General features: G+C 44.5%; 1 protein-coding gene across 1 annotated transcript; it reads right to left on the reverse strand.

Moving 5' to 3' along the window:
• Window positions 1-17,617: 17,617 nt before the first annotated feature.
• LOC142021187 (organic cation/carnitine transporter 2-like) lies at window positions 17,618-60,456 on the reverse strand. Its single transcript, XM_075009728.1, has 10 exons — window positions 59,788-60,456; window positions 46,059-46,162; window positions 42,237-42,391; window positions 40,591-40,762; window positions 34,300-34,426; window positions 29,678-29,778; window positions 26,981-27,195; window positions 24,925-25,107; window positions 24,135-24,270; window positions 17,618-22,861 (listed from the first exon to the last, which is right to left on the reverse strand). Exons 1-10 carry the CDS (start codon window positions 60,178-60,180, stop codon window positions 22,774-22,776), a joined length of 1,674 nt encoding a protein of 557 aa, XP_074865829.1. The 5' UTR covers window positions 60,181-60,456; the 3' UTR covers window positions 17,618-22,773.
• Window positions 60,457-68,688: the final 8,232 nt, after the last annotated feature.

Consider the following 68,688-nt stretch of genomic DNA (forward strand, 5'->3'; position numbering starts at 1 on the left):
TACTATATAACCAGGCAGCAGCCAAATGAGTATCTTTCTCTTTTTCCTTGAGAAAACCTTTGGTGAGCAGATTTACCTCAGAGGTGGTACCTGTGAGTCTGCAGCTTCATAAATAACAAGCAATCCTGTGGCACCTTAAGAGACTTCAAGAAGTGGGTCTTAATCCACAAAAGCACATGACCTAATAAATGAAGGCAATCCCTCTTGCCATTTTTGGAATTACCCCAGTTACCCAGGGCCGCTGACTCACAAACTTCAGGGACACTGCCTAACCCAGCAGGGATTCTTGTTGAGACCATCCGAATGTATCAGAAAAGCACATGGCATTAATTTCAAAAGTTCTCTGTGGAGTCAAATGGGCCCCTTACTCAGGTTCTATTGAGGGGGACAGCTGCCACTGCAGAGGGATTCTCCATAATTGCAGCTTCTGTGCTCGAGTGCAGGAGCCACTTTGTGTATTTCTTATGGCTCACATATGGTATGTCTACACTACAGAGTTATTCCAGAATAGGTTAGTCTGGAGTTGTTATTCCAAAATAAGATGTTCCAGAATAACACATCTACACTACAGGGAAGTCCCAAAGAAAGCCAACTTATTCTGAAATAGCAGGTCCACACACAATAGAGCCTATTCCAAATTAGAGCCCCTGGAAGCAATACTATGTCTACACAGCAGTTTTCTTTTGAAATACACTATTGGGGAATAGCTTATTCCAAAATACCCCCTATTCCCTGTCTACACAGCCCCTATTTTGAAAACCCTGTTTAGATATAGGTGCTATTCCTCATGGCATGATGTTCACGAATGCTGAAATAAGCTGACCGCGATACTGAAATAATTTCAAAAGCGTGGTTGCCTTGCGTAGACATTCACAGAGCTATTTCAAAATAACCGTGCTGTGCAGACATACCCCTAATGCCCTGGAGGGTCACAGCCTGGCCCCCACCACAGGAACACTACAGAAGGTGGGAGACTCTGAATACCACAACAGGGTGTACAAGGGGGCAAGGCCGCTCTACACACAGATGCACTCCAGGAGACAGTCCGCCTCCCGCTACTCCCTCAGGGATGTTGTGGCTCTTAACCAACACTTCCCGCTAGGCTGCCAAAGGTAGCCTTTGCACACACAGCACGATAACTTTGTAGTGGCTCACGGATGATCGGCCGGAAGCAGGAAGGAAGGTTGTTCTTCTCCCAATGGTTTGCATTTTGAGCTTAACATGAACTCGCTTCACTGATCAATACAGAATTAGTGATCTATTGAGCCAAGCTCATGTCATCCCTGAAGAAAACCCACAGGCCTCAGTTTGGCCTATTGCTTCTCTCATTCCTGAGGCCAGCTAACAGTGCACTGACAGACAGTGACAAGCATGGGTACAGGGTTTGCAATGCAGCTGTAACCACTTTAGTCCTAGTTTTTTGTGTATAGAGGAATTAACTGTCTTCTCTCCTCCCTCCCGCCACCCCCAACCTCTACAGTCCTGTTATTGTGGTTGTAGCTTTCCAGCTAACTGCTGTTTGCCAGGTCAAGACATGGCTGGGAGGCTGCCAAGAAAAACTGTGTTGGGGTGGAGGGGGAGTGTTGCTGCAGTAGGAAAGCAGTGGCTGTGAGTCAGTGGGTGGCACCAATTCAGCACTGTCTCAGGAGGCTGTTGTGTTTCACTAGCCTGTTGCACGGTTGCTTCCCCCTGCGTGGGGAGTGTCTCTCGGTGCTCTGCTGGTGAAGCAGGCCTCCAGCGGCAGTGACTCCTCCTCTGTCGCATTCCAGCTGGCATGATCTCACCCCCCCGCCCCAGTCGGAGTTCTGCTCTGCATGTGGTGCCACGAGCCTCCCTTCCTCTGATCCGCATGCGTACCCAGTTCTGGCTCCTGCGGCACTCACGCCTCGGTTCCACAGACAGTAAAGGAGCGAGTGACAGTCCGTGAAGGATGGTCTTGGGATGGCGGCACTAGGCTAGAATTCAGGTGGACCGATTCCATTCCTGCCACTGACTCAGGGCAACACCTCTCTCTGTCTCAGTTCTCCAATCTGAAATCACTCTTCCTTGGTGTGTCTTCTTTAGTTACTCTGGGCTGATATAGCTCAGTGTTGGTCAAGCTCTCTAGGGGCTTCTGGAATTACCCCGAGGGAATTCTGCACCACTGCACATAATTCATGTATTGCATATTTTTTTTCCAGAGAAAATAGCTTCTGCTGGTAAGTTGCTGCAGTTCTGCCTTTTGCCCACGAGCACATGCTGAGATGCTAGAACACAGTAGCCATTCCTACCCAGCCCCAGCTATGATAGAGCCCAAAGTGCCTTCTTCACAATACCTGTTGGGCCAGGTCGGGAGACAGGGGATATGGGAAGTCAGACAAGTGGAGATGCTGGGGGGGGTCAGACAGGGGCTTGTAAGAGTTGGTGGAGAAGGGCAGACTGTGGCAGGAGAAGAATGGGCGTGGAGGTGCAAAGCCACATGAGAGTGGCTGTCAGAGGGGGTGGAGGGACATGTGGACAGGGGGCGCAAGGACACATGGGGACATGGGCAGATGTGCCTGAATGAATGGGCGAGGCTATGGCTCAGCCAGGGTCTGCATGGGGTAGTTCTTTGATGATCCATTTCTGGCTCCCCTCCCCCACAAAAAAACATTTTATACTTTTCCCACCCATGGCCAGCAACCGCCCAAGTTCACAGCCTGGTCCTTTCCCAGCAATTATGTCCCTTTCCCTCAGCTACAGTTCTGGGCTATAGTTTAAATGAATTATTCCGTGTCTTTTTGTGTGTGTGTGTGTGTGTGTGTGTGTGTGTGAAAAAAGAGAAGCCAGTACTCAGCTGGCTCCTGCCCCCTCTTCGCCAGCCATCCCATGGCTAGGGTGGACGAGCTGCCAGTACTCAGTACTGGAAAATACTGGCACAAAAAAGCACGGGAATTATTACTCAGATTTCCTTATCAAGATTCCTGGTAAGGAATCTATTTGTCAACAAACATTTCCCAAATATTTTTTGCCTGTATTGTTATAGACACTCTGGCTGATGGGTATTTGGAAATAAATCACCAAATTAATTGAAATTGGTGCTAATAAAATAAAATAAAATAAATGCAGAATTTTAATATTTTTCTACGTCATGTTTAAAGTTTTGGTGCAGAATTCTCCCCAGGAGTGAAACTACGGCAATGTACCTAACAAATGGAAATACTGTACAATGAGTGAGGGCCACTTAGTAAAGCATTAGGAGGAACAACTAAAGCACAGGGGCAGGGAGAGGAAGGGTAGATTGTTGGAGTCACATGGTGAAAGGCGGGAAGTGGGGCACAGAGCAACACAAAGAAGGGGGAAGAGGGACAGAACACACACGGTGCTGGGAGAGGAATGGGAAAGGGAAGGAAAAAAGGTAGCCTTGAACGATTCCCTCAAGAAAAAGAGCAGAGCTGTAGAAGAGGAGACGAGGGAACAGCAGAAGCTGAAGGGATATCGTGGCACTGAAAGATTATTAGAAAGGGTATTAGAAAAAGGTCATATATTACAAACATCACCTGTACAACATGAGACATGATACAAGTGACAGAAACAGACTGTTATAAACGTACAAATGCTGGGTGGGAAACACCTTACGGTGTAGGAGCACCTTAATAAAAAACATCATTCCCTCCTGAAAGGATGGTCGCAGCCAACCACAGGCAGACACTGCTCTGCATAATTTTATTAAGTATGGAAATGAAGACTTTGGAGAAACCTCTCTGCCTGCTGGGGTTTCCCCCAATGGGGGTGTAGTTCTCAGGCCACCCTGGTAAGCATGACATAGCTCTGTCTTGTGAACGGAAGTTTCCCCTTCTCTTTAGAAAACACCAGATTGCACCATATCACAAGGCTTTCCAGAAGCATGTGCTTGGAGAGCCTCCAGTTCCTTGCTATCAGATTAAACTGGGACCATAGAGCTCATTGTTGCAGCCACTGTTATATAGTTCAACCAAATCTTGCACAAAGTGGGGCAAGTGTGGAGTCTATAAAAGCTGATGAGCCACTGGTTATGCATATGCCATTCATCCTTGTATTTCAAATTATATGTACTTCTATTTCAAATATTGGCTTCTGGGAGACATCAACGGGAGGCTTGGCCAGCCCATTGCGAAAGGACAACTAGTCAAGTCAGTATTGGTATCTGACTGACCATGGACCTTGGGAGGTGCCAAACCACTGAGGAGCTTTGGTGTGACAATTCACACCAGCATGGGGCCAACAGTGCGCATCTGCAAACAACCAAGTCAGGCACGGGCAGGTAACTTGCTCAGGCGACAAACTCCATCCTGGGATAGACTTTTACACAGGAGCACAATGGGAGTCCCTCCACATGGGCCAGCCTATAAAAAGGGCCCTGGAAATTCCTCCAGCTTGTTTTCAATCCAGCTTCGCACCTCTGGGGGATCTTTTCCATGAACTGGAGCTTGTACAAAGGACTGATAAACCTCCCTAGCAGCAGATGTATTCTAGAGACTTGATTTAAGACAGCAGATTATTCCACATCTGCTAAAAGCCTGCACCAAGAACCCTGAAAGTGGTGCATGTATCCGATTCCTTAACAATTCTGTCTCTCTCTTTCTTTTCAATAAATTTTAGATTCTAAAGGATTGCCCCTCAGCATGCCTTGGGGATAAGAGCTGAGGTACAAATTGACCTGGGAATGCAGCTGGGCCTTTGGGATCAGAAGAACCTTTTCATTTGGTGAGAGTGGGTTTCATAACCTCTCACCTGCATGAGAATTGGTATTGGTGAGATCACAGGACTACTGGGGTTTCTTAGGGAATTCCTCGTGTGGCTCCTTGCTAGCCAGGGTGGCAAACAAAAGGGCTCTTGATGACTGGGTTGGGCTGCCTTATAATGGAGGTCCCCAGTCATGGCCTGTAAGTAGTCCTGTCTCTAAGCCATTCATCCTGAAATGACTCTCTCAGAAGTGCCCACTGCCACAGCCTCCTGTATGACACCCCATCTGAAATGTTTGTCACCACAAGCACCAGGAGACACTGCTCTCTATAGTTCTAGTAAGTCTGGAATTGATGGAGACTGAAGAAATCTCCCTGAATCAGTTGGTGGTGGTGTGTGTGTGTGGAGTGGGGGTTCCCCAGGAGTTTCCCAGTCTCTGTGTAGTTCTCAGTCCAGGCTGGTGAGCATGACATAGCTCTATCTTGTGAGCAGAAGTTTCCCCTTCCCTTTAGCATACACCCCATTGCACCCTGTCACCAGGCTCTCCAGAAGCACATGCTGGAGGAAGAGAGCCCTTAGTTCCCTTATAACAACTTTCCCCAGGTTATTTAGCTGAAAGAGAGATTGCTCAGCCTGTTCAAACCTGCGGGCCAAAGCAACTAAGCGTATCCAGAGACTTTCAAAAGAGTCCTAAGAAAACATCGTGCATGTCACAGCACAGTTCAGTGCTAAATGGAAGTCACAAAAAGTACTGTAGGGAACAACCCTGAGCTGGCCAGGGAGATCGAATAACTAGAGTTCTGGGCAGATGCCAAAACATGGCTCCACATTTGACCTGCATCTGCCAAGCTCAACTACTCATCTGATCTGTATAATCTGGATTTTATTTGCCTCCACATGACAAATCATCTGGAGGGGACAAGAGGGAGCGCATGGGGTGAGGAAGGGGCAGGTTCCTGCAGGGAAGAGGCAGGCAGCATGAAAGCAAGAAGTGGGGGGTAAGGGGCTGCAGGGACAAGGGGGTGGGGGTCCTCAGGTCAGTGCTTGCCAGGTGGAGGGAGAGGTGCTGACAAGGGCTGGCACTTTGCCCCTCTGGCAAGCAGCTTTAGGATGCAGCTTCTTGCGTCCTTTCCCTGCCTGCAATACGGGGACCTGCCCTCACACCCTCCTTCCCGCTCTCCCCCAGCCCTACACTGGTATCCATTCCACTATCCGCGGATATCCATGGGTATTATGAAGGGCTCTATGAATAATCTATTGACACAGTCCTTGAAGCCCTCAAAGCCCATATATTTTCTCAGTGCAAGGACTGGGCTAGCTGGTTTTGCAAATCTGTGAGTACTGTACGGGTTAGAAATGTACCTCTTATGGAGGAATGGGGAGATATGCCTCCTCGTGGTGGTGGTGGTGGTGGTGATGATGATGATGGGGGATATAAGCCTAAGTAACACATTTATGCAAAATTTAAGGAAGTATTTATACAAATACGTGGGCGGGGAAGGAAACATCAGTTTCATGCAGCTGCTTCTCTAGAAACTGCTGAATAGCAGCAGCAAAGTGGAGCCCTGGCGTAACAGCCCAGCACTGGCCTGTCACCCATGCACTGTCCAGGGGACTCGGCTGCCCTGCGTCCACAGTTCACCCATTGCTGCCTGTCAGCAGTGTTGCTGTGGACCGTACGTTCGAGGCAAGCTGGTATGGAGCAGATGCACAGCCCTGCTTGCTGCAAGCCCAACGTTCCTTCAGACCAGCCTGAGGGGCTGCACAAACTCATTCATTTCTCTTCACAAAACTCCTGTCCAGGGGAGGGAATCCTCATTTCTAACACTGACCTGACAACTCGACGGCTGCTTCACCCCCTCCTGTCCCAGCCCAAGGAGCCAGGTGGTTAACAAGGAGCAGGCCTTCAAATGGGCAATGGAAACGAGCTACACGAATGGCTCGATACGAACAAAAATACTCTTACACTTGGCGCCCTAAAGAAATTCTACCCCATACCCTTCTCCATCCCCCTCCTTTCCCTCTGCCCCTTGGCCCGTCCTTCCCTCCCCTCCCCACTTAGCCTTCCCCCTCCCGTCGCCCCTCCTTTCCCTCTGCCCCTTGGCCTGCCCTTCTCTCCCTCCCTCCTCCCCATTTCCCTCTACTCTATCCCCTGCCCTAGCTGCCTCCTCTCTCCTTTCTCTCTTCCTCTCGTCTGTCCTCCCCTCTCTCTCTCCTTTCCCTCTGCCCCTTAGACCTCCCCTACCAGCCCCACCCTTCCCCTTTTGGTTCCCCCTCTCACCCAGCCACTTCCTCTGCCCAGTCAGCTCCCCTCCCTACCCCTCCTTTCCCCCTGCTCCCTCCCACTCCTCTCATTTCCCTCTGAACCTTTTGGCCCCCCTCCTACCCCATCGCTTTCCTCTGCCCTCTTCGAGTTTCCTCCCTTTGCCCCCATTCCAACACTCCCGCCCTTTCCCCCTCCCCCTTCGCCTCCCCTCTTGCCCTGTCCTCTGCCTCAGCACCCTCTTCTCCCTTCTCTCACTCCCCTTGTAGGCTCAGGGGAGGATACAGACTCTCTGAGCCCGAGTCTCTGGTACATCAGCCCTCCCCAGGGCTGACTCCAGCTGGAATTATGTCAAAGGAACACCCACCTGCCCATGTAGCTCCTTTCCTCGTCAGCATCGTCCTCAGGGAGTCTCCGTGCCCCAAGGGTGGGGAGTCAGGCCACAGCAGGCAGGGGTAGATGCTTAGTCCGATCCAGGCAGCCCCACAGGCCGAATGCAATTTCCAGGTGGGTTTAGGATCCCATTTCTTGGCTTACAGCCATTTGGAGGCCAAGTGTTGTCGCTCATGTTTCTAAGGCACAGGCCATCAGCTCTGTGAATCCCAACTGGGCTGCTTTCCTCTGCCGTCAAAACAAAGACTGGTCACTTTCACTTTTCCTTTAGGCACCATCCTCCAAAAATATAGGTGGGGGAGGGAAGAGAGCCCTGGCTGGGGAAAGTGAAAGCGCAGGGCCACAGAGGTGGAGCAACATCTTAGGGTCTAATCCTGCCTGGGACTCAGAATGGTCCCAGGGATTATTACACTTCAGAATGTTCTGAGACTGGGAAAAGACAGCACGGGGCCAGGGAGGAGAGAAAAGAGCCCAAAGGCATGACAGGGGGACAGGATAGGAAGCCCTCAAATTCTGCAGGGGTGGAAGATGGCATAACTAGAGATTCAGGCTTGGTGGTGGGAGAAAACCCTGTCCGTGAGGTCAGAGAAATGCTCATTTAATGGGCTTCATGAAGCCTTTGACCTTGTTGATCACTGGGGCTAGTTTTGATGCAATTTTAATACCTCATGATTGTTTCTCTCATTTCTGGCCTGAGGAACTCAGCCTGACTCTCTTTTCCCTTTCTATTTAGAACGTGCACAGAAAGAGATTTTTACCAGCATCTCCACACACAATGACATCACCCCATAAACTTCTTTGTGTCCCCTTGTTACAGATCATAAATAATATCTGTCTGCAGCACAGTTCTCTTCATTTACATATGACGCAGACACATTCTTGAAAGCAACTGCCCACTTTTTTCCCCTAAGGAGAGGCAGGTTAGATTCTGATCTAATTCTCTCCAGCTGATTGGTCACACCTGGAAATTAGGGATCAACAAGTTGCACAAAGGAATTTGGTCCACAGGAAGTGAGATGAGTTAGAAAGGAAGGATAAAGCACAGAACATGAAAGTAAGCAGTTAGGCGAAGACAAGCAGGGGGAGAGAAGTAAGTCTTGAAGAAGACAAGGCCAAAATATAATACAGAGCTGGGTCTGTGATAGATGCTCACTGGGAAAGGGGTGCTATAAACACAGAGATGCACTGTCTGGGCCCTAACAGGTCCCTGTGAGTGAAAGGCATGGCACTGCCAAAAATGCAGACCCCACACTTCTCTGCAGCCTTTTTAAGCCCTGAAGGTGCTCATGTGCTGTCACAACTAACTCCTTCCAGAATCATCTTCACGACTATGGAGCAGCACTGAAATCTTGAGAAAGGGCTAAACAGCAAATGCCATGGACTGCATTGCAACAGGACATCAACAGAAGCGCACTCTGCGCTGGGATTCACAACTGCATGAAACTGTCCACAAATGTCTGCTGTCTGTGGAACTCTTTGGCCAAAAATATAATTTTCAGCATTCACATTTCTGATGGGAACAAATCAACTTTTTTGAAATCAGCTCTAGAGAAGAATTGTTGACATAAAAAATCTTAGCACCAGGTGCCTCCCTCCCTTTATCTGAATGTAAATATGACAAAGGAACTTGACCTTTTATGGGGCTATCTGATTTAGGGTGTGCTCAGGGTGAAAGCACTGTTAATCTTCCATGGAGAGCAGGTGGTCCCTCCCCTCAAAGGGAGGGTAAATGAGATCTGGAGGAGAAGAGGAGGACAGTGGAGGGACAGAAGCAGGCACTGGAGAGCCCCAGAAACGGAGAATAAATGGAGAGAAACTGAGAGAAAACAGCCCAAGCAATGGATGGCAACTGGAACTCCTGAAAAACTGAGTGTAAGTGGAGATACGTACTCATGCAAGAGGGGTCTCTTGGTGGGTTGGTCAAGTCGGTCCAAGTTTGATGGGCTGGTCCTGATCATCAGTCCTGGTCATCTCCCATCCTCAGTTCCTGGGGTCACAGGTGTCTGGAACCCAAGCTCCTTCAGAACTAATGAGTCTGGTCTGATGTTCTCCATAAAGAAACTGCTGGACTCACATCTATCCCTTCAGGAAGACACAAAAGATGCTTGAGGCTCCAAAACTGACATTGGCATTAGACAACAGCCAGTGAGCGATCTGGGAAACCCTGAACTAAATAATAGATCGTAACAATAACAACCCCCCACCATCTATAATAGCCTGTGCGTACAAAGATAGAGGTGCACATAACTATAGAGTTAGAACAGGGGTGTCCAACAGAAATTTCAGGATTGCCACACCCCACCCCGGGAGCCAGCCTCTTCCCCCGCCACCTGGCCAGGCACCCTCCCCACAAAAGCCAGGCATCCCCCAACTGCCAATGACTCACCAGAGCTGCAGCCGCCACGCTGGAGCCACTGAGCTGTCCCACGGCTGGAGACACGCCAGGCCCCACAGCTGGAGACACACAAGTCATGTGGGCCCCACGGCTGAAGACGTGCTGGGCCTTGTGGCTGGAGACACAGTGGGTGCTATGGCTGGTGCCATGGCTGGAGCGGCACTGGTCACTCTGGGCCACGACTGGAGCCATGCTGTCATGCCCTTGTCCCACCAACGGGTGGGAAATGTACGCGGAGCGGGCAGAGGGTGCTCCATTTTGCCACACCTTGGTGTCCCTTTCGCCACATGTAGGGGATGGGAAGCAAATTGGGCACCGCTGATTTAGAACATTATAGTTGAGTACACTTAGTAGTAAGTTACATTGTCTGCGTCTATATGTATATATATTTCACACTGTTATAATTCATTTACTATATACATTCTTCTGCTAACTGTTGTTATAGGTTGGCACGATCCAGTTTGGTTTGTTCCATTTTAAATAAAATCCCCATTATTTGACAACCTATTATATTAACTTGGCTCCCTTTAAATAACCTTTTACCAAAGGGTAATACTTCTCACAGCTCTCACCTGCCAGCTAAATCATATCATCTTCATGATTAAATCTGTTTTAGGAAGGATGATCCACAGAATTTCAAATAACACAACAGTCTTCCTCTGAGAGGTCTGTTTGCACCTATGTAAAGTGACAGCTTAACTTGGGGAAAGCGCATGCCAGAAAATGAACCCCACACAGAGATGAAACCTGGTTAGCAGCAACCCCAATTGGTAACACTGAGAGGGAAGTGAGCTCCATGAAGCTGCAACCTGCTGGTCTCTCTGCACGGTCTGGTTCCACTGCACAAGTTACTTTGCCACATTTCCTAAAATCAAGTTTTCTTCAGTTGGCAAATTGAGTAAGATATCTCCTCCAGTTCCCATCCAAAAATAACTCCCTCTCAGACACTGACTCTCAAGAGTCTCTGTACAGTAAACCCTTGAAATACGTGGCTTCAAGTTGTACATAACTCATTCTAACATGAGTTAAGTGCAACTTGAAGCTGCTCTGTGCCCCCTTCTCCCTGCCTTCCCCCAGCAGCGCAGCTGTCAGCCTGACAGCCGTGTGGCTGGAGAAAAGCGGGGTGGTGGTAGGGAAAGCTTGTAGCTTGCTTAGCTGCCCGCAGCTGTGAGCAGCTAGCCATGCTAAAAGCCCCTTTCCCGCGCCCTCCCCCAGCCACGCAGCTGTCAGGCTGACAGCCCTGCCCCTGGAGGAAGGCAGGGAGAAGCAGCCAGGAAACTGACCAGGCCACGACTCGTCAGTTTCCCAGTCCCACAAGCAGGGGGGGAGCTGGGAACTAAGCAGCAGCCTGGTTCCTTCTCCCTGCTGACTTGCATAAACATTTGAGTTACGCTAGGATTGCAAAAATACAACCCCTATGTAACTCGAGGGTTTACTGTATATGGCTGAAATCTGCACAATGTCATACACTGCAGATCGTTAACTGCATATGATGCACAAGGCTGAATATATCTGGGACCTTGCCCTTGCTACTATAAGGACTTTAGTCCTACCCAGGCCATATACATGCCAAGTTTCCCATGTTACTTTCAGCTTTACAGTGAAAGAGTCTCAAACCCCACACTAAAGAGAGAACTAATTTAAAAATAAGCATATGTCTACATTGGGCTTGTCCTTGTTGGGTGCTCTTGGAAGTGCTCTTAGAATAGTGTTTCTTAAACTTTTTGAGACCATGGAACACCCAAAACAACAATATTTGTTATGTGGAACATCCTATGAAAATTTTCTTTAAAAAATTATTGTCAGACTAAACAAAAACAACCAAACAACCAAACAGCAACATGTACAGCAAAAGCAAAATGAAGTAATTTAATTGGGTACTATAGCAATAAAGAAGTAACATTGTATCTTGCTTTAATAACACAAAACATACATACACTGCATGTCGTTGCTAGTTGCTACTCTGCCATGGCGCACCTCCAAGTTGTTCATGGAACACCAATGTTCATGGCACACCAGTGTTCGGCACAATGTAGCCAATGCCATTACCAGGAGAGCCCATTTAATGGCTCGGTGCTTTTATGCCATTTTACTTAGTCTGTGGGACTAATCAGTCAGTCTCCTTGGGCAGTCCCTGCTCATCAGTCATACTATCTACCTAGAGGGCTTTGGGCTCACCATCAGCCTAAAGAAGACGAACGTACTCGGTCAGGATGTTGCTGAATCCCCATCAATCAGCATTGACAACTATACATTAGAGGTTGTCCACGAGTTCGTTTACCTCGGGTCCACCATCACTGACACCCTGTCGTTGGACACTGAGCTAAATAGGAGGATCGGAAAAGTGGCCACAACTCTGTCCAGACTCAGCAAGAGAGTGTGGAATAACAACAAGCTGTACACTCACACCAAAATGCAAGTGTACAGAGCCCGCATCCTCAGCACTCTCCTTTACGGCGGCGAGACTTGGACCCTGTATGCCCGCCAGGAAAAGAGGCTGAACGTCTTCCACTTGCGCTGCCTCAGGCACATCCTTGGAATATCATGGAAGGACAGAGTGACCAACACCGCCGCTCTCGAGCAAGCTGGAATCCCAACTATGCACACCCTCCTCAGGCAGCGTCGGCTCCGCTGACTTGGCCACGTCCACAGGATGAATGATGGAAGGATTCCAAAAGACATCCTGTATGGTGAGCTAGCCTCTGGCAAAAGACCTCCCGGACGCCCCCAGTTGCGCTACAAAGATGTCTGCAAGAGAGACCTCAGAGAGGTAGACATCGAGCTGGACAACTGGGAAGAACTAGCAGACGACCGCAGCAGATGGAGGCCGGGGTTACACAAGGGCCTTCAGAAGGGCGAGATGAAGATCAGGCAGCTAGCAGAGGAGAAGTGAGCGCACAGAAAGCACAATAAGGACTTGCCAGACACCCGCTACATCTGCAAGAGATGCAGCAAGGACTGTCACTCTCGTGTGGGTCTTTATAGTCACAATAGACGCTGTAAATGAAGTCCTCAATTGAAAATTTAAAGGGCGCGATCCATAGTCTATGCAGACTGAAGGATGCCTACTACTATCTACCTAGTTCCCAAGTAAAGGTACTTGATGAATAGAGACAGTGACTCTGTTAGCAAACAGATTGTGTCTCACTTTTAGATATGCAGGCAAAGAGATGTAAGTGACAAGGCTAAGTACTTACCATTAGCACAAGGGGTCACAGGGTTAAGACATTGATTGGTAGGCTGAAAGCGGTTTCTCTGGAGACATGGACAGCCATCTCTAAGCTCCAGCCTAGTTTTCAGCTGTTCCGTCTCACATGGGCTGTCACACCTTCACCTGGATTTTCAGAACGCCCCTTGCTGATCTTATAGTGAGGAATTACCCACAATTCAAAGCAACAACACTACTTCCAGCAAGTAAGCTGATGTAGTGAGACCAACCATATCTCTTCCCTAAAAGATAGCTCTCTTTTTTTCCCAGGGCCACAGAGCAAGGCTGCAAATCACAACTTTGGTGGTTCAGGCAACTCTTACAACAGGATGTCTCCTGGGCCAAAACTCTCACTTTTTGCCTATAGCAGCTGTTTGTAACTACGTTAAAAAGTGAGTCTGGAACAAAGTTTGCCATTAAGCTGTACATAGTCACCCATTGCAGATATGTATCCAGTACAAATGAAGAGAGCAGAAGCAGGGTCAGGGTATAAACACTGAAACCTTAAAATAAAATCTGGGAGGAAAAATGTTTGAAAATTAAATCCAGAGCTCTTTAAAGGCTATAAATCATTGCTAGGCTAAGTAAGGAGCAAAGATGGTCTTTGTTAAAGTAGAAGAAAAGGGGTAATATGTTTAGAAGCACTTAAGTGACTTAGGAGCCTGAGGCCTATTTTCAAAAATGTCTTAAGTATTTGGCATTTCACAGAGGCTTCTGAAAATCTTAGTGAAATTTTCATGGGGCTCCAAGAGCCTAAGTCACTTTAGAAAATGGAACAAGTCATGGCCCATTGAGTGAAGTGCCTAAATACATTTAACAATCTGGGCCTAATGATTACTTTTGATAAACTGTGAATGTCTGAAAGCCCAGCAATGAACAAACACATCTAAACAGCAAATTATACACAATCTCAAAACATTGGATAACTTCCCCTTTACTATGTGCAGGGAATTGTGGGGTATGATGCTCTGTGTTTTACGGTGTTGCTAATAAAGTCTTGATTTTGAAAAGTAAAAGGAAGCTTGAGGCATTCCTACTGTGACGGGCAACATGCATTTTAAAAAACAAAACAACTTAAACATGAAATAAAGTTGGCGTAATTAAAGGGAGTTCTGGAGTGAAAAATCAGGAAGATAGTGGTACGAACACACACATGTAAAGTGTGAGGAAACAGAATATATAAAATGTTTGTGAACACCCTGCAGCAAACATATATCACATTACAAATTATTGTGTGCCCTATTCTAAAAATAGGGGCTACAAAAAGTCTGGTTTGATGTAATTTATTAAGGACTGTCTCATAGTCACATGCATTGCGGCTCTTGAATTATTGTGATTTTACTGAATTTGAAAAAATTGGCTATTCTTGCTGTTTTGGTGGCTGACCCCCTGAGCTAGAGCTACAAAAACAAAACAGCAAAACAAAAAACAAAAAAAGGGAAAGTCATTTCCCCTTTCAGGGTTCTGCATTTCTCTGTGAAACACCAGTAGTGGAGTGAGAACTGAAGCTCCCTTTGCTCCGGGGTTTGATGCTGGGAAGAAGGGGCTTTCGAAATCTGGGTGGGGGGTGCGCAGAGGCCCTGGTGGGCAGGCCCGGAGCCAGAACACCAGTGGTCCGCCCCTCAGAGGGCGGGGCCTAGAGCCAGAAGGGCCAAGGGCAGGGCTCGGGACCCATTAAAGCGTGGGCCTCCGGGCAGGGAGGGAGCGCCTCCGCGAGCTCCCCGGCGCCAGAGGCAGAGAGCCTGCTACCAGCCGGCCGGTCCGGAGAAGCAAGCCCCCAGCGGCCTAGATCCACCAGGCCAGCCACGGATCCAGATGCCCCAAGGGACCTACCTGGACTTCCCAGACCTGCCAGGACCCTCACGCCGGTGGAGACCCCCCCGCCTTGGAGGAAATCCCAAATGCTGCCAGACCGGCGAGGGTGAGCGACCACGAGGGCCCAGGAGCGGAGTGCCCCAGAGCCCCGACGGACCCCTGCAGCCCCCAGGCCCAGGAGCGCCGCGGGCCCACTGTGCTACCACTGCTGGACTACCCCAATGACATGGACATGACCGACTGGCCGGAGCCCCCAAAGGTGGATGATCTGGAGGGGGTCGACCCTGCGGGACCCACTGACCAGATGGACTGGGACCTTCCCCCGGTGGAGGTGGAGGTAGAGGTAGAAAGTGGCCCGGGGAATGACGCTCCCGAACCCATGGTGGTGTGTTGTGGCCTGGATCCCCACCGCCGTGGTCGTGTGTGAGACACCCCCAGGGCCCCGGGCTGGGTTGCAGTGGAGTGGGAGGGCCTGCAACCCCCTACCCCCTCCTTGATGGGGCAAGCCCTTGCTGGGCCTGTGCTCTAAACCCTTGTGCGGCTGCCCCGCCCCAAACTGAGGGCTGGGCTTGTACTAAACTGTGAACTGCTGCCCAGCCCTGCCCTGGACTGAGGGCTGAGCCGGGCTTGTATAAACTGTGAACTGCTGCCCCACCCTGGACTGAGGGCTGGGCCTGTGGTGTAACCCCCTTTTTGTTGTTGTGCCGCCCCGAGTCAAGGGCTGGGCATCTCAGGACGCCTACGGTGGGGGAGGGGGTGCTTTCCAAAGGCCCTTATCTACATGAGTAGCATGCGTTTTGAAAGTGTATGGCTGCCATTATGCTAGAGGTGCTGCATATTCATGACAGTGCCTCCTTAGCATCTGCCAAAGTGGCTCATTAGCATACCCCTTTTGAAAGACAGGGGCAAGGGTACGCACCACCAAAAAGAGACATATATCCTCACAGCAGGCGGAGAGATGGCTGGCTAGTAGAACCAACAAAATGCTTGTCCGGTTGACATTGAATTCATGTTTTTGCCTGCATTGACATATTACTTTTTCAAAAGAAAGTTCCTTTATGTATGAGTCACCTACATGGAGTAAATTCTTATGGGATTTTGTTTCAAGATAACAGAGATCTCATCATAACACACGAAGAGCCTTGATCTGATCTCAGACTGAACTCTGAGTAGAATTTGGATACAAACCACTGGAGATTCTGGCTCTAGTTCACTGAGATCCTGGCCCCTGGCTAGGACTTCTAGTCACCAATGGTAATACAAATAATGATACATCAAACCGCTGTGTCTACACGACAAAAATAACTTTGAAGCTGCTTATTTTAAAGTTGAGCATCTACACACATCCTACTTTGAAGTTAAACAAGTTGGGCTCCCTAGTACGAAGTTAACTTTGAAGTAAGCAAAATGCGTGGTGACTCTCTGCTGGCTACTTTGAAGTAGTGCCTATCTTTGAAGTTAGTTCTTAGTGTAGACGCACCCAAACAGGAGTTTACTGAACTTCACTATCCCAAAGAGGCAAGTACAGTAACTGTTTTAAAAGGACCTGTTGATGTTTGGAACCCTAGGAGTGGAAATGAGAAATATAGGCGATTGGGAAGAGTATGTGCAGGGGGCAAAGACAAGTAAAAGAGTGACAAAAAATATATTTACCAATTCTGAAGAATCACCGATGTCCTGCTATAGAGTTACACGGTGTGGTTCTCCGAAGGCGATGAGCACTTACACTTACCGTTTTCATTGACTTAAATGAGATTGCTGCCTGCTCAGCACATCTGGAAGTCAGGTCAACAGATATGTTCAACTACATGAGCCTTGAGTACAATTCTTAATCAATGATTTCTTGGGTGCAATGCACAGAACGTCTGAATGGATGAGCTAGACCTCAACCATTGCTGTTACGGTGAGCTGAGGAAATGCTGCCACCTGTTGGTGGAGAATATACAATGCCTAACAGGGTGCTCTAGTTTAAGGAACTTCCTTCCTGTTTTAGGGTGTGTCTGTAGTGCAAGCTCAGGGTACAACATGCAGCTTCCGAACATAAAGTGAGCACGCTGTGGAGTGCAGCCCTGCTGACGCCGGGGGCTAGCTGCCTGAACAATGTTAATATCTGAGACACAAGGCTTGCATTCGGGGCAGCAAGACCCTCCTGTTGCTTGCACCACCACACCTACTCTATTTCTAGCACACTAGGTTAATCAAAGCTAGTATGGGTAGGTCTCCTCGACAAGGAAATTACATCCCAGGCTCCAAGTGTAAAGAGACCCCTGGATAACTAGTCTCCATGGAAGAAGGAATGGTATGGAATTGACTAGCAAAGTTCAGTTTCTTGCTACTGTAACGCCAACGAAGCCTGGTCATTGGCAAGTGGGTAGGGTCTAACCTGGGACTTCCAGAGCTTAATGTATGAGCCTTGACTGCATGACCTAAAATACTCTTAGGGGACATCTACACAGCAGCATTATTCTGAAATAAGCTATTCCAGAGTAGCTATCTGTAGCAGACAATCTAGCGATTGATGAGTCTAGGTGCCACTAAAAGGGACAGAGCACTACACTAACCAGGCATGGGTGAGAATTCCTTTGCATCCCAATCACTGCTTTGCAACTGCACGCATTTGGCTGTGGTCACTGTCAATGCTCCCCTTAGTGAAGGCTGAAGTGTGACCTTTGCTTAGAGTGAACTGACTTGAAATCTGTGAGAAATGTCATTGTACAACCTGAGATGGTGAACAATAAGGCCCAGATGGTTTGAAAAAGGTAGAAGTGGCAACCAAAAAAGGCACCAGACAGCCCATATTTTGTCTGGCTAATGAATAAAGAAAAAAATCCACAAAGGAATACCAGAACAACACTTCATATTTGGAGTTATCTTAGGAATGATTTTATTCAGAATTTTACAAATAATCATATCACAGTTCTTACAGGAAAATGCTTCAAGACTCAGCCAATTTTAAATCAACCTCATTATACTTAAAGAACATTTACATTCAGAGAAGGAACCACTCTTAGATTTTGAAAATAGCTGGCTCTCTCTGTACAAGGCACTAGGCATAAGTGCTATATTAAAGTGCCTCCAAATGCATTTGCAAACAAGGCACTAGGTCATCTAAGTTGATTTCATGTTGTGATCAAATCACTTCCAGCTATCCAAGTTTAAGGCCTGATTCTATAACTAGAACTGCATACAACATCATTCACAGGAGGAGTTTCATTGGGTTCAATAGTACTACTCCAGTGAGCCACGCTACTCATGTGGTTAAATGCTTGCAGGCTTAGGGAGCTATTTGTAATAATGGATGATCCACTTGGGCCAAGAACACATATGGCACAGGCTGTGTTGTCAAGCCAGACGTCTACTGCAAATATGGCAAGCAGTTTCCAAGACACATACACGATGGCCGTGGTATTATCAGGGATCCATGAACAAATTAAAATGTATTGAAATAAGTAGTCTCACCATGTGCTTAGGAAAATAAAGTTCAGGTGGCCTGTATTCGAAAGGCAGCCCTGACAAAGGAATACTTTTACATAGCACTGAGGAAGGAGTTGGAGAACAAAACCACAGGATTGAAGACCAGAAAACCTAGATTCTGCAACAGACTTTCTATGGAGCCCTGGCCATTTCCTCTCTTTCCCAATCTTCAATTTAGGAGCATGAAAGGGGTATGAGCACTGATGGAGCGAATGTCACAAGTGCTCTGAGATAAGTTGGCAGAAGGTGCTAAAGAGCTACAGAATTACAATCAACACTCTAGTAGAATGTTAAATTCATGGCCAGACTCAGAAATAAAACTAAAAATTCTAACTTGTGCTTAAGAATGACAGAGCATCATCATGAGTATTTACATAACTCTTCACAAACATTCATCAACTCCAGCCCCTTCGAGAGGTGGTATTACCTCTATTTTGTGAACTGGGAAATTGAGGCACCAAAGCTAAAATTATTTGTCCCAAGTGATAAAGAGAGAATTTCAGACCTAAGATTAGAACCCATGTGTTCCTGGCCCTGTGCTCATGACCTTAAGGCAATGTCTCCCACAGTGATGACAGTATAAATGATGGGGATTCTTCATCAGCTGGGCACCTCACATACCATACAGGTGGGCAGCGATTCCCAGCAGATGAAGAATGCATGAGCCATCCTGAATTTTCCAGCTTCTGGGGATCCAAGCTGGCCTGAATTCTTTTGTGCACAGCACTTTGGTTTAAATATAACAGTGAATTTACTATCTTAGCACAGCCTCTCATTCAAGGGTAGATTATACCATTCTTCCAAGGAGTAGTAGTACTTTAACTCTTTGAAAACAATAGACCTACTCACAGAATAAAGGTAAGGGTGACAGAAGAGGGCCCCCCACTATTAAATGAGCTACAGTTAAAGTCTTCTTCATACCTATATATTTATGTTCTGTATAGCACGTCTGCTGTTAACTGAAGTGCTTATACAAATGAAAACCTGGACCTTTAAAACAATCTTCACAAAATAGCAGCCAGACTACACAGTTTACCTTGATAACTTCACCTTGGAACTCCAACTGGCCCTAAACGACCCCGATCTAATGTTATTTTCTAAACTAGAAAGACCCCTATGAAAGTGATTCGTGAAAGGAGGGAGGCTTCTATTAAATTTACATTTTTTTGAGAGAGAGAGAGAGAGAGAGGATAGAACGTTTGCAAAAAAACTGAATTTGCAAAAAGGTTACAGTCAGATCAAAGTAAGTCAGAAGGCCCTAATGCCACCCCAACCTACAAAACAATAAAAATAAGAGACAGGCCACTAGAATTGTTAAAGACCATTATAGACAGGGTGTTTTGAAGCTGCAATGGAGCGCTCACAATGACTCCGCCAAAGTTTAGGTACAATATGGTGCCACCACAATATTTCACAAATATCTACAATTGTGCTAGGCACCTTCAGACCTTACCTGCTATTCTCAGTGACAATGGGGATGTCACTGTTGGTTCAGTTAATCATTTTCAATGTTCCTCCGATACAGAATTTAACTGTAACTCTCTTTACCAGCATACTGATCTTATGAACAAACATCCACAGAAGAACATAGTAGGAATATTTCAGTTAGTTTCTGTGGTGGGGTTTATTTTACTCAAATTAGTGCATTCTTTTCAAGATGAGAGAATCCACTGAATCATACAGAAGAATAATCCAGCTCAGCTGTGCCATCCACTGACAAAACCAATTGTGAAATCAGTACATGGGCTAAACTGTCAAATGGGAGTCAGACTAATATATTAACAGCCATACATACTGCAGAAGCATGGAGAATATTTTGGGTTTTATTTTCCATTTTTAGAAGACTAGCATTAATTACAAGACATGTTGTGACAACAGAATTGGTCAGTGTTGCCATGATGTATCTGCCTTGCATCACAATGGAGAAATTCCCCATTCAGCTGGCTCAGCCACTGCTTTTAAGATTGCTCAGTAAACACTGGAACATTTAAAAATTCAAGAAAGAAAATCTCACTGTCAATTAAATAAATCAGCAGAGAAAAGTAACAACTTAATGAGGTATTAATGGCATTTCAGACCTTGGCTAGGAGTTAATTCCAATTTTAGATTAGGCATCAGCTAAAAGCACATATATTGTTAAAACTTCAAGTTACAGTTTAGAACAGATTCCAATGATCTCATCCACAGGAGGAACTTCAGAAGCACAGAAAGGCATTTTGCACTCCGCAATTTGACCTTGTGGTAAAATTCCACTTTTTAGTGCTTTTTAGTCCCCTTTGCCACACACACTGATGTAGCTACACTCTATTTTAGCATGCTAGCCCACTGCCAGCTAACACAGGCACGTTCCTGAAAGTTGGGTTTTACTTCCCCCATGCAAAGTATACACATAGGCTCTAAACAATACAGAGACTGTTCGTGCCCTTGTGGTAGGAGTGTTGCAAAGTGCAATGCTTATGAAGGGAAAATGTAAATAAAGCTAAAACACCATAACCAGAGTTACACAAAGCAGACTCAAAGGAGTTGCTCTTACCTTGGCAGGTCCTGATCAGTGGATTTTATAAGGCAGAGATGTGTGATTTGAGATCAGTGTAGAGTATGGTGTTGACCTGGGTCAATTTTGCAAATCCCACTCTAGATCTCATAACGGTCCTTGCAGGACAAGGGAATATAGTAGGGTGGAGCATGAAACAACAATTCTACCTTCAAAGGAGAACAGGAGCCTTGTATGTTACTTGTAGCTCCCTTTGCAGAGGATAGTTTGTTAGTGTTATATCCCAAAACACAGCAACACTTGACAACTTCTAGTTACTCCCATCAGAAGATTAGAGACATGCAAATGGCATATCTAATAAGAGACTTAATGGATAGAGATAAATTACATCCAATCTTGCAATGTTAGCCATGGACAGGCAGAACTAGAGTCAGGTCGGGGTCAGTTTTCAAACACCCACAGCACATGCACCATGTATGCATATGATAAAGACAAGAAAGATCTCCAAAAGACTTGTGTAAGGCAAGTGGCACTGTGCCAAACCTACTGCTACAGCCTGGTCTGCAGGGAGACAGTAAGACAGGCTGGTTATCTAGATAATTAGCTGCTGCTAAATTTAACACAGTAGTGAAATGTTAAACATTTGTAAGTGGCTGATTTTCCAAAAGAAAAGCTTCTAGCAGCTCTGATGACTACAAGGTAAGGCTTTTAAACCATTACGTAAAAATGAATATACCACAGAAATTCACTTCTTAAACCTGTCTCAGCGTAAAGAAATGTGCTTCCAGCATTGTCCAAATGAGAGAGAGAAAGAAGTTTTCCTGAAAGAAACACAAATGCTTCCAAGGTAGCTTCTGCTATCAAAGGAATTGGCTCTTGGCAGATTTTCAACACGATTTCTTGGTTTTTGCTTTTTAAAAAAAATACACAATATTTCATGATATTTGTGAGAAAACAACATGTAAAATGACGTTCTGAGCTCTTCGTTAAGAGCTTGTGGTCAGGACTTGAGGCTAAATGTTGGTCTTAATGACATCCACCCAACCCTACCATATTCAGTTCTATGTAGGTGCACAGATGCACCTGCGAGTGGAATTTAGCCCTCCATATTAAGAGGAAACTAACAAAAAAGAACAGAACAGGAAATAAGTTTTGAAAATAGACACGCTGCACCCCAAAGAGTGCAGAAGACAGATGGGTTAGCTTATATACTGTATCTTAAAAGGAAAAAAGAAATAACAATGAAACCTATTTATAGAGTTAAAAATAAATAAGCTCCTGAAATAGGACACATCTCAATACCAGATGTAAACAACTTCACCCTGGGTCATATTAATAAGGTATTTGAAATGATGAAAATTACTTTCCTAGCAAAACTTAAATCTTACTAATTATTTGTGCATGAAAATCTTCTCAATCCATTTCCAGTTAAATAAAGTCAAGTTTTCCAATTTTTTTTTTTTTAAAAAGAGTTTTTAATCCCTGGAGTTGTTCAGGAATTAAGCATGTGCAAAGCCACCTGTGTCTGCTTTAAGTTATGAATTTAAAATTGGCAATCTAGATATTTTCACAATCTTTGTTACTTTATAACAAGCTCCTTGCCCAGGGGCAGATGTGTGTGCATGCACATGTTGAGAAATTCAGCATCAATGGCAACCTCTTACAGTTTGGAAGGAGCTGACAATTTTTAACCTTTGATGACATGTAGGTTATCTTAAGTTCATTCCATCAGCACTAACTGACAACTGCCTTTTGAATACTCAGGTCTACAGCAAGTGTGTCACAATCACTTAAAATTATGAACGGTGTTTGTCCAACACAGTTCTGTGTTACTGACATATTACATGACTGTGGATGGAGATTTCACAAAGGGATATGCATTGTCTACGTTCATATGAAAAGAACGTATTGAAAACGGTATTTAATTTAATAAATAAGTTTATAATTATGGGACATAAAGTGTTTATAACTAGCCCTTTCTGGATGGAAAATTAAATAAGAAGTCAGTTTACTTTTCAGTCCATCATGGAGTCTACAGTGCAGTGTCATCAAAAAGCTGTGCTTTTAAGAATCACAGGCCTTTCTTCATCGACCTTCGAATGCCTTGTGCTCTTAGATGTATGTCTGTACTTGAATCTGTAAACAAGGGAAAATAACGAATAGTGAAATTTCTAATTAAAAAAGTTCCAAAATCCTAAACGTAAGTGTGTCTATATTGGTCCTGATTCAGCAAAGTACTTCAACATGCGCTTGACATTAAAAGCCCAGTGACTTTAATGGGATGACTCATATGCTTAACCACCTTCCTAATTCAGAAAGTGAAGTGCAGAAAACTCTCTGGACTCAAAACTTTGGTCCATACGGTTTGAAAGAGCTGAACACTTCAGACTGATATCCAGTGAACCTCCTATGTATACTCATATCAGGAAAAATTGTTTAGATGATGAACTTTAATGCTATGAAACAACATTTCAATATTTTTATCGTGTTTGCAGCATGTCAGTGATGTTCATGTTAAAATATCTTAACATATGGTTATGCAGGTTGAACCGCTCCAATCCGGCACCCTCAGGGCTGGTCCGGTGCCAAATGAGAGAATTTGCTGAACCATGGGAGGTCAGTATTTTCTAGCAGCATTATCAACACTTGCACTACTTACTAGGCTCTTAGAAGACATTTGGGGTAAATTACAGCTAAATAACAGCACAGAACATTGACAGCCAGGACTGGTGGCTGTAAGCAAACTTCATGGGACCAAGCATATGATAAGTGGACATCTGGATAACTGTAATCATGCTAGACCAGAGAGTGCCAGACAAGAGCGGTTCAACCTGTACTCTTAAACAGACAATAAACAATGGCTCATTTTAACATGTATATGTCCTGTGGGCACTGACTCCAGGAGCCATACAACTCTGAAAGCTGAGTAGGATTCCATTCAGACTCACAAATCAACAGAATCAAAAATAAATTCCATTAGCAGAGCCATATTCTTCCCTTCATGACATCTATGCAAACTCATCAGAGATAAGCTATATGTCTAACCATGCATCATGTAATTTACTTGTTTTGTCATTTCTCATATATCCTTGTAACTCCTTACATCTTTTGTTCCTCTTCTAAGAGCTCCCTCCAATCTGTGAACAACTTTCAAGTAGTACCATGCATGCTCTACACAGCATATTGACCAACACTCATCTCTGCTATAACTCCACTGACTTCTGGGAGTTCAATTTGGCCCATTTTATTGCTGATTTAAGATCTTAAATCTTTTTCAGTTTACTGTCCCTGACAGGCAACTTATTCAGGCGTGGATCACGCAATCGAGAAGGAAATGTATTGTATTTGGATATTTTTCTCTGGGCTGGTAGAGTTTTCTAAAGAGAGAAGATTAGTCAGTAACACTTACCCTTTAACCCGCAGCATCTGCTCTATGGTGTCTGGGAGAGGTGTGCCATAGCTTTCTGGGAGGAACAGAGTAAGGATTCCTGTCAGCACAGTTAGACTTCCCATGAGGATATAAGGCAGGAATCGGTCATAAGCACCTAAAATAGCACAGGACATGTCATCAGGTATACGTCCCCATCATGATGAACCAATGGTTAATATTTGGGTTGTTTGTATAATGCAAACATACAGGTGTCTAAATTGCAGCATTATAGTGCTGCATGACAGAAGCTTTCATTCAAAAAAGTTAAGGCTCTTGCTCACACGGTTGCAAAGATAAAATATGGGCATAATTTCTTCAAGTTCTATGTTTCCAAATCACAAAGTGTCGAGCAAGCTTGGACGTTCTAAATGCCTTTGTTGAGTTGAGGTCAACCCCAGGGAAGACAAAGGCAGCCGAGATTCTGTTACAGCATTTTTTGTTGACGAATCTGCAACAAATATAGAGCAGTAGCTTGGACTGTAACAAGGCAAGATAAGAGAATGACTATAAGGACATAGTCCAGCTCAGTTGAAGCAGTGGTTCACCGTTACAGAACTCAAGTCAGGGGTGCTGAAAACATGTTTACAATAGAGGTGCTCAGAGCCATCAAACCAAATTGTAAACCCTGTGTAAAACTGGAAACCACTTGAAACCAGTGGGTGCTACAGCTCATCCTCCTGCACTCCTAGTTTCAGCATCTCTGACTCAGTTCAGGATTTTGTGTTCACTACTAGGCATTTTGGCAGGAGATAAATAGCTGGTATCTTACCAAGGTAAACAAAATAAGGCGAGAGGATGCTGCCCAACCTGGAGGCCATAGAACTAGCTCCAACTCCCATATTCCTCACGACTGTTGGGTACAGCTCAGCAGTGTAAACATAAACCATTGAAAAGGACGCCGTGATCCCAAATTTACCCAGCATCACCAAGATAATGGACAGGATGTAAAGGTCTGAAATTAAGATCCAAATAGAACATCAGTAACTCTAACAAGCCCCTGTATTTCAAGCTTTGTCAACTTAATCCCAATGTTGGGGTTTCTCAGTTGATTCATTTTAACCTAAAGACTTTTAAAAAATAAAACCATCTTCCTCCTATGGCAGGGAAGGGCAATAATTGTTGATGGAGGCCACTCCAATTTTTTGGCAAGGGGTCAAGGGCTGCACTTTGCTATGGATGAGGTGCGGGGTCTGGGATGGATGCTGGGTGCAGAAGGGAGCTTGGGAGAGAGGACTGGGGTGAAAGAGAGGGTGTGGGGTCTGGAGGCAGGCTCTAGCTAGGAAGTGCCTACCTAAGCAGCTTCTGGCCAGCCTCATTCTCAGGCAGCTTCCCGGCCAGTGGCCCCAGCCCACTGGCTAACCCATGTGGCTGTTGGAAGGGGTCGAGAGGGCTTCCCAGGATGCCCTCACCTTCAACAAAATGTCTCAGCTCCCACTGGTCAATTTCTGGCATAAAATCATTGGTCATTTTCTGGCCAATAAGCTCAGGGATTTTGCTGGGGGCAGGGGCAATACTTGAAAGCAGCCAATGGGCACTGAAATATTTTACTGGGAGCAGGGGCAGCACCTGAAGCTCTCCCCTCTCCAAAGCCATAGGGACTAGCTGCGGACCAGATTAAGAGGCTTGGTGAGCCACATCTGGCTCTTGGACCAGATCTTGTCTGCCCCGTCCTGTCAACTATAAAGTCTGAGAATAGAGAGAGAATTTAATGAGAAACATGATGAGGATGTGTTTCTAGGATCCTGGTTCAGCCTTAGCTAGTGGCATGAGCTTTGTAATAAAAACCATACCAACATGCAGGTGGTTTAAGGCCTGGACTAGCTAGTGACATAACCCTTCTCTCACCCTTGGAGAATAGGCAAGAGGGTTCTCCCTTTCATTTATTTATTCTTTGTTTTGCAATAGCATGCTCATACACCAAGTCTTAAGTACATGGTGAAAGGCATCAACAGACTATTACGGTAAACACCTCTTGCACACCTCGCAGAAAGCTACTTATTGGTGGGGTTTAGAGCATACGATACCTTCCTTCAAATATTGTTTAATTGGCAAACATTCACTTTTTAAAAAACTACACTTGTTTACATTTAGTATTGTTACTTATCACAAAGGCGACCCAGTAGATCTCCTGAAATTCAAATTCTCAATGAGACCAAAGGAGGAAAAACATTATTGATAATTGGGTCTTCTGGAGAAAAGTTCTGCAGTATTATGCCAGCGTGCTTAATTTAAATAGGATTCCAGGGATGAAATTAGGGCCAAACCAGGCTAGAGTCTGAATCCTGATACATCATAGAGAGAACTAATCATCTTTACTTTACAGAACGTGTCTGGGTGCGTACACTAAAACCAGAAGGATAATTTCCACCTTAGGAAGACCAACGTGGGCAAGCTCTGACTGAGCTAGTGTGCTAAATATAGAAGTGCAGCCAGGGCAGCACAGGTGGCAGGAGGGGACAGTTACTCCAAATACACACCTATGTATTCAGAAACAATCATACAATCTTGCTAGTCTCTCCGTTTGTTGAGTTACCAAGGCTGACCTTCTATTTTCAGCACACTAGGTGGATCAGCGGTAGGCCAGGTAAATTTACGCAAGCTGGAAGTTACACCTACAACCCTAGAGTGGACATAACCCTTGTGTCACATAAGCTCCCTTTACAGCAGCAAGCAGAGATGGAGGGAAAAGGTACGGATGAGTAACGAGAATCTGCATTCGGGCGAAAGCTTTGGTGAAAGATCCTTCTCAATACTTTGCATGCTTGCTCTTTGGTAGGCACTGGAATTAAACCATTAGAAGTGTAGAGCTGTTAAAAAGTTCATACTTGCAGGGACCAACTGAATGAAGAGAAGGACGCAGCCTCCCAAGAATAACACAGCAGCCATCGAGTACCGTCGGGGGAGATTTCGGAGAAGCAGCCAGGCTATAATATAGGCAGGAACTTCAATAACCGCAGAGAGGAAACAATTTACATAGGCATCGCCATGCAAGTTAGGAGTGTCAAGAGAGAGGCCAAAGTAGCCTACAGAGATTATCATCCTGAAAGACACAGAACATCAGAGGGATCAGACATGACAGACTTGTTTCTTCTTTCCCACAGACTGCCAATTGCCTCTCACATAATTACTCTTCAAAATATTAACACTGATTTACCTAAGGAAGGAATGTCAGCACCTACCAGACTTTCTCAGATTTACTGCTGAACACAGTGGTGTAACAGACTCAGACCAGGCCTTTTCGAGCAGTGATGGGCAAACTGAGACTAGTGAGTGGTCTGGACGAGTGGCCCTCCTTCCTCTCAGAGGGCCGCAAGATTGTTGTAACCAAGACAGCCTCCCAGGTTAGGGTAGTTTTGCTAACTGCAAATGCATACCTAGAATGTGTGGGATATGCCAACTGAACCGCTTGACTGGATGTGGCGGAAGCACATGGCTCTCACAATATTGTGTACAATCAGCACACACCTTGCTTCATGTATCCTGATGTATGTGCATGCAATTTAGTAATACCAGTAGGGGGGAAAAAAAAACCCGACATGGCTGGAACCAGCTTAATCTGGCAATTCTGCAGAAGACAAGAGTACTCAAAATGTCTGCCTGGGCACACAAAGAACCCCAGTGGGCAGCATGCGGCTACAGGCTGCCCACTACTATTCTGTTTTTCCTGAATTTAAAGCATCTTAAAAAAAAAAAAAGCTCCCATTGAATTTAAAAATGAAACCAATCTGACTTGATGATTCCAGAGATGTTTGTTGGCGCTGCTGATTCACAAGCCCATCTAAGCACAATCTATTTGACCCTTACTATTGCTCCTTTAGCAACAGTGGCCATGCATGGCTTCTGCTACCTCTGAATGATTACATGCCCACACCAATTTCTCTCCAATGTGGACCTAGCAAAAACATTTCCTGAATATGTCATTTTAGACAGGATCCCTGCTACATGCTATGAAGAACTTCTGATTGTTGCTGGCATAGAAGGTTTCTAACACACAGCTAAATGCTTCTGATTGCACTGAGTCAAGGTGCACCCAGATTAGAATGACTACAATAATCATATAACCACAATTTGAACCTCTCTAATCTGGCACCCGTGGGACCACATGACACAATTTTCTGAACCTCAGGAGGTCAATGTTGTCTAGCAGCATTACTAACACTTCCACTGCTTACTTGGCACTTAGAAGACATTTAGGAGTAAATTACAACTAAATAACAGCACAGAACACTGAGAGCCAAGACTGGTGACTGTAAACTAACTTTATGAGGGAACGGGAAACTTGGCCGTACCCATGATATCTTAAGACATTGAGCAGGGAAGGATACATTTCATCAAGAGACAGCCATTAAAGAAATGAGGAGGTCACAGAGTCTGTACTGGGAAAAATCTCTGAATGAGTTATGTAGACACAGAACCCTCACTTTTATCATTATTATTTTATCAAGGCCTAGCGCCCTCAAGAAGGTCAAGCCCCATAATGCTAACTGCACATGTGTAATAAATAACGCAAGATTTTGCAATCCAAAAGACAATCTGATTCTAGCTGGATTCATGCCCAGCAAAAAAAAAAAAAAAAAAAATCTCAAGGTTCAATTAGGACTCAGAAAACAACTAAGTCACAAGAGCCTCACAGATTTCCTGGTGTAATCAGGCAGCCTAAACTGTAAATTACAAACAATAATTGTTTGGCAAAATTTAATGAGCTAGAAGAACAGTTCTTATCAGAAATTCTCTCTTTGAATCCTGTGACTGAATTCCCAGCTGCTCTGCCATGCATTTAAATCTGTGCTTTCCACACATGCGTGCTTTCATAATTATTGAGCTCAAGGCATCATCAAGTCCAAACCTGGCAATGCAGTTTGCATAAGGCTGTTACGTTGGAAAAGCTGAGTCTCAGGTATGGGTTCTCAAAGAATACACGTGTAGGGGGATTTACACATGAACGTGATGACCAGGCGTCAGACTTCTGCCACACTTAACAGAGCTGTTAAAGGGATTTGATTTGGAGGCTCTCATTTGTTCAGAGGTAACTCATCTCATCTGGTTTGAGATCTGTGATCAGCTATGCACCCTTTTATTTGTAGCCATCCTATACTATACTAAATCCAGGACTAATACCTCCAAGCATACAGAGGATGCTATTTGTAGGCCAGGAGAAGCGACACAGCTTTTACCCTGGAAATTAAGAGACACTCTGGTGGCTGCTGGAAGTGGAGGGGAAAGGATGCAGAATGGGCCAGGTGCTCATTTCAACAGCAAGCTGTGAGGTCAATATTTGATACTGGCCAATATTCACTCTCATCACGCCTTTTGTGATTGAAAAAAGAAATAAATGTATTGTCACTAACCTGTTTAATCTGACTCTTGTGAGAAGTAGCCAAAAACTTAACAGCCTATAACTTTGTGTGTACCTTCTTTTTCCTTAGAGATTTATTTATTTATTTACAGCAGTATCTAACAGCAGGTGCTTATTATTCAGCAAGCTTTTTGCTGGTGTATTCTATGAGCACACTTTTTCTTACCAAAGCATCACTGACATAATAGTGACAATTCGGATATTTTGGGTCCTCACTAGGTCCAAAATGGTGTGTGACTGCTGCTTCTGAGGAGTCATTTCCTGCAGCTGTGGAAAAAAATACATGGACACATTATCACTAAAGCCAATCCTGTATTGCAAAATATTTATTCTGAATGAGCGCTGTGGACTGCAGAAAACATCCCAGGAGCAGTGGCTTCAGGACACATTGCAGGGGAAAGAGAGTTAAATCAGGATGATTAGAAATAAGGCACGCATACATAACAGTGGGGATAATTAACCAAGAGCAGTAGTAGTCTTTTACATGATTTAAATCCCTTGATGTAAAACACAGGATTTTTCTTTTTTTTTAAATCACTGATCTAAATTTGATTGATGCTTTGTAAGACTAACTTGAAAATTTGTACTATGGCAACTTTAGATTAAAATTTGTAATTATAAAATGCTTCTTAAAAATACCATTATTTGGGAGGGTATCTTAAAAAAACTAATCTCAGCAAGAGCAAGAATTCAAAGTTAAATCTTTGATCAAGTAAACACATAAGAAGGTATGCAACTTAGGCTACATCTACACTGTCCCAAAACTTCGAAATGTACATGAAGTTTACTAATGAAGCACTGAAATACGTATTCAGCACCTCATTAGAATGCTGGCAGCTGCGGCACTTCAAAATTTTGTCTTTTTATGTTTCCAGTTAGAATTTACTGTTCTCAATCATGTAAGATTTAACTTTCAGGGAGAAAAAACCATCTACACAGTCTGAAAGTGACAATATCTGAATGCCAGTAAAACAGAAGATAGAAATAAGGGGATTTCGAAGCTGCTGGGGTCCTTTCAAAAAGGAGCCCCATCTGGACGAGCCGCGTCAGTTTCGAAGTGCCACATCTGTCGGCATTCTAATGAGGTGCTGAATATGCATTTTAGCACTTCATTAGTAAACTTTGAAATGGCTATTTGCATGGCCATTTCAAAGTTTTGGGATAGTGTAGACACGGCCTTAGTCACATAAACAGTCCCTTGACTTCAGTGTAACTTCTCATAAGACTACAGTTAAGCATCTGCACAAATATTTGCAGTATCAAGGGCTAAAACTCCATTTTTACTAAAAACCTCTTTTACTGGCATTCAGATATTGCCACTTTCAAACTAAACTGCTTCAGTATTAACAATGGAAGGTTAGTTTTGGATAGAAATATAGCATAAGACATTTATATAACAATTTCATGTCTGAATTTGTGTGGTTCTCACGGTAACAGTGATACTAGAGTTGTCTTTTTTTTTGGGGAACCATTTAAGGAAATAAACACAAGTCTCCACTTCAGCAATTCAGGACTATAAAATGTGAAGTAAAGCACTATCAATATGGAAATAATCTGATTTAATTTTTAATCATACTTTTTATCCATATCCTTGGCAATTTATGTTTAGGTAGAAAAGACTGCTATTTCAACAACCGCAGTAAGAAGAATTTTTTGCATGTTAGCTGCAGTCCATATACCACTATACATGCAGATTAACATTGAGAGACGATGAGCAAAAACAACTGTGTAGATGGTTCCTTTCTCCCTAAAAGTTAAATCTTACATGATTGAGAAGAGTAAATTCTAACTGGAAACATAAAAAGACAAAATTTATGTTGGTTCTTTGAAACCCCTAGCCTTGTTAATAATAATAATTAATGATGTTTGGCACTTCAACAGTGCTTTTCAAACACTAGTTTTAACTTGCACTAGGAAAATAATGTTCCAATACAGTCCAGTATGATAAAATTCAGAATGTTTTGTTTAGAAGCACTTTCTCCTTGAGCACTAGATTACATTGGGGTGCAATGTTCACTACCTTAATCCACACAAACCAACACTCAAGAGATATACTGGACAAACCACCCATTGTTTTTAATCGCCTGATCAATCCTATATTATAATACAATTTCCCCAACTTCCTGATCAGCCTCAGTTCTACATTTCTAGCTTTCACAAAATGCTGATTTCTAGAGACTGCAGAAGTGTAGTGTTTGTTCACATCCTCTCGAGCTAGGTCACTCTCAGATTAAATTGTAGCCAAAGGATAGAAATACATATAAATAAATGTGAGGTTTGCATATAAAGAGAATGGAAGGAATGCGCTATCTTTGAGGCTATTTTAGCAACAGCTACATACACAGCATTCCCTAGTTCTCAATGTAAGAATATATAAAATACTTAATGCCAAATTTAAGTCCCATGAGCCAATTGCATTGAGTTCCTGCTCCTAATAAGCTGTCAAAGGTTAAATAGCATTTAATCCTGAGATTTTACTGGGTCTGAATCTGCCAGCCCTTCCATGCAGAACATTATCTTACTGTGAAAGAAGTTCCCTTAACTTCAATGGAATTAACAGTGGACTAAAGTACTTTCCTCATGAAAAAGGATGGTAAAACTCCTCCAATGGGAGGAATCCTCATACACAATTTTTTTCCCACTGAAATCAAAGGAACTATTCATTTCATCCTCCAACACCAAACACCGCAGTGTGCTGTAAATTGTATCTCAGCGGCTGTGAATGCAGCTTTTCAATAAAGCTGATGCAGCTACTGTGGGTAAGTTGAAACTATGTCTGAGGGTACGTCTACAGAGCAACCACCCACTTGCAGCATGCCTATCACAGCTGACTTGGGCTCACAGGGTTCAGGTTAAGGAGCTGTTTAATTGTGAGTAGACATTAGGGCTTGGGCTGCAGCCCAAGCTCTGAGACCTTATCACCTCACAGAGTTCTTTTGTTGTTTCCATAGATCCTTGTCCATTACAAAAAGCCTGATATTTATAGAGAGCTAGAGTGTTGTGCTCCTGAAAACAAGCCATAAAGACAAATACGCCACAGTGCCAACTGCAGGCAGCAGTGCAGGTCCCAACCCTTTGGCATAAATCATATGATCTTTCTTGAGAATATGCAGTTTAGTCACGGTTAACAGGAAACTAAAAAACAGGAACAGTAAGTTCTAACAGTTGCTATTGGTGAGAGAAAGTGTTACCCATTAGTAGCTGAATGCACAAACAATGAAATCCTCGATGGGGCAGGCCCCAGAAGGAAAGTATGGGAGCAGCTGAGACAGTTGCCCATTTGCTATGAGACAGAAATGATGCTTTGAATATAAACCTCTAATGTGAAACCCTACATCTCCTTAACTGAACAGAGTCCAGGAGTCTCTCATTCTCCAGGATCACTGGGGGACTTACCTCTAAAACTGAGAAAGGCTTGGATATTAGTGCACCTTTGCCACCTCATATCCTACATTGTTTCAGCCACAGACCAGACAGGAAGTAAACTTCCAGGAGGGGGGGAAATATTGGTGGGGCTGAGGGAAGAAGAAAGAGGGGAAAAAAGGTATGATAATGACTCCACCCTAAAGGTGGCAAGAGAAATGATAAGTTCGTATATATATTTGTATTACAGAAGTACTCAGAACCTATTATAGTACTACCAAGATCAGGACTGTGTTGGAGTGGGAAGTATCCAAGCATACTGCTGGACCCAGTCCCCGCCACGAAATGCTTACTAATCTGTGAAGCTACAATGTCTCCCATTAACACTCAGTGCCAGCCCCTAGTGACATTGGCATGCGAGATTTGTGTTACAGCAACAAAGATTAATGCAGAGTTGATGGTGAATGTTATGTTTTGTACTTTAAGTTAACAAAATGTTTCAGAGGCTCTTTGATGGCAAAGATGGGAAGTGAAGATTCACAAGGCAAAGAGCACTGGAAATTTCATAAGACTGAAGGCTCTAGGCAGGCTGTTGCACAGTTCTGTAACCTGATTTAGTTTGGGCCTCCTCAGGAAGGTACAGCTCTTACATGGGCAGGGATCTATCTATGTGCTACTAGAGGACAGTAAAACAAACAGCTAACTCTAGTTTTGAGGGGAAATCCTCCAATCACTGGATTGGGGCTCTTCTTCTCTAGGAATGGTCTTAAAAAGTTAAGGACAGGTTTTGCTATCAGCTCCCTCATTCTGTTCCAACATCAGGAGGCTTTACATCTCAGTCTGGAACAATTATCTTTATATCCAAAATCAATGGCTAGGGGAAATTCTGAAAGCAAAGTCCATTTTATTTCCAGAATCTTTCTACAATGGGCTCCAGCATCCTGAGAAATGAGAACCTGCATGCACATATCAGCTGTCTCATATAAAACAGCAGAGTCCATCCTCCAGAGAGGGAGATTTACTGCTCTACATACACAGCATTTCAGAAGTTGTACTTAGTGCAGCGTATGGTCTAGCCACAAAGCAACAAGTAAACTATGAAACAAATTAAAGTGCTGGTCCTAAAGAGATTACGATCCAAAAGGCATAAACACATATCATACAGAGCACAGATGTGTTTTCTTTCTGTCTGGAATGTTCATGGAATGGGAGAAACAGGAAGTTGACACATTTTGTGAAGAGGAAGGATATGAGGTAAGCATTCAGCTATTAGCTCCTCAGGGCAAGGGCTACATCCTTATCTATTTAGCAAGTGCCTCGGATATGCAGGAACTACCTTAATCCAAGTAACAAATCTGAAAATGGATTTTCTTGAACAGTAACCAGAGGATCAGGCAGACAGTTTTAATACACATGACAGTTTACCTCCATAGGGTCAAATATTACATCTGGGGCTGTAATACCATTTAGTTTTGCAGCCTTTCGGACGATGATTTCTGCCTCTTGAAATCTTCCTTGAGAGATCAGCCACCGGGGAGATTCTGGAACAACCCTGCAAAACGGGTCAGAAAAACAACAAGGTCTGCATTTCCACACTGCCATGACACACACACACACACACACACACTCTACCACGAAGACATAAACAGTTTAAATGTGCTGTACCTTGCAGTGAATACAAACAAAACTAAAACACAAATTTATGCAAAGCATATTAGCGTACACTATGAAAAAGAGACTGAAATGTGCTCATAGACTAAAAGGAGACTAAAAAGTTAAGCAACAAATCATAGTTGCCAAGTACAGGAAAAAAACCCTACGGCAGTGTAAAACTATGCACGTGACATTGTGCCAGATGTGGGTAATAATTGGACGGTAATCTGTATAAGTTACTAATTATAGATGTAATGTAGGATGAGACACTATACACATAAGCTGTTTTCACAAGAAAAAGTGGACTGAAATACATTTACTGTTTCATATGCATCATTCTATCATCCAGAACTCTCAAATAACCGGCATTTTAATCATCAGTAAATTTTAGTTAGGTTTTCCTAACTACAGTTAGCACAGTACAGTATAGTGAAATTAAACTAATAAATACAGCAAATACAGGTGAAATTTAGTGTACAATACTACTGCTGCTGGTAAATAACATACTCTGCATGCATTTCTTTTTTTTTTTTTTTTAATATCCAATCTTGTTTTTCTTTAGTTTTATGCATTGCTAGGTATACCACTCTATAATCCAGAATATTTCAATATTTAGCAACCTCTGGGTCCTGGGGCTACCGGATATGACAGAGTTTACTGCATAGCGCATTTCCTTCTACCTAGGAAGAGAAATAGCTCCACCTTGTGGACTATTTAGGCTTACCATTTCCATAAAAACAGTACCAGTGGAGTTCCACAGATCGCAATCCCAGCTCAACTCCCAGCTACAGGTCTCTAGTTCTGCCTTTGTTAGTCTGACTGTAAGATCAATGAAGTTCATGGACTTCAGTGGGAACAGGTGTGAATCATTCCCTCCTGTCCAAAATACTAGGCTAGAGCCTGCCTTTCAAAAAGCAACACATGGGATTCTGGGTGGAGGAGGCTTTCCATGGGAAGCAGCTCTACACCATCTTTCTACGCTCCTCCCCAGTCACTCCCCAGTGTAACTTGGAGTAAAGGGGATGAAACTGGGGGCCAGGAGCTGACTGATTTTTAATAATGGCAACAGGTTTTAGCAACATGGCTTGTTGCTGTTTATTCCTTGTTTGTCTGACAGCAGCAGTGATGACAAAATAACCCTGAGAAAAATATTTTCCTTCCTACGTACAAATTTCCATCTTACAGTACAGTTTATTAAAAGCAAACTTTTAATGTTCTAATTTTGTTCCTACTACAAACTGCATTTCACCCAGCATGGTAAACGTCCATATTTGTTTCTCACAAATTAGTGCTGCAATATGCAGGTTGCAAACACTGCAGAGGAAAATGACAATTTATTCTGTTAAGCTCATTTGTACTGAACTATCTGTTCAATTTGATGGAATCCTTTCCACTATTTTTTTTTAAATAAAACCTAAATGTTGGGTAAAATTTGATTTCATAGAATCAGAGCTGGAAGGGACCTCAGGAGGTCATCTAGTCCAGCCCCCTGCTTCAAGCAGGATCACCCTCCACTAAGTCATCCCAGCCAGGACCTTGTCAAGCCAGGACTTAAAAACCTGGAGGGATGGAGACTCCACCACCTCTCTAGGCAACGCATTCCAATGCTTCACCACCCTCGTGGTGAAGTTGTTTTTCCTAATATCTAACCTACATCTCTCCCTCTTTAACTTCAGACCATTACTCTTTGTTCTGCCACCTGATACCACTGAGAATAGTTTCTCACCCTCCTCTTTAGAGTTCCCCATCAGGAAGTTGAAGGCTGCTATTAAATCACCCCTAAGTCTTCTCTTCTGTAAACTAAACAAGCCCAAATCCCTCAGCCTCTCTTCATAGGTCTTGTGCTCCAGCCTCTTAATCATTTCTGTTGCCCTCCGCTGAACCTGCTCCAGCACATCCACATCCGCTGAACCTGCTCCAGCACATCCATATCCTTTTTATACTAGGGCACCCAAAACTGGACACAATATTCCAGATGTGGCCTCACCAGTGCCGAATAGAGGGAAACAACCACTTCTCTAGATCTGCTTGAAATGCTCCTCCTAATGCACTCTAGTATGCCGTTAGCCTTCTTGGCTACAAGGGCACACTGTTTATTCATATCCAGCCTTTCATTCACCATAACCCCTAGGTCCCTTTCCATCGTACCTCTGCTGAGCCAGTCGGTCCCCAGCCTATAACTATGCTTGGGATTCTTCCACCCCAGGTGCAGGACTCTACACTGCTCCTTGCTGAACCACATCAAATTTCTTTTGGCCCAATCCTCCAATTTATCCAGGACATTCTGGATTCTTTCTCTACCCTCCAACGTATCTACCTCTTCCCCTAATTTTGTGTCATCTACAACCTGCTGAGGGTGCAATCCAATCCCTCATCTAGGTAATTAATAAAGATGTTGAATAACACCAGCCCCAGAACCAAACCTTGACGCGCTCCGCTTGAAACCGACCGCCATCCAGATATTGAGCCATTGACCACTACCCATTGGGCCCAAACATCAAGCCTGCTTTCTATCCATTTTATAGTCCCAGGATCCAAACCGTATTTCCCTAACTTACGTGCAAGAATGCTGTGGGAGACTGTATCAAAAGCTTTGCTGAAGTCAAGGTATATCATATCCACGGACTTCCCCATGTCCACAGAGCCTGTTACCTCATCATAAAAGCTAATTTGAGAGTGTCCTGTAAAATGCAGCTGCACAGACCATACACAGAGATCACATTTTTTGTCTTGTCCCTACCAGAATTGTATTCTTTTCAACAGCCATTTGATTGATGATACTATACAGAAATTTAAAAATGATAAGTATTTATTTTGGTATACTCCATTCATGATTAAACACAAAGTACCTTTAAAATATCCTAAATGATAAATAAGGTAAACTTGAAGTCACAGGGGGAATGCACACCTACTCCATAGAGACAGAAAGGTAAGAGTCAGAACCCTGAAAGCATTTCAAAACAGCACTAGAAACTTTCACCAAATATGTGGGCAAAGGCCTGGAGATTCAATACACACTGTAAACCAGTCTCAATTTGGCCTTTTACTTTGCACCTCCATACCTTGTACTTGCAGATACCTTTTATACTCCTTTGGCATTTAACTGCAATCAGATGGACAAATTCTATAAAATGTACCAGCAATGATATATACCTAACCTCTAACATATTTAGATTAGCTAACTGAAAAATATATAGCTGAAAAGTCATGTGAATCACTAGATAACATATACAGCAGAGACAGTATTGCAGGTTGGATCTCTCTAATTTGGGACTCTTGGAACCTGGTCAGTGCCAGATGAGAGAATTTTCTGTACCACAGGAAGTCAGTATTAGCTAGCACTGGGGTCAGCAACCAAAATAGCAAGAAGAGCCATTTTTTTGAATATGGCAAAAATTCAATAATTCAAGAGCAACAACACATGAATACAAGACAGTCTTTAATAAATAACGTCAAACCATACTTTTTGCAAACTGTTTTAAGAAGAACACACACACAACTATTTGTAATGTGATACATGTATACTGTAGGATTCACAAACTTTTTACATATTCTATTTCCTTACACTCTACATGGTGTGTTTGTAGCACTTTCTTCCTGACTTTAACTCCTGCCTACTTTAACTGTGCCAATTTTACTTCACACTTAATTTCAGTTTTCTTCCTTAAAATGCACGTTGCCCTTCACAGCAGGAAGGCTGCAAGCTTCCTTTTCCTTTTCAAAATCAAGACTTTATTAGCAACACGATCAAAACACGGATACAGTATCATATCCCACAAGGCACTGCACATATTAGGGGGAGTTGTCCAACGTTAGGAGATCACATATCATTTGCTGTGTAGATATAAGTTGTTCATTGTTGGGCTTTCAGAAGCTCACGATTTATCAAAAATAAGCAGGAGGGTTTGGGTTTCTTTTTTTTCCACTTTGAAGTTATTGTGTTAGGAGCCACAAAGAAGTCCTCAAAGTGTTGCATGTGGCTCCAGAGCTGCAGGTTGCAGACCCCTGTTCTAGCAGCATTACCACCACTTGCACTGCTTACTGCACTCTTAGAAGTCATTTAGGGGTAAATTACAGCCAAACAACAGTACAGAACACTTACAGCCAGGACTAGTGGCTGTAAACAAACTTTATGGGACCCCGTGAAACTTGGCCCCTCACCCCATGATAAGCAGTCACCCAGCAAACTAAAATCATGCTGGATTACAGATGTTGCTGGATGATAGTGTTCCAGATTAGAGAGGTTCAAACTGTTGTATGCACAGTCACTACAGTGATGGATATTATAGAAAAAGCTAAGAGAGATACTGGACTAATAAGTGCAAAGATAACTAAAAGTTATCTGTAAGAAAATATAAATGCAGCAAATTTTCTCTAGCTTAATGATAACATCAACAACTGAGTCATCCTTCATTAATTAATATTAGGGAAGTTCTTTAGAAAGGCTTTGGTAATAGGTCAGAGGTGTTGGTGCTAAGGTTACTTCCATAGGTTCTGTATAGGTCTGTTACTTTCAACCTTTTTCATTTGCAGATCCCTAATGAAATTTCAGAAGGAGACGCGAACCTCTGAAAATTCAGCCTCACAGATCCCTGTCATAGAAAGCTTAGACTGAAAATTGACTGAATACAACACAACCGTACATGTTGCACGTGCTTGAGAAAAGACGCTAACCTGTAGGTTTCTATGGTAATGACAACCCTCCTGGGTTTTGACCTACAGACAGGGATATTCACATACCTTTGATTGATCAGGAAAACAGAATGCCTTTTCTGGAATCTGAAATTTTATTTTCATAATCACATTTTGCAGATTCCTTAGACACGGTATCCAGACTCCCAGGGATCCAGGATCAATAGGTTGAACACCACAGGTGTATGGTAATCTACTTCAGTGCTACTGGTGGAAGCTTTATTTGGGTGTTTCGATGTCACTTATAGACCAGATTCCAATATCAGCTATTGCTATGAAGCCAGCATAGTAACATCAGTTTAAATCCAGAGACACTAAGATAAAAATCTGACTTTAATTTCACAGACAGCCCTCTTTTTAAAAGTAATTGTTTATCTTTCAAAGGCTATTTTTAAGAGGAAGTTTAAGACTCTGTACTACAGTGGCAAAACCTTGCAGAAGAAATGAAACCCAAATATTTCTACAGTTTGACTATTCTGTTAAACAACCCAAAAGGGGATACCAGACACGTACATGGTGTTTCAGTTATAACCTCTTGCGAAAAGCCAATATTCCCATCAGATTCCACATTTCTGTTCTGTTAACCTAAAGTCTGCTACAGACTGGGGACCGACTGACTAAGCAGCAGTTCTGCAGAAAAGAACCTGGTCATTACAGTGGATGAGAAGCTGGACATGAGTCAACAATGTGTCCTTGTAGTCAGGAAGTCTAAAGGCATATTGGGCTGTATTAGTAGGATCACTGACAGCGGATCTAAGGAAGTGATTATTCTCCTTTATTTGACACTGGTGAGGCCACATCTGGAATACTGCGTCCAGTTCTGCCTCCCCCTACCCATTACAAAAAGTTTGTGGATGCACTGGAGAGAGATCAGAAGAGAGCAACAAAAATAATTAGAGAGCTGGCACACATGACTTCTGAGGAGACACTGAGGGATTTAGGCTTATTTAGTCGACAGACACTTGGGGCGCGGGTGGCATTTGACAGCAGCCTTCAACTACCTGAAGAGGGATTACAAAGAGGATGAAGAGAGGATGTTTTTAGTGGGGACAGATGACAGAACGAGGAGCAATGGTCTCAAGCTGCAGTGGGAAAGGTCTAGGCTGGATACTAGGAAAATCTATTTCACCAGTAGGGTGGTGAAGCACTGGAATAGGTTACCGACAGAGGTGATGGAATCTCCATCACTAGAGGTTTTTACTTCCGAGCCTGACAAAGCCCTGACTGGGCTGATTTATTTGGAATTGGTCCTGCTTTGAGCAAAGGGTTGGGACTTGATGACCTCATGAGGACTCTTCCAACCCTTTGATTCTAAGTCTGAACTCTGTCATCTCTTGGTGGGACTTTCTGAAGCCATATAGTTACACTTACCACCACAATGGAATACAAAGCAGCCCAGGTAAAGTAAGAGCCAGAAGCAGCATCCGCCAGTCTCTGATGAAGTAAGCAAACAGTGGCAGCAACATATAGCCAAATGCATAAAATATGCAAACGCCTAATGTGCAGAATATAATACGAACAGTTTTGCCAAGAATTTCTGTGCCTGTTCAAAACAAGAGAGCATGGATTAGCGTTTTAACTTAACAGAAATCATAGCAACCAAGTATTTCATCACTAACAAGAACCAAAAGTACTTTTTGCGAAAACATTCCTTATGTGTGTTCTAAAATTAGCACTATAAGTCAGGATTTCTACTGTTTTAAAGAGATGCTGCCAGATCTTTCTTAGGACCTGACTCTGTACCATAGGGAAGAGTACTTTCATGAATAAGCACTGTATAATTAGGCCACAAAACAGTTCTAATGTGATGAATATAAGTCTTTTGGATTCCAACAACATGCAAAATGACAGGCACTAGGTCTGGTGAAACTTATACCAAAATACCATGTTTTGTGCCAGCTGCAACAGTTACATAACTACAGTGTTCAGAACTACTCTGGGCTTTGCTATGGCCACAAAGAATTCAGTGTTCTAGATAGTAGATTTGATTTTTAAAACAAAATCGTTCAGTAATGTCTTTAAAACAGATTCCATAGATAGTCTTACTTGTCCTCCAATCAAACACTTTTGCTTAAATAAAATAGAAATGATCCAATGACAGAATCCATGTGGCAGCTTAACTTTCATCACAGATTGTTTTAAAAAGTCTAAAGTTGTGCTTACAGGTTTAATCACAGTTAAATGACAGTATCATACACAACAGTTTGCATGTATTTGGATCCAAACTACAGTTCACAAGAGCAACAGGGCACAACTCATTCTATACATCTACCAACATCTGACTATGGCTGTGTCTACACAAAAGGAGGGGGCATGTTAATGAGGCAGTTTGAAAGAAGCTAATTGGGTGTTGACATGAATATGCAGTGACTCATTAGCATATTGGCAACAATGTGTGATTTGAAAGTGCCGTTTTTGGAACACATGCAGCCCATTTAGTGGGGGGCCTTTTGAAAGGACCCCCTGACTTTGAAAGCACCTTCTTCCTAAAACCAAATAGGAAGAAGTGGCTTTTGAAGTCAGGGGGTCCTTTCAAAAAGCCCCGCACTACACGGGTGGCGTGCGTTCCGAAAGCGGCAAGTTTGAATCACACACGGCCACCATTATGCTCATGAGGTGCTGCATATTCACGCCACCACCACATTAGCATCTTCCGAGCTGCCTCATTAACCTGCCCCCTCCAAAAGGAGGGGACATGTGTAGATGCAGTCAATGAGTGTGCTCTCTCACCGGAGAGCTCTTGCTTCAGACAAAGACATGTTTCTGATTTACTTCCTTTGCTCATTTTAGTATTCAGTAAACAAAACGTTCTATTTTGATAAGTTGCAATTTTACTGAAAGGAAATTTTTCAAATGGATTAGGAATTAGCCATGTTTGGTAAGGCTGTATTCTTATTAACAGTGCTGCTTGCAAGAAAGCCCTCAAAACAAGCCATTAATAAATGGGAGTGGTGTGGAAGGGGGAAGAGAACACAATAACATTGAAAACGTGCTAAGCATAAGAAAAAGTCCCATACCAAGCACAAAAGCTGCCACATAGTTAGAGATCTGTCCCAGGCCGACTATGACAAAGAGCACTGAAAACATCTCCCAGCTGGTTGAGAAGACCTGTAGAAAGCTGAAGCCGGTTTGCACTCCCATGGTTGCAAATAGAACTTTCTTCCTGCCAAACCTTTGGTGGGCAAAGACAAAAATGAGAGGGTTACAGAAAAAATAGTCAGGAAAGTAACAGCAATGTCAGTGAATTAGTCTCACACAAAAGGGGGTCTCTATTACGAAGAAACATGTCTGAGAAAATAGCACAAATAAACAAGCATTCTAGATCCACAACAATTTCAATTCCAAAAGTGGAAAAACTTCTTAAGAGCTGCAGTTAGGGTATGGTTACGCTGCAGGTAGGAGCCTGCTTCTCAGAATAGTCAGACAGGCACATGCTAACTCTGCTTAAGCTAGCATTCTAAACATAACGGTGTGATGGCAGTGGCACTGGCAGTATCTTGAATGAGTGCCCTGTGGCAACAGCTGTGACCATACTCAGGCAGCAAGCCCAAGGCGACGTCTTTGCTGCCTTGGCCACACTGCCACTTTTGGTACCCAGCATGTGTCTGTCTTTCTGTACTGGGAAACGTGCTACCAGTTGTGGTCTAGACATGCCCTAACAGACTCCTCTGAAGCGAGGTGGTAGGTTCTTTCTTCAGTGATGACAGAATGACCATGCACAAATGCAAACACCAAGAAGGTGTACAGCCAAAATGCAAAAGGTAAGGTGTCAGTGACTCTTCCATGCCCCAGCATGGGACAATAAACATAAGGCAGTGAGGTAGAGTCTTCTGAGGAATAAAAAACCTCTGGCTCTGAGACAATCTACACCTATTAAAGACTCCAATTCTGCTAACCATACTCAGTTACACAGAGCTGTACCTTGCTCTGTGAGTAATCTAATTCGATCTCCAGTGGCAGTACTCATGGAGCAGAGTGCTAGTCAATGTAAAGGTGTCAGAATCAGGCATGACAACTCCAATGGTAACAAGGCATTGTAATATGGAGTTTCAGCCCCAGTTTCTTGGCAAACTTTGACCTCAACATACATATTCTGGCCTAGCTTATCTAAACATTAGCAGTTGGCCTAGCTTCCTTCTTTTATACAGGGAGCACTGCTCAACAAACAGATTTTATGTAATCCTATTTCAAAATTAAACTTAATCGAGAGAGTGACTACGGTGTTGCCTAGGTACCACAATTTAAGAGCACTATAAGACTTAGAGAGAGGGATATGGATGTACTGACGAAGCAGAAAACAGCTTTCCCTCACCAATCCGTTCTGAACTGCTATTTCACCATTTACCCTTGCCTCTCACACTACTGGCCTGCAACACTGTTTGGCTGTGGCTACACTGGCACCCCCTTTCAAAAGGGGGATGCTAATGAGCCACTTTGGCAGATGCTAATGAGGTGCTGCCATGCATATGCAGCACCTCATTAGCTTAATGGCAGCCCTCGTGCATTTCGAAACTGCGCTTTCCAAACGTATGCTGCTGGTGTAGACAGGGGCCTTTCGAAAGGAACCCTGGACTTCAAAAGCCCTTTCTTCCCATTTGGTTTTGGGAAGAAGGAGCTTTCGAAGTCTGGGGGGTCCTTTCAAAACGCCCCCATCTCCACCAGCGGCACGTGTTTCAAAAGCGGCAGTTTCGAAATGCGTGCAGCCTCCGTTACGCTAAAGAGGTGCTGCAAATGCATGGCAGCAACTCATTAGCATCCCCCTTTCGAAAGGGGGGGTGCTAGTGTAGCCACAGCCTTTGTGTGGCAAACTGCCAGAGCGGGCTAGAGCATAAAAGAGATTGTAACAGAAAAAAAAAATGGAGTAAAAGTTTCTCACTGGGAAGTGTGTGTGGCTGCCCACTGTGCCTGGTCTGTCCAATAATGACACTAGCATTTGGAAGAGATGCTCTACGTATATTATGGTAGAAATGTGTTTCTAGGCTCCTTAACAATATTTCCTCAGGAATCAATAAGGTAGCAAGACAGCTGAATCTGGCTTCCAGATTATCATAACCTAAAGATATGACTACACTGCAACAGAAGACACATAGCAGGGCTGTAGACAGACTGTGATATAGGAAGTTTCCAGAGCTAGGTCTCCAGGCTGATCCAGAACATCTAGTTTGCAGTTAAACAACCCTACAGACCAAGCCAGGTGGCATGGGCCTTCCGTGAGTGTCTGAACACAGTGCAGACATACTCTAAAGCACTCTCCAAGCCCGGGTGCCACCGCAAGCCCAAAGGCGTACACCGCCATTTCTAGCCCCAAGAACCTGATGTGGCTGACCCAGGCTCTAAGACTTGAGGTGTTGTGATTTCATCACAGCATATGCAGACCGTAATAATTCAGGGAGGGTACACTCTGAAACAGCCGTACAACAAAGTCCCTCCCTGATGTCAGAAGAGAGGGTTGGATTCTCATCACCTTACTCAAACAAACTAAATCTTTGTGGGTTTTTCATCTGAGTAAGAACTTTGTGATTTGTCCCCAAAAGTCAAGATTTTACACATACACGAATACTACTATTAAAATCAGAAAAGCAGAAGGGCAGCATGTGATTTCTCTGGAAACCAGACAGATGCCACATAATGGCTACGTTTACGCTAGCCAAAAACTTCAAAATGCCCATGCAAATGGCCATTTTGAAGTTTACTAATGAAGTGCTGAATATTTGCCTCATTAGCACATGGGCGGCCGCGGCAATTCGAAATTGACGTGGCTCGTCCAGACGGGGCTCCTTTTCGAAAGGACCCCGGCTACTTTGAAGTCCCCTTATTCCTATGAGCAGATAGGAATAAGGGGACTTCGAAGCAGCTGGGGTTGTTTCAAAAAGGAATCCCGTCTGGATGAGCCATGCGGCGGCGAGCCACATCAATTTTGAAGTGCCGCTGCCACCCGCATGCTAATGAGGCGCTGAGTATGTATTTCAACGCTTCATTATTAAACTTCGAAATGGCCATTTGCATGGCAATTTCGAAGTTTTTGGCTAGTGTAGATACAGCCAATACATGCACCTTAGACCTCAAATAGTTTGATATACAAGAAACTGAAAAGCTCAGATTTTTGAAACACAAAAATGCTTCCATTTTGTTTTCACTTTGGTGCTGACAAATAGGACAGCCCGTGATTCTAGCAGTTGGGTCAATAAGCCAATTGGTCAGAAACTGGTGAACAATACTTGCGTTTTCCAGCTTCCACAAATACAAACCACTGCATTTAGACCTTGAATTTGACCATATTAGAGTTCAACAGAATCTATGAAAGTTTGTGCAAAGGGAGTTACAGACCCGACCTCAAGTAAGGAAAACATGTTTATGGTAACTACGCATAACAAGAGATAATGCACATTAAATCAAATGGTACAAAATGAATCATTTTTTTCAGAAGCAGCCTGTAACACACATCAGCAAGAGGTCCTGAGTGCTATGTAACCTACCCAACAACCATTAGGTTGCAATACGGAAAACGTGATTTTGGGAAAATATAAGTCTCATAATAGTATTTTCTTTGACTAGGGTCATTGAATTTAGGCTAAACTTAGGCTGTGTCTACACTGAGATTAGATAGTAAAGGGGTAAAATTCCAGGAGTCAATCCGCCTTAAGCTCTCGTTGCTGCTAGTATCAGCATTACACGCTGCTTTTGGTGACAATTTCTCATTAGAGTTGACCCAGCATAAGAGAATATCAATTTTGTTACACCATAAACAGATCTGGCATTCACCCTTAACTCATTTCACTTTTACGAATGCTTTCAGAAAATCATATAGCAAGCTGGAAGTTTTGATGTATATACTTTACTTGTCTGAGAGCTGTCCTGATATAAAGGATCCAACCAGTACACCCACAAAAAACAAGGAAGCAGTTAATGGAGATTTCCAGTCATCATCGCATACCAGATTCCACTGCAAGAAAAAAAAGAGCGAGCCTTAGCATGAAAAGTTTACTTAGATTTTTCTTCTAAATTAACCAAGAGTTAATCCAAATACCTTGATGGTAAATTATTAAAATGTGCACTCTGGAAGGAAAAAAGCCCCAACAAACCAACCTTGAAACCAGGTCAGCACTCAAAATTCCAATTTTGTGAAAGAATTTAAATGACAAAATTGGATTCCAGAGCCTAATTCTGCAGTGGCGCCTCAGTAACAAAATATTACTCACATTTCATGTGTAGTTTCCCTACCTCAAACTGATGCAAGGGATTTTTCTTGTTTGAAGCAAAGATAAGTCAACTATGTGACAATGTTTCTTTGACTACATCTACACTCGCATTCTTCTTTCAAAAGAGGAATGCAAATGAGGGAAATAAAAAATGCAAACAAGGTACTGATTTACATGCTTCATTTGCATAATCTATTTTCAGAAGAGATTCTTTCTGAAAGAAAAAAAGCTGTGTAGACGGGGGTCTTTCAAAAATAAACCTCGTTTTCGAAAGAACCCTTCTTCCTGAAACAAAATAGGAAGAGTGTTTGAGACTTATAATTGAAAACTATTGAGGGAAGGAGGAGGAAAAGCTATTCAGTCAACAAAGGCATGCAATAGTTAAAGACTGCTCACGTGGCTCAGGGGAGGCTGAACAGGTATTAGTGAAATAATACAGCATTCTTAAAGCACTTTAGATCTTACAGAGATACATTAACAGTGAGTAATGAAAGAGCCTTAATTTTATACATATTATCTAGATTTTTTTTGAAGTTGTTTACTAGAGCCCCACAAAATAAAACCAGCAGGGAAGCCAAGTCCCCTGTAGCTAGCTGTTACACTGCCTCCACAGGAAGAGTTGTGGCATGCACCTCTGCTGAGGTTTGCTTGCTGAAGGGATTTAACAGAGGACCAATGAGCTTCAAAGTGGGTCTTTGACCAGGAAAGCTTATGCTTCAAAAAATCCATTATTACTATGGGACCCAAAACCTTCTCCTGAGCAGGCTGATAAAAATTCAATAATTTATGTGTTTAATAATTACGTGTTTTGCACTAATGAATTAGACTAGTTCTATATCCAATGTGACAGTAAGTTTCAGCAATCTTGCCTGAAATAGGCCCATTTATACAAACTGGAATCAGCAACCCAGGCTGGTCTTTCGAAGTTTTCTCTCAGTCAGAATTCAGTGCTTGGCTTCACTAGGTGTTCTAACATGCAATGTCTTCTGCATGATACCATGCAGAAGTCACAGAAAAAAATGGCCTTTCTATCTCGACAAGGAGACAGCACACTGCTAATCTCTGAATTCTTCTCTTGTTTAGAGTCTCTCACACATACACTGCAAACAATTTTTAAACAAAGATAATGCTATTATGTTGTTATCGCTGAACAAAACTAGAGAGCCTAAACTGGGACATCGTAGCAAAGCATACTTATCACCTTAGTAACATGCAGGAGTGGCCACTGCCAACTAAACTCATGGCTTAGTTGGTTATCCCTCAAATTACCTACAATAACTCATGCTTGCTAAATACACCAATAAATAATCATTACCCACCGCACAGTACATGCTAATCCCACTAGGAATCCTACCTGTCATTCACCCCACCCTCTACATCAGCCAGTGAAAATAGGCATCTATTTAAGTATATTACTATGAACATGAGGCATAGGTCCAATTGGCCAAAGATTGTGCTGAGCCATTTTTAGCATTGCTGGCTAAAGCAGTCCATACACAAATGACTATTCTCAACTTGTAATATTGTATTTGTGAATTAACTACATGAAGTAATATTTAACTATCTGCTTTTATGGCTCTTCCACTGGGTACACACAACCTACTATCCAATTACCATGTGTGCCTGTGTATACAGGCATTAAAATTTTCTTCTGATCACTGGCCTGGGGCCACTTATTGGACATTCATGAGTACTGAAAGTTTTTGCTCTGCTCCGCTCTGCTCTGCCAATCAGTTACTTAAACTAGCAGGTGGAGAGCTCGTCACTGTTAAAGTGCCACTCCAATTACCATCTTGGCTTTTGTTCCAGAGTAATAAAGTGGTTTAGGAGCTGTAATTCTGAGAATTATTAGAAACAGAAACCAATGGGACCAACTTCAAATCACTGTTTTCCAAGGGTATAGAGACTTGAAGTTCATAAAATGTCAGTGGTTTAAGAATAAAATGTCATTTAAAGTAGGACAATATCTGTTTGGGCCAGATAGCAATTACAATATTGAAATAGACTGTCCAATGTCTTATGACTTCTTTGGTGATGAATGAGAACAATACACAAATGCTGTAGTCTTCTGTTTTCTAGAGGTTTGTGAAAATGGCTCAAACTGTGGTCTGCAAAGCTTCCACTGTCACAACAATGAAGTACTGTACTACCAGTGTTTAGGAAATCATGCTTCCTGAGAGGCACCCAGAAATCTTGCAGGAATTAAGACTCTGAGGTGTAACTAATGCAAGGCCTCACCACTATACTTGAAGGTTACTGCTTCCACTAGAAGTGCTGTTTGGCACTGAGCTAGGACTGAATACAGCATATCTCAGACCTGAGAAAAGTGCAATTTCCATTCCTCAATATCCTCTCAGAGAGGTTACTGGAGTTCATAGAATATGTGGAAAATGATGTATCGGATGTAGCAGGCACATCAGAAGTGAAGTGGGAAAAGGCATTTAGTTTCCATGCTCTGACCTTCTCTTGCTATTCAGTTTCTCAGTCCTCATAATATGCAAAAATCTATTTTAGAGATTCTGCTCTCTCCTTTTCACATGAGACCTTGGCCTCACAGAATCATCACAGGCTCCCCGAAGGCCCTCTCAATGACTCCTAGCAGATCTTAGGCTTTTCTTAATTCATAGCCACGCCACATAGCAGAGGAGAATGGGCCTTGTTACAGCAAAAGCAAAACAATTTCATAAAAAAGCTTCTCTTCTCCCATATCCCCTTTTCGCATAACTCTTTAAAGCTGCTTGGTCTTTGTCTACAAATCCAGCATTTGTTTCTACACAAGTGCTAGCAACAGAGTAATCAAATCTCCTGAGGATTTTAAAAGGCCGCAGGGAGAGAAACAAATGCTCGAAATGCTGCTTTCTAACAGTATCTGTGAATGTTAGAATTCATCGTGTGCCTAAATACTGATATATATCACTCACACACAGTGGTACAGAGTGCTCTTGCTAGAGGGTGTTTTAAAGCTGTTGGATAACATACTTTGTATAAGGTTTAAATCTTACTGCTGTACAAGAACGCAGATCCCAGATACTCTCAACCAGGGCTTTTTTTTCTGCTGGAATGCCATGGAATGGCATTCTGGCACCCTTCTTCCCTGGGTGGGGTGGGGCCCTGTGCCAGGAGCTTCTCTGGGCAGCATGCACATGGCCGTGACATGCTGGCAGCCACTGCAGGCAGGAGAGTGGAGGAGCCACCGGCCACTCCTGTGTGAGGCAGGTGGGGGACAGTTTGAGGCAGGAGGGGGGCGGGGGGGTGTTAAGCCTGGGGGTGGTTTGAGGCATGTGAGGGGGGCAAGTTAGCCTGGGGGTGGGGGGTAGTGTGAGGCTGCCTGGCGGGGTTAAGCCTTGGGGTGGGGGAGCAGTTTGAGGCTGCAATGGGGGCATTAAGCCTGGCTGTGGTTTGAGGTTGCATGGGGTGGTAGGGATTAAGCCTGGGGACAGGAAGGGGGGGTGGTTTGGGGCTCTACTCCTGGGGCTGGCAGTGGCACCACTCCCCAGACACCAAGGCCCAATGACAGCTGGTCCCCCCATGGCAGCCAGGCCCATGGAAGCCAGTGCTACCATGGCAGCTGACCCAATCGGGCCCGAGGGCCACCTGTTGGACACCCCGATCTAGATGGTGCTTGGTCCTGCCATGAGTGCAGGAGGCTGGAATTATGACTTTTCAAGATTCCTTCCAGTTCTGTGGTTCTATGATGTTAATGAAGGTTCCATTTCCTTAATAGCATCATGACAGGGACCAAAGAATGACAATCAAATATCAAATACTTCCTTCCTCTGGAGGCTCGCTCAATTTTGCCAGTTACGTAAAGAAGATTTTTCCGAATTTTGCAGTTGCAGCTGTTTATTGTTTTTTCCTGCCACCGTGGGTAAACATAAAAAAGAATAAGCAAGGGATTGGAAGGGTTCTACGTGCTAAAATGTCCTTTTTAAAATTGATCTGATAATAATGGATTTGTTTTGGTTAAACTTGCTGTCCCTTCCCACCTGCTACCTTGTAAATGAAGGCAGGTCTTTCAAAAGACATGGCAATCTCACCATACAGTACTTACTAACTTCGAACCAAAGCCAGCCCTTTGCTACGCCTGTGCAAGTCACTACACTTAGGCTTGTCACTTTCACTACACACTTGCTGAGGAGGATCGAATGCTTAGGTTCGATCTTCTGGAGTGCTGTTTCACTCATTCCGGGGTCAATGTCGGCCCCGCAACTCCTTGTGACCCACAAGGATTAAGGAATGATGACAGAAGGAGCACTCCCATCAGCACTCTGCAGTGAGGACAGGGACGAATATCGATGGGTGCAAAATCTATTTTTGGTATGCAACTGGCATAAGTAAAATTGCGTAGCAGCCGTCAATATTCAAGGTACGTGTAGACCCAGCCTTAGCATGGTAACATGGGCATATGTGAAGGAAGAACCTGTCCCTCTGAGAATTATCTCAAGTTTGTGTTATTTATTTGCATTAATCAAAGTGTCCAATACCCAAGGTGTGCTTTCACACTATATTAAAATATCCAGAGATGGAAAAGATAGCCACACCTAAGGATACAGTGTATTTCTTGAATTCCTTGTCCTGAAGTTAAAAGTCTTTGAGTTGCATTTCTATAGAAAAGTAGGGAAAATTGAAAGTTTTTTTAATTACTTTACAAAAATCAGTGAAATACGAGAAAATAAAAATATCTGAAATCAATAGTTCTGGTGGTAAATTTGGTATGGGGGACAGAGAAATTTCATGGATCATGATGCATGGGTGAATTAGCCAGCAGCATTTTTAAATGCTAAACTTAGTTTTAATGAGAGTCATGGAAACATTAGCTCTATAAATACATTGTCTATGTTATGTCTAAACTGGTGGTGTCTTAATTTTCACTGTAATAACTCTACTGTGCTAATTCAAGTATCTCTGGGACACTTCTGTCCTACCATTACTGATTAACTGGGTGGGGCAGGCAAAAAACAAGCACTTTTCTATGCTGGGAATTTGCCAGGAGAACTGATTGTTTCTCCCTAAGCCAATATGATAGATACAACAGCAAGCTATTGCGATATGAAGTGAAGAGAAGAAAATTGCAAGTGCCAAGTCAGGAGCTCTTTAATTACCTGAAAATCAAAAAGCAATCCTATGAAAAGCAAAAACATAAACAAATTGATATGGATGAGTACAAAAAGATAGCATATGCACTTAGAACTAAAATCAGAATGATTAAGGCACAAAATGCGTTATACCTAGCAAGGGACATTAATGGTAATAACAGGTTGAACCTCTCTCATTCAGCATCTTCAGGACCTGACCGGTGCTGGATGAGAGAATTTGCCGGACCATGGGAGGTTAGTACTGTCGAGCAGCATTACCAGCACTTCCACTGCTTACTGGACTCTTAGAAGTCATTTGGGGTAAATTACAGCCAAAAAACAGCACAGAACACTTACAGCCAGGACTGGTGGCTGTAAACAAACTTTATGGGAACATGGGAAACTTGACCACACCCACGATAAGTGGCCATCTGGCTAACTAAAATCATGCCAGATTACAGATGTTGCCAGATGAGAGTGTTCTGGATTAGAAAGGTTCAACCTGTATTTGGAGCAAGAGAAAGACAAGGAAAGTGTATGCCCATGGGGATGGATGGGGAGGTCGCTTGCCCCATCCCAGCCATCCCCCAGCCCCCCAGGGCTGCAGCACATGGGGCTGCTCCAGACCCTACCAATTAACTGAAACTGGTTAGCCTCATCCATTTAGGTGAGGTTTACTGGTTAACAGGTTAAACATTAACATCTCTAATATTAACAACAAGCGGGAAGGAAGAAAAGCCAGAATAGGAAAAGAAGAGGTGAAAGCATATTTACATAAATCAGATGTAGTCAAGTAGCAAGGCACAGTGAAATTCATCCTGGGGTACTTAAGGTAACAGCTGAATCTTGGAACCTTTAGCAATTATCTTTGAGAACTTATGGAGGATGTGTGTCATGGGCCCTTGCTCCAAACTTTATGAAAATGAATACGCATAACGCAAAGACACAATGCAAAAATGCATCATGTAATATTGATTTTTAAGTTACAATATGCTGAATGTGTATATTCCATTTTCAGTCATACATCATTCTTGTATGTGAAGTTAAAAATATGAAGTGTGGATCTGTTTATACTTACAAACATGCTAATGAGAGCCATTAGTGATACTTTAGGAACTTAATGGCTCAGTAGTCAAACCAACGAACCATGAATGGTGTTATTTTTCCTGTAAGCCCAAATTTGTGGTTGGTCCTAGAAAGACCATGCCATCTGGTACTGGAAACCATCCTGAATGTGGTACTTTTCCATGTGGCGACTGAATAAAGAGACCCTGCTTGGGAGAAAGTCTAATTAAGGAACAGAAAGCAATTAGGTCTTTGTCATCAGCTGGCCTTTGAAGCTGCCTCACACACTCAAAGAGGTTACACACAAAGAAACCTGAAAACAAAGGACCTAGAGAACTCTGAAAAAAGCTGGAGAACCAGGCCAGGGTAAAAGATCAACTCTGACCTGAAGGATATTACATGAAATAAGAACAACTGTTTAGGGTAAGAATTGCATTTAACTAGTTTTTTTGTGTATTAAAATTAGCTGGTTTCTTTTGTTTGCTTTCACTTACAATAACTTAAATTCTGCTTGTTATATTTAAAACACTTTAGTTTATTATCAAGCCCAGTTTAAATAACTGTAATGGGGTAGGGAGGCAGCAACCACTGTACATACCTTCCATTGAGAGAAAGGGCTGACATTATAAGCTTTCTCTGTGTAAAACTTATACACAAAGTAAGATGAATTTGGGATTTTAGTACCCTTTGGGGGGTTGATATCCTGGATGCTATCAGCAGCCTCATAGCTGAGTGTTCCCAGAGGTGAACTGTTTCACTGTCTGGGTTGCTCTGTGGGTGGGAGTGCGGTAACCCAACTCTGTGCTTTGGCTAAGAGAGAACAGAGCTTCAGGCCCAGCAGGACTGGGTGGGGAGGAGCACTAGAGGGCAGCAAGGTGGGCATCTGTTGCACACCAGTCGGACAACAATCTGTGATCAAACCAGTCATAACAAGAGGTCCCAGAGAACAGGAGAAAGGCAAACAGAGCACCTGTCTTTAAAGACAGCACCACAGAAGACCAAGAGAATTATACACTAATCAGTCTATTTTTCAAGAGGAAACCGACCTAATTTCCTTCTTTGACAGAGTTACTTGCCTAGTAGATAGGGGAGAAGCAACAAATATGACATATCTTGATTTTAGTAAAGCTCTTGACACAATCCCTTAGGACATTCTCATAAGCAAACTAAAAAGTACAGACTGAAGTGCTACAAGAGGAGTGCACAAGTGGCTGAAAGACCATACTCAAAGATAGGCCCATAAAAGCCAAGACCAGACCACCACTGGTCATTACCTACAGCCCCCAACTCAAACCACTGCAACGCATTATTAAAGACCTACAACCTATCCTTAATCAGGATGCCACACTCCAGAAGGCCCTAGATGACAGGCCTGTTCTCTCCTACAGACAACCTCCCAACCTTATGAGGATTCTCACCAACAGCCACAGTCTATACTGCAGAAACACCAGTACTGGAACCCTCCATTGCAACAAAGCCTGCTGCCAACTTTGTCCACATATCCATTATGGAGATACCATCACTGGACCTAACCAGGTTATTCACAGACTCACAGGCATATTCTCATGTTCCTCAACTAACATCATACATGCCATCATGTGCAAACAATGCCCAGATGCTTTGTATATTGGACAGACTTCAAACTCTCTCAGACAAAGATTTAACGGGCACAAAACAGACATAACACTCCTGATCCACAAACCGGTCAGCCAACATTTTAATGGAGTGGGCCATTCTGTTAATGACTTAAAAGTCTGCGTCTTACTGAAGAGGAATTTTTACAACAGTCTTGAAAGAGAGGCTGCTGAACTCTCTTTTATATTCAAATTCAACACATTAATATGTGGTTTGAACCAGGATGCAAATTTTCTGGGTCATTATAGGGGCTCTTTTGTATACTTGCCTTAATCTAATTCTTGACTCCCCCCCCCGGCCCCTCTACTCTCTGATTTGCTCACCTTGATCATTTTTTTTTCTGATTTGTCAACCTTGATTACTATTTTTGGTTCTCTGTGCCTTAAATATTGAGTCTGTTCTGGTAAGGCTATGGTCTGAAGAAGTGCATCTGTCCCAGAAAAGCTCACCTAATAATTTATTTTGTTAGTCTTTAAAGTGCTACTTTACTAATTTTTTGTTTTCATACTCAAAGAGTAGTTATCAATGGTTGGCTGTCAAAATGAGCAGTTGCACCTAGCGGGATACCACAAGGGGTCAGTCCTTGTTTCAATACTATTCAATCTTTTCATTAATAATATGGATAATGGAATGGAAAGCATGCTTATAAAATTGGAAGATAACACACAGTTGCACTTTGGAGGACAGGACCAGAATTCAAAACCATCTTGATAAACTGCAGAACTAGTATAAAAATCAACAAGATAAAAAACAATAAAGACAAATGCAAAGAAGTTCATTTAGGAAGAAAAAAAATAAATGAAAAATAAAACGGGGAATAACTGACTAGGCAGTAATACAACCAACAAGGATCTGGAGAATAGAATGGATCACAAATTGAATGAGTCAACAACGTGAAGAACTTGTGAAAAAGACTAATATAATTCTGGAGAGAATTAACAGAAGTGTCATATATAACACAAAGGAATCAATTATCCTGCTCCAACTGTCAATGGTGAGGCCTCATTTGGGAGTGCTCGCCCATTTCTGAGTGCCACACTAAGGCCGTGTCTACACTAGCCAAAAACTTCAAAATGGCCATGCAAATGGCCATTTCGAAGTTTACTAATGAAGTGCTGAAATACATATTCAGCGCCTCGTTAGCATGCGGGTGGCCATGGCACTTCGAAATTGACGCGGCTCGTCCAGATGGGGCTCCTTTTCGAAAAGACCCCGGCTACTTCGAAGTCCCCTTATTCCCATCTGCTCATAGGAATAAGGGGACTTCGAAGTAGCTGGGGTCCTTTCGAAAAAGACCCCTGTCTGGATGAGCCGCGCGGCAGCGAGCCGCGTCAATTTCGAAGTGCTGCGGCCGCCCACATGCTAACGAGGCACTGAATATGTATTGCAGCGCTTCATTAGTAAACTTCGAAATGGCCATTTGCACGGCCATTTCAAAGTTTTTGGCTAGTGTAGACGTAGCGTAAGAAAGATATAGACAAATTGGAGCAAGTCAAGAGAGGAGCAACAAAAATGATAAAGGTTTTAGAAAATCCAATCTATGAAGAAAAGGTTTTTAATAAAAGGGCATTTTTAGTCTTGAGAAAAAAAACTGAGGGGCAAACAGGTGCATTTTCAGATATGTGAAGGGCTGTTATAAAGAAGACAATGATCATTTGTCATGGGACATGAGATGGTTAAGGCAATGTTTTTTTTCCCCTAGATGTCAGAGCCAGATCAGGGACAGAGTGCCAAATGGCCATCTTAATGAGTCAGAGAAAGAGATGAAGCCAAATATGAGATTAATGAATCATAAAAGGGCAGAAATGAGCCAACGGATTAGACAGTTAAACAAGTTTAACATTGAAAACCTGTAAGTAGGTGAAAGGCCACAGCTCTTGCCAAACTGGCCCAGAAGCATAAACATTTGTAGAAAGAGTCATGATGCATGAAGTCTGCATGCTGCCAAGTATAGTTAATTCCTGCAAGCACAAAGGTCACGCAAGAATCAAACAAAACATCAGCCAAACTGTACAGTCTGTTTTCGTGAAATCTAGTATCACACACTGGAACAGCTCTCTCTATCCTTCTTAAATTTAAAGTTTAGCCAGCTTAATTTACAATGGGCTGAGATTCTGTACACAGCTATGTCTGCAAAGAGATAAATTGTAGGATGAAATGAAGTCTAGACCACCAAGCTACTGAGGTCTGAAGCCTCAAAACAAACAAAAACAAAAACCAACATAATGCCATCAAAACAAAAAAGCAGTCATGTAGCACTTTAAAGACTGACAAAATAATTTATTAGGCGATGAGCTTTCGTGGGACAGACTTGGGTCCCACAAAAGCTCATTGCCTAATAAACTATTTTGTCAGTCTTTAAAGCGCTACATGATTGCTTTTTTGTTTTGATAGAATACAGACTAACATGGCTCTCCTCTGTCACAATTCAACATAATGCCATGTGACTGGGAATAATTTTAAAAAGGCTCCATTTTTTAATGTTCTTTGTAATAAAAGTGCAGGCCTTTGCAGTGCTTTTGCCTCCTTTCTATAGAGAGTTCTCTTAGAAGAAGTTCAGAACAGTTAAGTGTCTAAAGCAGATCTTAAAAACCAATGGAGGTGATCCATGGGTGCTAAACGATAAAAGCTGGTAAAGTCAGTTGTGAAGATCATTCAACCCTCAGTCATTACCTAACTTCAATAACAGTTGCCAACAAAAAATTAAAAGTTTTGCCCTGTCTACATTGGCTGGTATAGTAGTGTGGAAAACTGTCATGGGTCTTCCATTTAAAAAAAAATATAATGTGCCAAATTTAACATTGGTACAACTATGGAGTCAAAATTCAAAGTCACTGCAGGTTACTTCAAAAGAGGCTCAGACTTCCTTTATTGCACCAATCTCCTAGGCACTGCTGCAGAGAAGCCCAATTATGTATGCTGTTCCTACTATTTATTTTTAAAATGTTTCTGTTTCCTGTGGAACCTTTCAGTGGTGGAAAAATGTCACAAGAGCTTGACACATTTACATTTGATGTGCAGGAAAGAAGGCAGAAACTTTCACACTATTGCTGTTCCTGCCTCAGAGACACATTGCCAGCAAGTTTGATAGAAATTGTCACTTTTTTTTTTGTCGTCTCTCCTTCAGCAATAGCTTCCAACACCAATCTCCCGCCTAGCTAACCTTCCTCTTCTTCACGCATCTGAACTCTTGTCCTACATATTTTTAATAATCTAAATTAACTATATGCTTTCCAGCACATTCACTTTGGCATTCCAAATGATTTTCAAAACAGCATGTACATTTATGACTATACTCATTCCTTGCTATATAAGCACAATTGGTTCCCAACTTTCTGCTGGTAGGCAAAAACTCATTAAGAGGAACACTCAATTCCCATTAAAATACATGTAAAAGTCTCTGATTTGTTCTAAAGGCTCCTAATTCAGCAAATGAGTGGCAGCATGTGGCGCTGCTTTTGAAAGGTAAGTGAATGGTCTGGGGGGGCTTAGAGAGGATTAAAGGCTGGGGGCAGTAGGGAGGGTTAAAACCTGGTGGGCTGGGTCCATGGGGCGGGCGGGTGAGGTTAAGGCTGCAGCAGGCTGGGGTCCACAAGGAGGGTGGGGTGTTAAGCCTGTGTTAGGCTGGGTCTGTGGTGTGGGATGGGGGGAGGGGTTTAAGGCTATTGCAGATTGGGTCTATGGCACAGGTGGAGGGTTAAAGCTGTAGCAGCTTGGGTCTGCGAGGCTGGGGGGGGTGTCAGGCTGTGGTGGGTTGGGTCTGTGGGGCTGATGGGGGGCAGGCTGCAGTGCGTTGGATGCGCAGGGCCAGCAGGGGGGATCAGGCTGCAGCAAGTTGGATGTGCAAGGGGCCAGCGGGGTGTCAGGCTGCGGTGGGCTGGATGTGCAGGGCCAGCAGCGGTCAGGCTGCAGTGGGTTGGGTCTGCAGGGTAAGGCTTGTATTAGCTGGGCTGAGTTCACTCATGTAGTGAACAAAGGTAGGTATATCTGTCCCTCATTTTAGGGAGTACTTGTAAATAAAGTACTCGTTTAATGAGGGATGAGTGTATATGTACAGACAGGTGAGCTGCAGGGGCCAACCACAGGTTCCTTTGCAAATGCCTAGCTCTTCTATTAAGAAAGCAGCACATCATCAAAGCCCAGCACCAACCTCTCTGGACCAAGTGTCTTGCTTTACCTGTGCATATTCACTTTTTTAATATAATCAATTAACAGACATGTCTGATTCAATAAAGGCATAATCAGAAGTTTCACTTGACTTAATAAGACCACCAAAACACCAAGTGGTTTGAGCATTGGCCTGCTAAACCCAGGGTTGTGAGGTCAATCCTTTGGGGGCCATTTAGGGATGTGGGGTTAAAAAAAATTAAAAAAGGGGGTGTTGGTGCTTGGTCCTGCCAAGAGGGCAGGGACTGAACTTCGTGACCTCCCAAGGTGCTTTCCAGCTCTATGAGATGTGTATCTCCATATTTATTTATTTTCATATCCACAGTCGTGTAAACAAGCTCTGTAATTTGACAGCATCCTGTTAAATAGAGAGATCTGATGACTATATTGCTGTAGGTTTCTCTTTACAAAAGTTCACTGTTGTAATGATTTTATTTTTGTCTCTGGTATTTACATGTGCATGGGGTCTGCAACTGGTTGTCGGCTCTGCGAACCTCGTCTTGTGCAGGCTGAGTGTGTCTGGGAGGGGCCCTTTAAGGGAGCAGCTTGCTGTTGCCCCAGAAGGGCTAGTCCAGCCTGTGACCCCGTCCACAGGCTTTGCTGGCCCCTTATTTCTACGGGGAGCGCTTGTGTGTGTGGACGCTCTGCATTTCCTTCCAGGGTGGCTCCTTTCAACGTTCCCTGTCACTACTTCGATGTTGAATATCGACGGCACCAGCCCCGGAGGGTGTGTAGATGATACGCGTCGAAGTAGCCTATTTCAATGTTCTTATTTCGAAACAGGCTACTTCGACCTAGCGTGCTGGTGTAGACGTAGCCTTACTGTTATACACTAGGGTTAGGTCGCCACAGGCCCATTTACAGATGGGTGGGCAGGCTAGAAATAGAAGAGCAGACGGGGCAAGAGCTGGACGGAGCAGCATGCTAGGGAAGGGGGCCTACAGCCCCGGGGGGTAGAACCCCAGAACAGACATGAGTGGGACACAGGACTGAGTGGAGCAGCGGCCTGGCGGAGGAAGACCAGGTGAGGACGGGGGGAGCCCTGTAGAGCCCAGGGGCAGAAGAGGTGGAAAATCGGAGCAGGATCCTGGGGGCTCAGATGAGCGAGTCTGTGCGAGCACAGCAGAGCTCAGGTAGGCGCCGCAGTCGGTCACACAGCTCCCACCCCGACAGAGGTAGCGTCCCGCACCGCACCGCCCCTCGGGGGCCGGGACGGAACACACCGTCTCTCCTCGTCTGCGCTGCAACCCCTCAGCCACTTCCGCACTGGGCGCCTCAGCCTCGTCTCCAGGGGCCAGATACACTCAACTCCTCCGCGGCCCCCGCTGCTCGCACTGCCCCTCCCGCCCCTCCCGCCCCGGGCTCCCAAACACCCCAGCAGCTGCCCCCCCTCCCCCGACCCAGCCTTCCCGCGCGGCGCGGCGCACCTCGGTGACGATGGTGGAGCGGTAGAGCTCCCGGCTGTACTCCCAGCCGTCCAGGCACTTCTCCTGCTCCAGCCGGCTCAGGTCTACGTCCCGGCCGGGCTGCAGCCCCAGCGCGGAGAAATTGGCCAGCGCGGCCAGGCGGTAGCGGCGGCACCTGCTGGGCCCCTCCCGGCCGCCCTGCACCTCGCGGGGGATGCTGGCGTTGAGCCACTCGCGGCTCAGGTTGGCGCCGGGCGGCAGCCGGCAGCGGTGCTCGGGGACGCCGGCCAGGAAGACGATGGAGAGGCCGGTGAAGCCATTGGGGACGATGCTGGCGCTGAGCAGGAAGAAGACGAGGCGCTGGAAGGGGCCCCACTCGCCCAGGAAGGCGGTGACCCCCTCGTAGTCCCGCATGGCGGGGCGGGGCGGGGCGCAGCCGGTCTGGGGGGTCCGCGCTGAGGGAGGGAGGAGCAGCAGCGACTACACGCGGCCTCTTCTGGCGCGGAGGGGGAGCTGCCGCCGCAAGCCCCGTGCGCCGGCCGGGGCAGGGGCAGGGGCCGGGCCTGGGGAAGGGGTGGGGCTTGTTGCCACCCGGCCGGGCGGCGCAGCCCCCGCCCTGCCGCCGAGGCCGGGCTAGGCAGGCCCTGGCTGCGGGGAGCGCGGCCTCCGCGCCGCCCATCCCCAGGCCCGCGCCGCCCGGAGCCAGCGAGACGTTCGGGCTCCGAAGCCTCCGGCCCTGCGTCGGCGGATGGGCGTGGAAGCGGCTGAGGGGCTGGGCGGTGCTGAAGGGCGGCAGGGAGGAGGCAGCCCCTGGGCCCGCTTCGCCTACCCCCCACTGCGCAGGGCCCAGCAGCCCCTGCAGGGCTTTGGGTCGAGCTCCGCGGTTGGCAACCTCAGTGGCTGCCCGTGTGGCTCTCGGGGCGGCCTCCAGGATGCGGCAGGTTTGCTAAGGGCGCCTATGTGCCTCGACGTCGGCAACAGGTGCGACCCCCCTGTGGCAGCGCTTTGATTGCATGCAGAGGGGCCACTTGGCTCTTCCGAGCAGCCGTGTAGGGGCCCGGCCCTGCCTACGCCCTTGCTTTACACACGCGTGGCGCTTCAGCATTGCCGGAAGGGAAAAAATGACATTAAGAGAAACCAGTGGTACCTGGCGACCCTGCACGTGAGCAATGGTCAATAAAATTCTGGTGGGTCACACACAGAACCCCAGTGGGCTACATGTAGCCCACCACTGGTAGGGTTACCATATAAAAAAAAGAGGATACCCCTGTGAGGGAGTGTATCTGGGTCAGTATCTACCAACTCAGATGTACATGAATACAGTATACTCATTAATACATGAGTTGGTAGATACTGATCCAGGTACGCTCCCTCGCAGGGATGTCCTCTTTTGAAAGGTCAGATACGGTAACCATAACCACTGGCCTAACTTAAGGCAAGGTATAGCCAGTGGGAAAACAAGGAAGGAAAGGAGGGAGAAGAGACACAGCTCAAGACAGCGTGTTGCCCATCCCTGCGCTTTGAAGTGCCATAGGTATAACTTAAACTGAAGTGGATTTACTCTCAAATGCCTGTGAAATGCAAAATACACCTACCTCAACACAGCCTGCCATAGACTAACTCTCCACCCTGACGACCTGCATTAGCAGGCTGTTAATGTGATCCAGTCCTCTCTGACAGGAGACCCCTTCTGCCCTCCCGTCCCAGTGAATCCTGGGGGTCATTCTGAAGGACACCCTAAGATTCCAGGGTGGCAGCACCATTCCAGAAAGGAGATCCCTAATAAAAGGCTGGAAGAGGATGGCTTGCTTTACCTAGAGAGGTGGTGGAACCTCCATCCCTAGAGTTTTTTCAATTCCCAGCTTGACAAAGTCCTGTCTGGGATGATTTGGTTAGGGTTGATCCTGCTTCAGGCAGGGAGCTAGACTAGATGACCTCCTAAGGTCCCTTCCAGCCCTAGGATTCTATGATGGCATGCAGTGGAACAATGGTGGGATAATAGCAACTGAAGCCTGGACGTAGATGGAGTGCAGCCCAGATGGAAATGAGAACTTGGGGCAGATGGGGTGGGGTTCAGCATACAACGGGAGACAAATGGAGTAGGGTGGGTAGAATTGAAGTCAGATGTGGGTGAGGCTAGGAATAAGGGGGCAAACCACAGGGCAGATGGAATGGGACACAGGGCAGGATGCTGGAGAAGCTGAGCATGGGTAGAACCCCAGGAACATATAATCGGGACATAGGATTCAGTGAAGCAGTAGCCTGGGGTAGGAAGACTGGGTGAGGGAGGGGGCAACGCTCAGGAGTACAAGAGGCAGATGAGGTGAAACATGGGGGCAGTACCCCAGCTGCCAGATGGGCAATGTAGTGAGCCTGCTCAACTTCCTGTTTGTGAAATGAGTGGCACATTCTGTGGACCACAAATGGGGAACGGTGCATTAGTAACTTGACTGGGCTGTGTTGTGTAAAGTAATAGGCTACATCTACACTACAGTGCTCTCCTGGAAGATCTTCCAGAAGATCGTCTTTCAAAAGATCGCATCCACACACAAAATGCGGATCAAAAGACCGAGCTGCTCTTTCAAAGATCAGTCTGCTCTTTCGAGAGAGAGCAGCCACACAGCCCCAGCTGCTCTTTCAGAAGAGTGGAGCAGGAAACATTGTGCACAGGGTTGCATGGCTGGTAAGCCCTTTCAGGAGTGCCACCCATCTGCTCCCTTAAAGGGCCCCTCCTAAACACCCTCGAGCACACACTGCTGAGGCCTGCCTTGCTGCAGACTGCAGCGCAGACCAGAAGCCCAGTCTAGAGGGACATGGATTCCCAGCAGCTCCTGGTCCTGGATGTTGTTGACACTGTGGTCAGCCTGCTGGCCACGGTGGTTGTGGTCACCCTCCACCTCCTCTGGTGGGCAAGCCCCCTGTTGAGGTCATGCACTCCCTCTCCCCGAGGCCCCAGCTGTGCCCCTCCTCAGGTTCCCCAGCGCCTCTGGAGCCATCCCAGCAGCTCCGAGTGGTGGGATCTACTTGTGATGGGAGAGTCAGACAATGCCCACTAGCTCTGGAACTTCTGAATGACCAAGCAGACCTTCCTGGAGCTCTGCAACTGGATGGCCCCCTGCCCTCTGACACCAGGTCACCCGCATGCAACCTGCTTGCCCCCTGGAGAAGTGGGTCGCCATCATTGCGTGGAAGCTGGCCACCCCGGACAGCTAACAGTCCATGGGACACCAGTTTGAAGTGGGCAAGGCGACTGTCAGAGCCATCCTCATGAAGGTAAGGCATTCTCGGATCATACACCCACTACAGGGAGGGGGGAAGAGGCTCCTGGGCAAGGGGGACCCTCAGGGACCAGGGATGAGGGTGTGAGGGGGCAGGGTGGGGAGGCCCAGAGGGATCAGGGCAGGGGCGGAGGGGGCTGGGAGGAGACAGGAGAGGAGGGGGCATGCTGTCACGCAATCGTGTGCTTGCACTCTCCATCCCGTGCAGCTTATCACGGCCATAAACGTGATGCTGCTCCAGGGGGTAGTCTGTATTTGGGACATCTCTGAACAGTGAAAGTAGCTACTCAAACTTTGGGGCCCTGGAAATATTCCATTTGAGAGCAGAAATAAGCATGTTAGATGTTGCTCTGAGGGAGTTTTGTTTATTTACAAAGAACATAAACACCTTTCTGAGTCAGATGCAGAAAATATCAAATAGCAGGAAATGGGGTTTTATGCTCAGTCCCAAGAACACTTCGCTGCCCTCAGATTCCCCAACTGCTTCAGCAGCCTGGATGGGACCCATATTACAACCCATGCATCGGACCACAGCACAGGCCACTTTGTCAATTGCAAGGGCTACCACTCGGTGCTCTTCCTGATCCGGGACCAGAAGAGTGCCCCCCAAAAGAAGCATCACGTTCTTTTGATTTACTTTCAAAAGAACACAGTTTGTGTGTATAAGCTCTGTGAGATCTTTTGAAAGAGCCCCGGCTTTTGAAAAGCTTTCAAAAGAACTTGCTATTGTAGATGCAGCCATAGTGATTTGAGATATTAACAGAGCATTGCATAAGTCCTTTCCTGTTCTGTTGTGGACAATATAGAACCTCAAAAAGCCATTCATGTCAACTGGGAGAAGCTGCCATGGAGCAAAACCACATAAACGTCAAGTGTTGTGAAAGTATTTGTAATCTTATCCAAGTGTCTCAATTTACAATATCTGAGTCAAAGGTAAAACAACCTCTCTGAGCAGTGAACATTCAAAGTTTGGAGCCCTGGAAATGTTCCATTTAAGAGCAGAAATCAGCGTTAGATGTTACTCTGATAAAGTTTTGTTTATTTACAAAGAATATAAAGAAACACCTTTCTGACTCAGAATGCAGGGAGTATCCAATAGCAGGAAATGGGGTTTTGTCAGAACTCTGACCCAAAAATCTCTCCCTAGGTTTCTTCCAGGATCAGAAACTGATTTCACCTGTCTCTGCTGAGGCCTGCACATACCCCAAACTGCTCTGCCTACACAGTCCAAAAATTCCTAGGCAGGTTCCTTCACAGCGCTTTTTTGGTTTTGTTTTTTTTTTGTGGGGGCAGGGAGGTTGGGGCTTGTGTTTAATTTATCATGGCAGTTATATGAATTGAAAAGTGCATTGCACTCACAGAGGTTTACGATGTTAGCAGTGACCACTACTTTCCAGTACAAAAATATTTTCTCTGATAGTGTTAACACATCTCTTGGATGAAAAATTATCTTTTAGCAGGCAACAAAACAACTAACTTTAAGAACTTGTATTTACATAGAATTAGAATGTACACTAAGGCCATGTCTACACTTGGCCAAAATTTCAAAAGGGACGTACTAATGGCCAAATGGGAGAATATTACTGTGGCGCTGAAATGAATATTCAGCACCTCCTTAGCGTGCTGCCAGCCACAGCACTTCGAAAGTGCTGCGTTTTGATCACGCGTGGCTCGTCTGCATGGGGCCCTTTTCGAAAGGACCCCGCAAACTGATAGGAATAAAAGGATTTCAACATTTGTGGGGCCCTTTTGAAAAGAGTCCCATGTAGATGAGCCACGCATGTTTGAAATGGAGCACTTTCTAAGTGCTGTGGCTGGCAGCATGCTAATGAGGCACTGAATATTCATTTCAGCACCTCATTAGTATTCACCTATTTGGCCATCAGCATGGCCCTTTCAAAATTTTTGGCCAATTGTAGACATGGCCTAAATGTCAACAAAGCCAGGGCAACAGAGAACTAGACACTCCCTTTATCACCTCACGAGATATTCCAGCAAGTAAATGACTCAGAGATGATTTATGCTTGAAATGCTACAGCAGTGCAGTTTACAGCTATACTGCTGTCACTACAATCACAGGAGTCCTCCCAATGGCATAGCTATTGTCTCCTGGGGAGGTGGATTAACTACATTGATAGAATTATTCCGTCAGCCTGCCAATGTCTATGTTGGGGCTTAGGTCAGTTTAATGGTGTTTCTCAGGTTTTTCACAACACTCAGGGTGTTGTGGGGTTTTCCCACACCTGTGTAACATAGCTGGGTTGACTTAACTTTTAAGTATAGACCTAGCCTCAGACAGGCCTCTGCTCTGTTTGACATGTTAAATATAGGGCATTTTTCACTCCGCCTCTGTCCCTCAAAAGCAACAAGGCAGTCAGGATTTCTCCCTAGAGCTCCATAAAGCGCTAAGAAAGGACCCAGGCTGCGGAGTTTCCCCAAACACCATGGCCCACTAGGGTGCAGTTTTCCAGCCAGCAGTTTCTACAGCCATTGTGGCTATGTTCCATCGCACTAAACTGCCCCAACTTCCAGGACATTCCTTCATTTTGAAAAGGAGCAGCAGGGTATACTGTACCATCTAGTAAGCCCAGCTTTCCTTGTGGAACCTATCAGTATGAAATCTGCTTGCCTCCCACTTAGTTGGTTAAGGCAGGATTTGGCCTCAGCAATCAGCATTTCCTACAATACATAAGGCTCAACTGAGTGGGCTAAGTAAAGGCTCATGCTCTAAGCTGAGGTGTTTTGCTTATGAGTTTAAATCACACTCTGAACATGACCTTTTATGGTAGTACTGTAATTAGCAAAAAGTGTCTGTAAATCTAAAAATAATTCCTTAAAACACAACTAGCCACCCCCTGAAATCATAGTCAAAGATAAAGGTGTGCAAGGAGTTCTGAAGAATTTGGAGTGTTTGTGGCAAGGTTTACATGGCAGAAGGTTACACAACAGAAGTTACAGCTATTTGGGGATATTTGCAGAATGAATGACAAAACAAATCAAGACCCTGGTATTTGGTATAATGGAGGTTTCAAATAGGAGAGGCAGACCCCACAGAATGGGTAGATGTTATAGTAGATTGGTGCGGAGCTAGTCTACAGAAACAAAGTCACTCTGCACTGGACAGGGAAAGATGGAAGGAAATAGCGAGAGACATCAGACACCAGTAGGCACCAAGTCCATGGTTGTTAATGACGGCAAGGTTTAGCTGATGCTAAGAGCGAGTGGGCTGGATACTTGCTAGGCTCTATATGACTGTCACAGGTGGTAAGAGCGAACTGAGGGTGTGTGCAACTACTCTGCCATTTCACCAAAGAAGCCAGAGCGGGTGCATGGTCCCGATGAACACTGCTACTCCAAGATTACTGGTCTTACGCATGAGGCACACATGCAACTACAGTGGGACCCACTGAAATGTGCTTAAAGCAACAGCAACTTTTTCACAACAGTATTTAAGTCACAATGACTAAGAGTTCTGAACTTTGGCCAATACCATTATAAAACGTAATTTGAGAAAACTCCTAACCACTAAACATTTCCCTCTCTCTTTGGCAGCAATCATAGGAAAACTTTGCCCTTCTGTCCCAGGACATGTGTGCAGTTTAAAAATATTATTCAAATTAAGCCACAAACCTTATTCAATAGCAAACTTCAGATGGGGAAATAAGGCACTGAGATGAGTGGATGTGCTCCAAAGCCTGGTCGCATATATAGGACTAAAACTAAGTTGCCTACTTCCCAGTCTTTTGTTTCAAGCACTAATTACTCTGATTCCTGCAATGGAAAATAGCCCATTAAATAAAATTGTTAAGCAGTAAATCACTTACATTTAATAGAATGATAAGATTAATATTGTGTAGTAAATCACTTTATTTTGGCTATTTTCCATTAAAATCATTCATCTATCAGAGCACGAGTTGCCTTCTAGCAGGGCAATTTTAGCTATCAAGATTTAAATATTTAATCAAGTACCAAACTTCACATCCATGGGTGTGGAGGGAAGGATTTAACACTAGAGAGTGGACAGTTAGATCAATCAGATATCAAAATAAAAGCAGCTGAGGTATTATAAGGATTTTTCAGCAGCACAAAGCGGGAGTTTTTCTGGTATGGAATCTAAAGCATGATGGCCTTTTCTGCTCCACCTTGAAGGATTTATCCATGTAAGTGCCATAAAGATTACTCAAATTGGGCACTGAGGGAGGGTGAATTATCCTCAGAAAAGGTTTCATGAGATTGTAAATAGGTTAGAAATGCACAAGAGAACAACCCAACTGCCTGGAGGGGGATAAATCTGCAGTTGTCAGCAAATGTCTTTGAAGGCCCCCAAGTCTTGTTGGCACAGGAAAACTACAAAGACTGATAATCTCTTCTGCTTTTCCTCAAGAGCTGGTTCCATGGAAGGTGAATATATATCACATATATAAGCAAAAAAACCCAAACAAACCTGCGCTCAGAATAAGCTCATGTTTCAGAGGCCTGCAGAATCATTTGTTTCACGCTAGAGCTGTGTACTCTTCCCACTTTGTGGTGTTTCCTTTTTGAGGCCTGCTGGCCCTTGCCCTTCTGCCAATTTTCTCTAACCATTGTGACAGGGTGAGGCCAGCAGGCAGGCTTACAAGGGGAGAGGGGCAGCTCTAAAAAGAAGGAATGGCCCTTGCTAATCAGGTGTCAGCACAGGCAGAGTGGGAGTAGCGGAGAGGAGAGGGAAAGGGAAGAGGCTGCTATAAATCAATTAGGGCCCATTTGAGGCCGCCACCAGCTTTTTAAAAGCCTTTCCCTAGTGGGGCAGAGGTGAGGAGTGGAAGAGGTTGGAGAGAAGTGAGATTAGAGCAGGTGAGGAAAGAGTAGTGAAGCAGAATACCAAGAGTACCAGAGACAGCAGAGGAGGTGAGGTGCTCCCACCGGGAGTCTTTGGGCTCCCTGCCCCTGGTGACCTCATGGCTCAGCTGTAGGCTGGGAAGGCTGGTTACTCAGCCTGCTCAGACCCGGCTACTCAAACCTACCGCCCTTTGGGCCAAGGGACTGAAGCTGGACCCCAGCAAGGGCAAATGGGTCCTACACTATGTGACCATGGACCAAACAGAGGTCTGGGGCGCAGGACTGGGACTGACCTTGCCACACCTTGTTCACAGTTTCAGTGAGTACCTTCTCAGAGAACCAGTAATGCTGTGACACAACCTGGACATGGCTAGCCAGCAACAGCAATTCTTTCCTAATGACTGTGGGAAATTTGTTCAGTGTTTTAAAAATATCTAGAGTAGCTAGATGCTTGCTTTAGTTTTTATTTTCCAGACTTTTATGACAGATACAAATCATGAGCCAACCCCGCAAAAGCCACATATAAACAAACTACAGTCCCACAAACATTAATACAACTTACATGAGTCTCATCAAGAACCACAGGCAACTAATAATCAGAAGACCCATCTTTCCCCAAAATGAAAACCAATCAGTCCCAGACAATTACACTGAGTATTCAATTTTCGCTTCAGAACATTAGTCCTGCTGCTGGCTGAATGCCTATTCACTGAACACCTCCCCATCAGTGGGGTCCAGTGGCCAACCATCGGTGTGCAAGGCTGGTGGTGGGGTGAAGACAGACTATGGGGCTGGCCACTCCCACCTGCTGGTCCATCAGTGCAGC

This window comes from Carettochelys insculpta, chromosome 15, assembly GCF_033958435.1.
Source record: "Carettochelys insculpta isolate YL-2023 chromosome 15, ASM3395843v1, whole genome shotgun sequence".
Lineage (NCBI taxonomy): Eukaryota > Metazoa > Chordata > Testudines > Carettochelyidae > Carettochelys > Carettochelys insculpta.

Excerpts from the sequence above, each read along its gene's own strand:
- LOC142021187 (XM_075009728.1), bottom strand. The coding sequence starts at position 60,180 with ATGCGGGACTACGAGGGGGTCACCGCCTTCCTGGGCGAGTGGGGCCCC. Across the intron at positions 34,427-40,590 it reads CTTTGTATTCCATTGTGGTG|GGTTGTTCCAGAATCTCCCC; the intron begins GTAAGTGTAACT and ends CCCGTTTTGCAG. Across the intron at positions 29,779-34,299 it reads TAATATTTGACCCTATGGAG|CTGCAGGAAATGACTCCTCA; the intron begins GTAAACTGTCAT and ends TTTTTTCCACAG.